The sequence below is a fragment of the Clarias gariepinus genome, chromosome 5 (assembly GCF_024256425.1).
Source record: "Clarias gariepinus isolate MV-2021 ecotype Netherlands chromosome 5, CGAR_prim_01v2, whole genome shotgun sequence".
NCBI lineage: Eukaryota > Metazoa > Chordata > Actinopteri > Siluriformes > Clariidae > Clarias > Clarias gariepinus.
Genome location: NC_071104.1, coordinates 14,196,729 through 14,268,817, shown reverse-complemented (window position 1 = coordinate 14,268,817; position 72,089 = coordinate 14,196,729). Strand labels below are relative to the sequence as shown.

General features: G+C 36.1%; 3 protein-coding genes across 5 annotated transcripts in view; 2 read left to right on the top strand and 1 right to left on the bottom strand.

Annotated features, from left to right (window-relative positions):
- LOC128524335 (MORC family CW-type zinc finger protein 3-like) overlaps window positions 1-897 on the top strand; it is a 24,294-nt gene extending 23,397 nt beyond the window's left edge. Inside the window, exons 18-19 of one of the 3 annotated variants that reach the window (XM_053496867.1) lie at window positions 553-577; window positions 656-897. The gene's annotated coding sequence lies outside the window, so the exon portion shown is untranslated. Of the gene's footprint in view, window positions 1-552 lie in introns of all 3 variants that reach the window. The other 2 variants (XM_053496866.1, XM_053496869.1) reach the window with 2 other exon arrangements.
- A 24,830-nt stretch (window positions 898-25,727) lies between these two features.
- On the top strand, window positions 25,728-58,605 carry LOC128524324 (uncharacterized). The gene is made up of 25 exons (XM_053496847.1): window positions 25,728-25,865; window positions 27,122-27,194; window positions 28,433-28,565; window positions 28,701-28,927; window positions 29,165-29,318; window positions 41,110-41,260; window positions 42,468-42,605; window positions 42,757-42,876; window positions 46,840-46,937; window positions 47,114-47,206; window positions 47,519-47,647; window positions 47,758-47,832; window positions 49,194-49,227; window positions 50,469-50,569; window positions 50,671-50,965; window positions 51,127-51,326; window positions 51,540-51,721; window positions 53,065-53,111; window positions 54,933-55,000; window positions 55,295-55,512; window positions 56,906-57,159; window positions 57,370-57,480; window positions 57,562-57,706; window positions 57,818-57,856; window positions 58,258-58,605. The coding sequence occupies exons 1-25, from the start codon at window positions 25,827-25,829 to the stop codon at window positions 58,515-58,517; spliced, it is 3,384 nt and encodes a 1,127-aa protein (XP_053352822.1). The 5' UTR covers window positions 25,728-25,826; the 3' UTR covers window positions 58,518-58,605.
- Window positions 58,606-67,015: 8,410 nt separating this feature from the next.
- Window positions 67,016-69,338, bottom strand: LOC128524336 (uncharacterized). The gene is made up of 4 exons (XM_053496872.1): window positions 69,093-69,338; window positions 68,744-68,857; window positions 67,677-67,884; window positions 67,016-67,590 (listed from the first exon to the last, which is right to left on the bottom strand). The coding sequence occupies exons 2-4, from the start codon at window positions 68,758-68,760 to the stop codon at window positions 67,207-67,209; spliced, it is 609 nt and encodes a 202-aa protein (XP_053352847.1). The 5' UTR covers window positions 68,761-68,857; window positions 69,093-69,338; the 3' UTR covers window positions 67,016-67,206.
- Between the last annotated feature and the right edge of the window lie 2,751 nt (window positions 69,339-72,089).

Sequence of the window (72,089 nt, the reverse complement as noted above, 5' to 3'; positions counted from 1 at the left end):
GCCCCTATCCGGCACAAAGCATTACATCATATTTAAGCAACCGCTTTGATTTTAAGCACAAGAAAGACAACAGCTTCATTATGCAAAGGTATTCCTTCAATTAAAAACAACTAGTTTAAGATTTATATCCGCTTTTCTTTTTTGAACTCCACTAGAATCCCCCATCCCACCCCTGCTATTAAAAATGTGGCTTAATAACTTTTACTCTGAGTAAATTTTTACTAGTACTTTTACTTGAGTGCAAACATTTATTACTCTTTCCACCTCTATATATATGTCGGTGTATATGAGTAGAAAAAAGGAAGTGGGTGTAGTTACTTGCAGCTAAGATGCACTAATATATGGTGTGTATTCAGGCCCAGGTTTACTAAGATTGTGAATAAAGAACATCATTTTATTTATGTGCATGCAGGATGTGGATGTGTTGTATGTCATTTACATAAACTGTACAAAACTATATATGGTATTGCATACAAAATTATAGAGAAGAAGCATCATGTAGGTGAAGCTTTTGTGTGTTCACAATAACACCGAAACATTTGCTTCTGTTAGAAAATCAGTGTGGTGACAGTGGCTGGTGAGTTTCCTCTGGTACTTCTCAAAAATATGCAGATAAGATTAATTTGCATTCTCACATTGTGAATGTTTACTGTAGGTCCTACCACAGTTGTAAAATGGGAACAAAAACATTGGTTATCGCGATTGGTCTCCCCGGTCCCTACAGAGTCTCCAGGACTACACAGATTCCTGGATGGACAAATGGAAAATCAGTCACATTTGTGGTGTCAGCAAGTTATTACACTTGCAATTAACTATGAAACAATATGATATTATTATACTATCATTTAATTATTAACAATACAACATTCTTACTGTAATTACTACTGTTACTTTCTAATATTAGATATTAATAATTACAATTACATTATTATACTACATGCTCTTTTTTTTCAGGTTGAGGTTTTGCTGTCAATATGTTTTTCAAAAATTACTGTGTGTGTGTGTGTGATGGGTTATTGCAGGGTGACTTGGCAATAAATATTTCAATGTAACAAATATATATATATATATATATATATATATATATATAAGATTTTCTACATTTACAGTATGGAATAATGTGTGTAGTAGTATTAGACATTGCTGTGGTTGTTTTTTACTGTTGATCATTAGACATCCTTTTGGTAGTGATGTCATCCTGAAATCCATTTTGGTAGTGCACATGCGCTTTGTCTACCGAGCATCACATAATTACAACTGAGCCATGAACAGTTAAAGCTTTTTTTATTATTATTTCTGTGTTTGAGTGTGGTGACTATTCTTTAGAAACTGTACTGCAATAACAGCCCTCAAGAAGAATAAAAAAAAAAATGCTGTAGCAGTATACAATGCACCTGTACTTTGCAAACATGAAAAGAGGTGAATAACATCATGTGCAAAGTAAAGAAAAAATGTAAATAAGGCTTTTGCATGAAGCCATGGTGAGTTTCAATTTCAGAGTCAATTGAAAGTGAAACTTGACGCACATATAAAAGCGAATATTAAATATAAAAATATAATAAATATATGGGCAACCAGGACTAGGCATAGCCTGCCTTTCAGAGGTGAAAAGTCAATAAAAAAGGTTACATTTTGGCCTCTAAATTTAATTCTTTTCTATGTTGATGATGATTAATGACATCACATGCAAAGTAAGGTGAGCAAACATGCATGTAAAGAAATATTTTGCATGTACTCTATGTCCTCAGAAGCCATGGAGAGTTTGGCCAAAGAGAATCCCAGAAGATTAAACTATTGTAAAATCTTGATATCTGTAATTAAAAAGTATAAACAAAAGCATGATTAATATATCATCTAAATTTGAAAGAGAGAAAGAGATAGATAGATAGATAGATAGATAGATAGATAGATAGATAGATAGATTAAAGATATATCTAAAGTAATTATTGCATGAATTATGCAATAATTTCAGAGCAAATTGAATATAACACAAAAATTATGCAATAATTTCAGAGCAAATTAAATATAACATAAAAATATAGTAAACATATGGGCTACCAAACATGGGCAAACATGCAAAGTTGTTTGTATAAAAAGCAAATACAAAATAAAATATGCATACTGTAGAATAAATATATGGGCTAGCAGTGATAAGCCAAGCTTGTCTTTTAAGACAGAAAAGATTAAAATTTTTATATCTATCTTTAATTTTTCTTCTTATTATTATTCTTATATATAAAGATAAATTATTCTGGACCTTTGTGAGGCCCAGTGCAACACCATTAATAGTCATAAGAATATTACACAGAAAAAGTGAGACTTGAGCTCGTTTATTTTTAGCACAGACAGTAGATCTATAAAGCCTGTCTGGTATTAATAAACAGCTCCATGCTTGAAAAGCAGCACACACAACATGTATTAAGCGCCAAGAGCAGCTCTACTGTGTACAAGCAAGGGGCGGGGCATCCTACTTCACCAGGCCCGGTAACAGATTATCAGGTACCATCCTAATGTCATCCGCAGCCTATAAAAAGGACACTGGATTCCAATTCAGTGAGTAGGTCTTTTTACAATGGACAGTGTGTTACACTATCTACTGAAGGAACACAGAAAAATGGTGCCATCCTCCATGGTCAGAGCACTTTAATGTGCATTAGCAACACTGTTACTTTCCAAGAAAACAGATGGCTTCTAGTTAGAAGCAGGACCTGCTATGTCCCGCCCCAGGAGGCCACACAATGCTCGCCTCAACCCGAGTCTCCCTGAAGCCGTCAAGCACCATAATAAAACTGGTTCTCATGAAGGCCATCCCAAGAGGGCGAGACCAAAACCTACTTCTGCTGCAGACGAGAAGTTCATTTGGAGTTATCAGCCTGAAAAATGACCAATTAACAGCACCTCAGATTAGAGGTGTTATGAAGTCTTTACAGAGCATAAGTACTACACACATCTCACCATTAACTGTTCAAAGGAGCATTTTTTGGACGCCTTCATCATTGCTTTACAATGTAGAAAGAAATAAAAATCAGGAACGATCATGGAGTTAGAAAGGGACACCAAACTTTTAAACGGTAGTATATATATATATATAATACACACCGCGCATATATACACACCGCGTTCCAAATTATTATGCAAATTGTATTTAAGTGTCATAAACATTAAATGTTTAGTTTTTAAATTAAACTCATGGATGGTATTGTGTCTCAGGGCACTTTGGATCACTGAAATCAATCTCAGACATGTGTGATAATTAGTTTGCCAGATAAGCCCAATTAAAGGAAAAGTACTGAAGAAGGTTGTTCCACATTATTAAGCAGGCCACAGGTTTCAAGCAGTGTGGGAAAGAAAAAGGATCTCTCTGCTGCCGAAAAGCATCAAATATTGCAATGCCTTGGACAAGGTATAAAAACATTAGATATTTTATTAAACCTTAAGTGTGATCATCGTACTGTGAAGACATTTGTGGCTGATTCAGAGCACAGACAGGTTCGTGTAGATAGAGGCAGAATGAGAAAGGTTTCTGCAAGGCAAATTCATCGGATTAAGAGAAATGCCATTACAAAGCAGCAAACAGGTATTTGAAGCTGCTGGTGCCTCTGGAATCCCGCAAACCTCAAGGTGTAGGATCCTTTAAAAGCCACAATAATTCATTAGTATGGTGTGGGGCCTTTTTTTGCAGCCAATACAGCATCAAGTTGTCTTGGGAATGACAGATACAAGTTCTGCACAATGGCCAGAGGGATTTTGAGCCATTCTTCTTGCAGAATAGTGGCCAGGTCACTATGCTGGTGGAGGAAAACATTTCCTGACTCGCTCCTCCAAAACACCCCAAAGTAGCTCAATAATATTTAGATCTGGTGATTGTGCAGACCATATGAGATGTTCAGCTTCACTTTCATGTTCATCAAACCACTCTGTTACCAGTCTTGCTGTGTGTATTGGTGTGCATTATCATCCTGATACACAGCACCGCCTTCAGAATTTTTGGCCTAGGGAATGCCATGATATTGCAGCCCAAACTATCAATGATCCACTCTATGCTTCACTCTGGGCATGCAACAGTCTGGGTGGTATGCTTCTTTGGTGCTTCTCCACACCATAACTCTCCTGGATGTGGGAAAGACAGTGAAGGTGGACTCATCAGTTTCACATTGTCCACAGCCCAAGATTTTCACTGCTGGCACCTTTAACCAATGTTTGGCATTAGAATGAATGACCAAAGGTTTGGCTATAGCAGCCCGGCCATGTACAGTTTAATGTGGAGCTCCTGACGAACAGTTTTGGTGGAAACGGGAGAGTTGACGGGAACATTTAATTCTACGGTGGGTTGGGCAGCTGTGATTTTATGATTTTTGGATACAATCCGGGTTTACACCCGGACATCCCTTTCAGACAGCCTCCTCTTGCATCCACAGTTACTCTTGTTGGATGTGGTTCGTCCTTCCTGGTGATATACTAACTTTATCCTGGATACTGTGGCTCTTGATACATCACAATGACTTGCTGTCTGATGCGCACCAACAATTTGTCCTCTTTTGTACTCTCCTCTGCTCTTACTGGTGGAATGTGCAATCAGTGAAGATTGGCCACCAGTCTGGTCAAATTTAGCCATGAAACCTCCAACACTAAATTGGCTAGTGTTTTAGTTTCATTGTCTGTATTTTATAAAGGAAAAAGAGTCAGTCAGATAAAAGCAAACTAATAAAAATAAAAGTCTCTATTAAAAATAAACTAATACAACCTATGCAATTTTTAGGTAAGCAAAAGTAATTGGGCAATTGCCAAAAACATTAAAAACATTACCAAATTAAGAATATGGTACAGAAGCAATGCACTGGTAAGCTTAGGAGCACCTGAAGAACCTAGTGTATGGCAGAAGAGTTTGCTTCCTGGAGAATAAAAACATTCCTTTACAACAGACTGCCAGAACACTTTCCAGGAGGTAGCAATGTTTGTGTCAAGATATACAATAAAAAAAGGAATCAATGAATGAATACAGACAGTTTAACACAGTTTCTACACTATTCACCAGATTCGGATGTAAACATTCTCAAATTTACCCTAAAAATCTGCACTTTAATCTTAATCTTCAATTTTAAATCGTATAGACTGTGATTATTTTTATAGACCTGTCTATATATAATTATGATTGATGTTTTAAATGTAATGTGATAAATGTGATTGATGTTTTTAAAAAGTGAGCAACACTGAAACAGGAGAACAGCCAGCAGGTGATGTCATGCTGTTCTAACAAGCTCTATCAGATTGTAATGTTTTATTCCCTTTTCCATCAATCGTTTGAAACAAAAAGAGAGACTGTGGATGTTTTATACTGATCAGCTATAACAGTAAAATCACCTGTCTAATATTGTGTAGGTAACTCTTGTGTCACAAAAACAACAGTTCTGATGTTCACTTGCCAATTGTTAGAACTTTTAACAGGTGACAGGGGTTTGTGGTACGCAGCCCCATACACAACAACCTGTGATGCACTGTGTTCTAATACCTTCCTATAATAGCAAGAAATAATTTGTTGAGGAAATGGTTAAGCAAATTTTCCCAAACCAGCTATCCTTTGTTTCTAATGTAAATTGGTTAGCCTTGCATGCTTAGACTTGCCAATTTTTCCTGCTTCAAGCAGATCAACTTTGAGAACTGACTGTTCACTTGCGGCCTACTACAGTAGTTACCCAATCGGAATGGTTATTAGTATTAATTTCAGGTATTTTAAACACATTGTTGGGTTGCTCATGTTGGGTCATATGAGATGTAGTTTACAAATGAACACCTGGTTGGGTTATTTTGACCAAACAACTGGTTTATTCATTATTCTTTTGTTTCTCCAAATATTAGCTTGCAGAAAGTTAAAAATATTACTGTTCTTGTGTCACAGGTGTAGTTTTAAAGGTCCTACACATCATATTTTTCATTAAATGTTAATATGATCTTTAGGGTCCTAATAAAAAGTTTGTATTATACGTTAATTAAAAATTCAAAAGGATTGTGTAAAAAAACACTACTTTTACCTGGTAAAAACTAGCTCTGTTCTCAGCAACCTGTTTCAGTACATGCTAATTTAAATGCTCATGACCTCTGCTAACCCCCCCCCCCCCCCCCAGTTCTGTGGGGCGTGACACGTGGGGTATAGCCACGGAAGTGTAGTCCAGTGCGGGCAATGCTTTGTGGGTAATGCAGTCCAAACTGGAAAACTATGGAATATAGAGCCTGAGCCTGTTTTCTTCAGTCGTTTTTGGTTTGATTTAAGTACGGAACCTACGCGGAAGTTTGTAATATCGCCTGACAACGCAGAAATTAAAAGAATGGACATGCATCGACTCGATTTGTCTCTCATCACTGCATGGGCATGAATTCACGGGCTGTTGCGCTGCCGCGAGCAACAACAACAAAAGCGGAGAAACTTACCGAGAGAGATACGGACGCGATGTGTTTACTGATGTGTTTACATGACTTCTTAATCTTCGACAGACATCGTTATAAACCATCTAACGTAACAAAGGTAGGCATAATATAGTTTTCCGACTACCCACACAGTTTGCAACTAGACAATCACCTCAATGCATTGTTTATTACAAACGGGCGATTATGGATTATATAGAGACGGATATACACAGAGAAGAAGCCATAACCATGTTCTATGAGAGTATAAGTTAACTTACACTCCGCATTCATCGTGATTATTAGAAAAGGCGATCTGCAAAGAGTCATAGTAAAATAAATCACACTCACCGAGCCTGGTGAAGATGAAGCAGGAACACGAAGCGTTAGTACAGATCCATTTTTTAGGAGCAGCTTCCTAGTAAAACCTGCTTTATATTGACCCACGTTTATAAAGCAGTCTGGTGAAAAATGATTATCGCAAACATGAACGCATTTAGGTAATTCAGCGGGGACGTTAGCTTCAAAAACTAAATTCAGCCACTGCGTCCTCAGTGGCTCAGATACCTAACCCTAGGTAGGTACCCTAGGTCACTAACCCTAGGTAGTGAATGATGACTGCTGTGTTCGCTATTAAACCCAACAACTGTACACAACACTCGCTTAGGCGCCATTTTGCTCCAGCGGCGAAAAACAATGGCCGACAGCTTCTTCTCACTCGGGGCGGGTCTTTGCTAAAACACCAGTGTCAATCAACTTGTGTAGGAGCGGCTTCTGTCGGTTTGGCGTCACATCGACAGGCATTTGTGATTGGCCTGATTTCAGAAGGGGGATGTTACTGTAATAAACGAAAAGAAAACCACTGGGCGGCTCTTTATCATCGTAGAGTGGTTGTGTACGCATTCTCCTAACTCACAGTTCAGTCCAAACAGCTTAAAATAGTGCATGTAGTGCTGTATGACCCCTTTAAGAGTTGTTTAGGCAGGAATGTGTGTGTATACAAAATTTCCATCGGTTATTAAAGATAGTGTCCCAGGGACTTCAAAGGAGGGAGAGATGGGAGGGGCCGGTCCGGCCATCTGCGAATAGAGCAGAGTCAGCCATTATTAAAGTGTGGTGAAAAAATGTTACCAAAAATGTAACCGATGTGGACTCATGTCCATCAATCTGATATACAGTATGCTGGAGAAACTCCCAGGTGGGAAGACACTGCTTTGTGTAGTTAACATCAAAGAAAAAACTTCCACCAAACAGTCTGGAACGCAGAGCACAGGGTGCGTCACACAGCCGTGATATACTATACTATAACCATATTATACCAATGATAGAAGTGCATTTTTTTTTGTTATTTTAATGTTCTATGCTGAAGGTCTATTTTCCCAATTATTTTTATATTTAAATTTTGATGTCTTTAAATGTAATTTATTTTATAATAACAAAAAATGACACAAACAGAAGCTATAAAACAGTTCATTCTTTGTACAAATAAAATCACTAGCTAGTAAACTTAATTAGCTAGACTAAAAAAAAAAAAAATTAAAGAGCTGTTGTTAGTGCTTGTTTGGCCAGTCATATGTTAGTATATAATGACTAAAATAAAGCGGCTCAAATCGGCATGCGTTTCGCACAGCGCCGAATAGATAGCACTTATTTAACACATATAAATGTGTGTTTGTTGTATTTCTGAAAAAGAGAAATCTCTAATAAATCTCTCATATCGGCGCGCGCATTTATCTGACTTTAGATCAAAACTTGGCGAAGTGAAAGAGCGCACACGCGCGCCACGGGTTCACGCTAACATTTTACATTCATTAAAAGGCTTATTCACAACCACATTTCAGCCATTCACACACTGAAGCGGCGTGCGCTGAGCTGAGCGGCGGCGGCGGAGCTGGAGCGGCGTGCGCTGAGCTGAGCGGCGGCGGCGGAGCTGGAGCGGCGTGCGCTGAGCTGAGCGGCGGCGGCGGAGCTGGAGCGGCATGCGCTGAGCTGGGCGGCGGCGGCGGAGCTGGAGCGGCGTGCGCTGAGCTGGGCGGCGGCGGCGGAGCTGGAGCGGCGTGCGCTGAGCTGGGCGGCGGCGGCGGAGCTGGAGCGGCGTGCGCTGAGCTGGGCGGCGGCGGCGGAGCTGGAGCGGCGTCCTCAAAGCCGGGAGGCGGAGGAAGAAGCGCGACGTCCTCAAAGCCGGGAGGCGGAGGAAGAAGCGCGACGTCCTCAAAGCCGGGAGGCGGAGGAAGAAGCGCGACGTCCTCAAAGCCGGGAGGCGGAGGAAGAAGCGCGACGTCCTCGCCGCCGGGCTGAGGAGCCGGAGCGACGTGCGCTACACAGGGCGGCTGTGGAGCGGGGGCGACGTCCTCAAAGCCGGGAGGCGGAGGAGGGACGATGCTCTCCAGGCTGCTCCTTGTCTCCCCACTTTCACGCTGCGGTGGAGGAGGAAACGCGTCGTCGTCGCTGTTCAGCAGCGCTGCGTCATCCTCTACGCCGAGCAGCGGCGGTGGAGGTGGAGGAAACGCGTCCTCGTCGCCGTACTGTAGCGGCGCGTAGTCCTCCGCGTCGTGCTGAGGTGGCGGAGGTGGAGGAAACGCGTCCTCAACGAGGAAGAGAGGCGGAGGTGGCGGAAGCACGTCGTCCTCTGTTTTGGGCAGAGGCTGAGAAGGAGGAGGCTCAGAGCCTGTTGCTTGGCTCTCGTGGAGTCGGATGAGCAGGTGTTGGAGCTGTTCCACCTGCTCCTGCAGGCCCCGAATGCGCTCCCCATTCACCTCTGCCCAGAACTTGAGCAGTTCCCGGGTCCCATCCTCCTTTTTACCTCGCTCCTGCTCGGGCTCTTGTTCCCGTCCGCCTCCGATGTACCCGACCTCCCTGGCCCGTACTTCCTCGTCGGAGCGTGGGAACTTGTTTCCCTCAGCTGCCTCACCTCTAAACGGCGTCCGCCGGATGGCGAGCCTGCAGCCTTCCCAGCTTTGCCGCGCGTCTGTCTCTCGCTGCTCCTCGCTGTCTCCCAGCCAGTCCGCCGGTTCGGCGAGCTTGCAGCCCTCCCAGCTCTGCAACAGCTCCCTCTGTCCTTGCTCCTCGCTGTCCTGTACCCATTCCGCCAGCTCGGACGAGATGGTAATAGCGCCCCCCCAAAAAACATCTGGGGAAGCGACCTCCGCTATGCCACTTATACGGTCTAGCTTTCCGTCACGTTTCTCACCTCGGTGTCTGTGTTTGGGTGACATAATCGCAGGAGACGAGCTGGCGTTTCAGGATCAGGTTTTTATTGAAGCAACACATAAAATAAACACCGACAGAAATCATATAAATGGTAACAAAAGCTAGACGCCTGACTGAACTTCAGTCAGGCTATTTATAATAAACTTAATTACTTCCCTCGGTTCAGGTGAATGCCTACGTCACCTGACCGAGGTGCAGTCTGGGACTTGAAGTCCAACTAAAACAAACTACAAACAAAACATAACAAAACCCAGTCTTTGGGCGCTTTGGCGCCCTCTAGGGGTTAACCCTTACAGGCCGAAGCTGAATAATAATGAAATGCTTGTCCGAAGGCCGAATACCGAACGCAGTGTTTTGCATTTTTTTTCATTTATTTCGCCAATTTATATTCATTATTTATTAAATAGTAAAAATTAGCTTTTTACTATTTTGTGTTGCTTTTCAGAGAAATAAATCAAATAACAAAAATACAATTTCAAAATATTTAACACTGAACATTCCAGCAGATATAAAACAAAGCACAATATAACTAAAAAAAAAAAAAAAAAAAAAAAAAAAATATATATATATATATATATATATATATATATATATTTTTTTTTTTTTATTCCAGGCCCTCCTTCTTGAATAGCCTATGTTAGGCCTATAACTGACAGAATGTAACTCTGTATGTCTACAACAACAAATGTGCATTGAATAGTGCAAAAAATGTGGATTCACTGCTGCTGTTGCCGTAGCCGCCGCAGTGTCTTTCTCGTACTCTGCATGATGTTCGGGGTGTCTTGATTTTAATTAATAAATTAAACTTGAAGTGCTGTACATTTTTGCAGATGCACCCCCTCTGGACAATTCAGCAGAACAGTGTCTGCAAACAGCCGTTTTTGCCTCTTTCTCTGACACTTTAAAGTGCTTCCACACTGCCGACATGTTTGCTGCATAAAGCGCGCGCCTCTCACTCTACGCGGGTTACTATTTGATCGCGTCATTAAAAAACGTCATTTTTCGGCAAAATTTATTCTGCCTTTTTACTTATAATTTTGGTTGCCGAACATTCGGTGCATCCCTATTATTTAGATAGATGTGACCTAGTGATTTGACATCACATAGATAAAATGCTAATTATCTCATAATAATAACTATTATTATCATTAATATTATTAATAATAAAAATAATAATATCTTGAGACTGTAATTGACGGCATGGGCGTCGTTAGGCCATTTGTAGGGGGGCTTTAGCCCCCCTAACATTTGTACTCAGCCCTCCTAAAAATTCTCCATGAACTCCACACAAATTGCTGGTCGCCCATCGTCCCCTTTAAATTTGATATGAAAGCGGCGGCAGACTTTGGCTCCTCCCCATCTTTCAGCACGGTCTTCAATACGCCATCACAGAGCGAGGATTAAGGCAAGGCGATAAATTGTTTGATCTGCATCAGTTCAGTCCTTTCTTATAATTACAGTTTACAAAATGTCATGAGGGAATAATCAGTTAAATCTTCGCTGTGTTCACCCTCATCACACCAGCTGTTTTTTCTAGTGAAACTGAAGCCCTTAATACATACTCTATAAACCTATAGGTAACTTCATGAAACAATCATGCCGTTGCTGTTTTAATTGGAAAACCTAACTGTTTATATACAGTAAAATATTGCACAGTGCATATGGCATTAACTACCATAGAGTTATGCACATAAATGATTAAAAATAGTGACAGACAGCATTTAGTGCACTCGTTTTAACTGCATAGCAGTGTGATTTACAGAGATAGAAAAATCCTTTTTTTTATAATAAATATTGTATTGTATTAAATAATATCCCAAATCGTAAAATACATTTATTAGTCTTAAAGTAGGGTTTTTCGTCACTTTGATTTTAAAAAAGCTACTTTTTTATTGAATAGAAACAAAAAAAAAGAATGATATTAAAAAGATGCTTTGTGTAATTACATTATAACAATGTTTGTCTATAATAATGAATTGGAATAAATAGCCTAGTAGCTATAAAATTTTAAGGGGTTGAATAGAGAACCTACTGTCTTATTTATGTAGCTAAAACACTAAATTAAAATAGATAACATGATCAAAGTTTTAATAATTAAATTTAACTGTAGATGGAAGTTTTTTCAAGTCACATAAAAAAAGATGTTCTATTCTTACCTGCTGCTCATTTGGAGACCTACTCCCATGTGACTTGAAAAACCTTCCATCTACAGTACTCTGTTCAGTTCTACAGTTCGGTTCTCTGAAAGCGCAGCCTCTCAGGCACATTAACACTGTGTTTCCAACATTGATTGAAATCATTGCATCAGAAACTATTTTTCACATTTTTTATGTCTGCCAGTTTCCAACAAAAACCAGCAGCATTGTCAAAGAATTAACAGATAAATGTTTGCCATTATTGGCACCTACACAGTTTATACTATTGTCCTGTTTGACAGGTCTCTATACTGGCATTATGGTTTTGCTGAAAAGACATGGCTGAGAAAAAATATCACCAGTGTTACTGCTGACTTGTTTCCCGACCACAGGGAAAGTCTGTACATTGTGCTTTGTCACTGTGAGATACTGTTTCCCTTATCATACATAACAGACTGTTGCTACTGATTTGTTCCCACACCACAGGTGAATAAGCTGAGTTTTATCCTTCTACATGTGTTCATTGTCGCTGTCAGATACTGATTCGACTGATTCCGTTTTCTATATAAATACCTTCTCTTATGTATCAGACTGTGACTGCAGTTCTCTGAGTTTCATCGTTCTACTCCATGACTCCATGTTCTGTTACTGCTCACTTGTTTACACAGCAAAAGTGAAACAGCAGATTTAGTGAAGTTTGAGCATTCTAAACATGTCCTTTATAGCAGCAGAAACACATCCTGATGCCTAGAGTTCGTACTATCAGATGTGTCCACAGCTGTCAAAATGCTGTCAAAATCACATGTTTAGTGACTTCACGGGCGAGCCTTCTCCTAAATGCGCGTATCCTGTGCCGTTTTCACGGGGGTGTGTAAATTAAACAGACAACCTATGCAAAATAATCGAGTGTCTTTTTGCTTTTTTTTGTATATTTGAAGATAATTCAGACGTTTTAAGCCGCTGCAAAAGCCTGGTTTGCTGAGCAGGTACTGACATCGCGACTACTTTTATTACACGTACATTAGCTGTGTGATGATAGATGTGATACTGATTTATTCTAAATATATTTAAGGTTATACTTTGTAATTTATTATACTCAAGGGTAGTGTGTCTACTCGTGATAACCACCATACTCTTTTTTTACCCACTCAAACATCCAGTTCTATGGTGTACAAACACACAGGTACAGTTATTATAGGACACCACACTCATAGTTATTCATATTATTCACATCTATCTATCTATCTATCTATCTATCTATCTATCTATCTATCTATCTATCTATCTATCTCAGCACCTGCATATGATGGGGAAACATGATATCCTGATATCCATGATAAAACAGACATACATAATTGGCACAGCACTTATTATAATAGCATTTTTACATTAAATAATGTATCTGAATTGGTTATTTTTCTTTAATTTCACAAAATATGAAAACTTGAAGTTTATTAAAAATGTTAACTGGGTGAACTGATTTCCAGGAGTCTCTTGTTAAAAATAGTGTTTTTTAAAAAAACATCATCTCACTGTATTACCTAAGCACACATGTCTCTGAGGCAATTTCAGACATCCATGATACTTCTACGGCCAGTAGGAGGAGGGAAACTGATTTTCCTGATGATCAGGAAAATATGTTTCCCATACCTAAATTGAAAGACAGTGTTTTTTAAACATTTTGTGTATATTGTGTTACCTGTGCCCCATGGACACATGTCTTTGAGGCAATTTCAGACATCCCTGATACTTCCACAGCCAGTAGGAAGAGGGAAACCGATTTTCCTGATGCCTAGGAAAATACGTTTCCCATACTTCAATTTAAAACATAAATCCAGTAGAGAAAGGGAAACAGATTTTTTAAATTTTGAGTTTCTAAACCTGATTACAGAACCTTGAGTGTTTACAGGCTTAATGTATGCTTGATTTTTTTGTTTGTTTCTGATCCTCTATTCATTCATCTTATGCTTCAGACATCTGATTACTTAGATGTATTGTAATACTTAACTATCTCTATATATTATACGACTTATTTTGTATTTTTTAATTAAATAAGTTTGCCTATGTCTTTTAAATGGTATAAGAAGGGTATAAACATTTAAGAATCTATGGACATAAAGATTTTTTTTTTTTTTTAGGATTAAAAATTTCCTATATAATCAGGCCCTTTCCAAACCTTTTCCAAAAATACCTATTTAGTTTCATACATTTTGTAATTTCATATTTTGCCATTCAGTAGTGAAGACTATGTTGTTTTTGTTATTGTGAGTCACTGCGCCAGTAAGTTATGGTGGACGAAAGAAGTTTTTCAGTTGTTTATAAATTTGGATAGAGACAGGATGGATGCGACACAATATAACGAAATTTTGAATTATTTAACAACCAGAAAATATCCTGATTCCCGAACAAAATCTGAAAAATACGTAATTCGACGACGTGCAAAACAATATGTAGTAAAAGGTAAAAGTCTGTCCTAAAATTTTGTTAGCTAGTTGGCCCTGTTGGTTACAAATAACTAACAGGCCTACCTGTATATGTTATTATTGCACAGTTCGTTTTTTGTTATAAATGTAAATGCTTCTATATTAAAATTTATCTTTGGCCTGTGACACACATTTACGTGCAACTGAGGTTATACTTAATTTATTGAATTTTTTAACAGATGGAGTGCTTTTTTATGTGCGTCACAAGGGCACAAATCTAGAAATTTGTGTTAAAGTCGTGCATACTGCTGAGGAGGCAGACAATATTTTTAAAGAATTTCATGCCAGTTCAACAGGTGGGCATAGTGGAAAGGAAAAAACCCAGGACGCAGTTTCCAGACGTTATTACTGGCCCGGGATGACCATCGATATTGAAAACTGGGTAAGTTTCTAATTATTTACCATCTATTAAAAAAAAGACATTAAGCGTTTTTTTTTCTTAATGTCTATATTACTACTGATACTGCCAGACGATGTATTAACATGTTTTTTTTTCAACCACTATGACATAAAGACACCTCAAACCAACATTGTTTATCTCTCGCTTGTTTATCTGGCTTTTTATATTTAACAGTGTTTTTAAGTATGTATTAACACTTTCAGGAAAGACTAAACCACGTCTGTTTCGTTTTAGTGATATCATGTGATCATATGCAATTATTCACACACTGTACATAGTAAAATCGCTAATGTTTTAATATTTTTACTTGGTAAATTTGAGTCCAACTGGATGTACTGTAATTGGACACTGTAGGGTGTTAATTCAAATTCAGGAGGTCACTTTAGGCCCCCCCACTATGGACTACTGAGATTAGGTTTAAAGGGGTCATACAGCACTACATGCACTATTTTAAGCTGTTTGGACTAAACTGTGTGTTAGGAGAGAGCGTACACAACCACTTTACGATGATAAAGAGCCGCGCAGTGGTTTTCTTTTCGTTTATTACAGTAACATCCCCCTTCTGAAATCAGGCCAATCGCAAAAGCCTTGCCTTGTGACGCCACATCACAAGGGGGCGTTCCTACACAAGTTGATTGACACTGATGTTTTTAGCAAAGACCCGCCCCGAGTGAGAAGAAGCTGTCGGCCATTGTTTTTTCGCCGCTGGAGCAAAATGACGCCTAAGCGAGTGTTGTGTACAGTTGTTGGGTGTAATAGCGAACACAGCAGTCGTCATTCACTACCTAGGGTTAGTGACCTAGGGTACCTACCTAGGGTTAGGTATCTGAGCCACTGAGGACGCAGTGGCTGAATTTAGTTTTTAAAGCTAACGTCCCCGCCGATTTACCTAAATGTGTTCATGTTTGCGCTACTCATTTTTCACCAGACTGCTTTATAAACGCGGGTCAATATAAAGCAGGTTTTACTAGGAAGCTGCTCCTAAAAATGGATCTGTACTAACGCTTCGTGTTCCTGCTTTATCTTCACCAGGCTCGGTGAGTGTGATTTATTTTACTATAAGTCTTTGCAGATCGCCTTTTCTAATAATCACGATGAATGCGGAGTGTAAGTTAACTTATACTCTAATAGAACATGGTTATGGCTTCTTCTCTATGTACATCCATCTCTATATAATCCCTAATCGCCCGTTTATAATAAACAATGCATTAAGGTGTTTGTCTAGTTGCAAACTGTGTACGTAGTCGGAAAACTATATTATGCTTACCTTTGTTACGTTAGATGGTTTATAACGATGTCTGTCGAAGATTAGGAAGTCATGTAAACACATCGCGTCCGTATCTCTCTCAGTAAGTTTCTCCGCTTTTCTTGTTGTTGCTCGCGGCAGCGCAACAGCCCGTTAATTCATGCACATGCAGTGATGAGAAAGACAAACGGGTCGATGCATGTCCATTCTTTTAATTTCTGCATTGTCAGGCGATATTACAAACTTCCGCGTAGGTTCCGTACTTAAATCAAACCAAAAACGACTGAAGAAAACAGGCTCGGGCTCTATAATCCATAGTTTTCCAGTTTGGACTGCATTACCCACAAAGCACTGCATTGTGACTACACTTCCGTCGCTATACCCGACGTGTCACGCCCCACAGAACGGGGGGGGGGCGGGCTCAGCAGAGGTCATGAGCATTTAAATTAGCATGTACTGAAACAGGTTGCTGAGAACAGAGCTAGCTTTTACCAGGTAAAAGTAGTGTTTTTTTACACAATCCTTTTGAATTTTTAATTAACGTATAATACAAACTTTTCATTAGGACCCTAAAGATCATATTAAAATTTAATGAAAAATATAATGTGTAGGACCTTTAATAGGATTGTTGGACCCTATAAACTGATCAGAACTGGTCTGTGGTCATGAATCAACAGAGACAAAAATCATAATCATAACTAATAGTACTACTCTTCTTCTTCTTTTTGTTATTATTATTATTATTTTTTAAATTGTCATTAATATTATTTATGACAATAATATTATTATTATTAATAATAATAATTATAATTGTGGTTGCTTAGAGGGCTAAGGCACTGAGGCACTAAGGCACTGAGTTATTGATCGAAAGAACGGCGGTTCGATCCCCAGCTCCACCAGGTTGCCACTGTTGGGCGTTTAAGCAAGGCCTGTAACCCTAGCTGCTCCATGGGTGCCGTATCATGGCTGACCCTGCGCTCTGACTCCAGTTACGCTGGGATATGCGAAGAAGGAATTTCACTGTGCTGTAATGTATATGTGACAAATAAAGGCTTAACTTAACTTAAACTTATTTTGTTATTAACAACCCCAGAGAATTAGGGTAGGGTTTCAGCAAAAAAAGGCTAGTTATTCCTAAACAAAAGGCTATACCATGTATTTATACACTAAAACAAAAATCATTAAATGCTATTAGTCTTTCTCTTGTGTTTCGATAAAACTCCCAATCATCCAATTTTCTCTGAGACCTCCACCTTTGTTAATCGAAAGGTTTCCTACTCTAGGATAAATGGCTTAAAATGGGAGTAAATACATGCAACTGAGGTTATACTTAATTTACTGAATCTTTTAGCAGATGGAGTGCTTTTTTATGTGCGCACACATTTAAGCTAAAGTCGTGCGTAAAGTGGATAAACTTTTGTCCATCCACTTGCAACTTCACATTAAACCTTTTGACATTTGTTGCTTTCTCTAAATGCAGATTAAACAGTGCCCAGCATGCCAGTCTAAAAGAGGCCTAAAACATAAAGAAGCCCATATTCCCATAATTGTAAGTAATTGAATCATTTTTACTTATGTGATTACTTAAGCAAAATGTATTAATATTTATAAAATTTAGTTTTTTAAGGTAAATGAACCGTGGGAATTGGTCGGTATGGACCTCGTTGGGAAGTTGACAAAGACAGAGAAAGGCAATCAGTACATTTGTGTACTGATTGATTATTTCACAAAGTGGGTAGAGGCATACCCATTACCATCCAAATCAGCAGAAGATGTCACAATGTGCATTGTGAATCTTTTTCATAGATTTGAAGCACCAAAAAGGATACTCACCGATCAGGGCAGGGAATTTGTCAATCAGTTCGGTTAAGTTATTTTTGGAATAGCAAGTGAAGACTTTGTGATGTCAAACTAAATCTTTTTTATTTATTTATTAATTTATTTATTTTTGCTCTGCTTGTTTGTTAGCAGTCAATAGCTTGTACCTGCTCCCTGGTCTTTTCTGATTTTTATTTGTATTGTTTGAGAAAGAAGAAAAAGTTACTTTCTACATTGAAAAACAATCTCATTTGAACAATTGATTTTGAGAGTTGTTTGCTCCTTATGCTCTATAAAGCCTTCATAACGGCTCTAAAACTTTTGTAATTGCTTTGTATAATTGGTGATTTTTGAGGCTGGTTACTCTAAGAGAACTTCTCTGCTGACAGTACTGTTTTTGCAAATCAACCTGACAGTACTGTTTTTGCAAACTATTCCAGATTTTGGTTATTGTTACTTAATTACCTAATTCCATATGTCATTTTAAAGTTTTCTCCAGTGTTGTTCCATAATGTAAAAAATAAATCACAAAAATGCCACTGAATTAGATGAATTGTCCCAAATTTAGACTGGTAATGTGAAGTTGCATAATAAAATGTTAAGGAATGCATTATATTTATTAATTGCAAGTTACATTTAGTTTTTTCCCTGCTTTTCTTTCTCTAGGTAAACACAGAAGTATGCTCTCTGTTTGGCATTAAGAGAAGTCTCTGTTCTCCTTACCACCCACAAACTAATGGCCTGGTGGAACGGATGAATGGTACTATCCAAAGGTAAGGTCCTGTTTACATAACCTATGTACAGTAAGATTTTATATAGTTGTAAAAAAGAACGAGGGGAGTTGCTCTGTCTGTCTGCTGTGCTTCGGTAAGCTTTTCTGGTGCCAGGAGAGACTCGGTGTTACACACACACACACACACACACACACGTTGTCTGTCAGAAAGGTCTCTGGTAATTAACAGCAAAAGATTGGGTTTTTATATGTTTGACTAAACGTCTGTGCCATCGACATATGTTACTACAAAGAACATAAACCACTGTAGACGTTCTGGTGAGATCCTGAAGATTCAAAGGAGAGGAAGATAGAGAGGTGTCCATCCAGAGACAGATCACAAGATGTTGGCTCGAGTTAGGGGGGGAGGGGGAAGGAGACAGAGGGGGAGAGAGAGAGAGGGGGAGAGAGAGAGAGGGGGAGAGAGACATGAAGAGAGAATGGGAAGGTGAGCGTGGGAGCGTTCACACCTTAAGGAGCAGATGCAAGAGGAGACAGAAAGATAGCAACAGGAAAGATTTAACACGTTAATATCAGATCTATGAGGAAGAGAGCAAGAGAGTAGAAACAACTTCTTTTTATATAAAATAATTCTAACAATAGCATATTGTGTAAGGTTAGAAGCTTAGTACTTGATCACCTTCTCTTCTATTTAGAGCCCTGGCAAAGCTTTGCGATGAGAAACCGGAACAATGGGACACTTATCTTGATGCGGTCCTCTTCAATATCAGGACCAAAAAACAACTAACTACAAAGTTTACACCATACTTTCTTATGTATGGTAGGGAGGCTCGTTATTTTTCAGAGGTCCCAGAGTTTCTAGACGTGAGTATATCTGTGGTTATAACTTTTATTTTCCCCAAAAAAAATGTCTTTTTCATTTCATACTAAAATTTGGAGAGAATAATGATCTTACTGTTATTATAAAATCATTTTAATGTTATTATTTCAGAGAATGAGATAATAATGTTATTCATTATTTATTTATATATTTATTGCACAGATAAATGAAACAGTGGAGCACGTTCTGGAGGAAGAAATCGTCACCTCTGCTCTTAAAGTCCAGGACCAGGTATTTAGCGCGGTAAAGAAAAATATGCAAACAGCAAGAGACAAGACAATGCAGAAGAAAGAGAGTCTTGGGGCCACACAACACAAATTGAAAATTGGAGATGGAGGTTCTCAGAAAGAATGTAAGGAGTCAGCAGAGAAAAGGAGGGAAGCTTGACAAAGAACTTCTGGGTCCTTTCACAGTACTGTGCATTAATGGGAAGAATGTAGATCTGATTAATGAAAAAGGGATAACATTTAAAAAAATTAGTCAGGATCATCTGGTTCCATACTTACAAGAGAGACCACGTGTGCCTCACAGACTCCAAAAAAATTTCAGTTCTGGCCCATTGTCTTCCGTCGCAGCTGCCCAGAGCCCACTGTCTCCCGCCGCAACTGCCCAGTGCCCACTGTCTCCCGCCGCAGCTGCCCAGAGCCCACTGTCTCCCGCCGCAGCTGCCCAGTGCCCACTGTCTTCCGCCGCAGCTGCCCAGAGCCCACTGTCTCCCGCCGCAGCTGCCCAGTGCCCACTGTCACCCGCCGCAGCTGCCCAGAGCCCACTGTCTCCCGCCGCAACTGCCCAGTGCCCACTGTCTTCTGCCGCAGCTGCCCAGAGCCCACTGTCTCCCGTCCCAGCTTTTAAATCACTCTCCAAATTTGAGCAAAGTACCTGACATTTTTATTGTATACATCTAATTTTTTATACACCACAATGTGAATTGCTTTAGTTCGAGAGTTCTCACAAAATATATATATTTTTTATTTTTGCTAAACATTGGCAGGTGTTGATGCAGCTTGGTCAGGCAGCGTTGGAGATAAAAAAACATTTCTACTGTCTAGAATTGGTGCTTATAAATTGTTCAACTGGGAGATAGCACGACTTGCACCTGGAAGAGAACTTGAGAGTGAGGTAGGACCATCCTACATGGTTTGCACAAGGTAACACTACATAAACTTCCAATATAACAGCATCAATAAAAAATAACATTTGTCTTTCTAAAGGTTATAAATGCTTACATATTTGCCTTGGTAAAGCAGCATAACGAAGAGAAAACTGAAAAAGCATTTTTCATCGATTCCTTCGCTATGACCAAGGTGTGGCAGGGATTCTACAACATCCTTAGAAAGGTACAGGATTACAGGAACAGAAACCTTATAATGAGCAAAGCTGTAATCAAGAGTATTAAAATAATTATATATAAGTACTATTTAAATATTTTTGTTTTAGCTGGACCCAACTGAGTTAAAGATGATTCTTGGTGTCATTGGTGAACATGGACACTGGACTATTGCTGTAAGTAGGCATACATGCATAAAGTTATAGTTCATGAAATAGAAACTAACTATTTCCTTACACCTCATCTTGTAAGATGGCATGGTATTCCAAAGAATGCATATTTTCTTCTTTCTCTTTACTTCTCTCCAATCACCTGCTTAAATTTCTAACTTATTGATCTTACATAAATTCCCTGGCAAATTATTATCTTCTTTGTGAGTCATTGTTTTTGTTCCTATTTTAAAGCTGCAACCTCTCTGTAGATTAATTTGCTGTTGCATCTATTATGTAGTATGCATTGTTTATATATATATATATATATATATAGATAGATAGATAGATAGATAGATAGATAGATAGATAGATTGCATTGTGGCATTTGTTTCAGGCCATGTATCCATTTGAAAAAAAGACAGTCTATCTGGATTCACTGGGAGAATCTGAGCTAAAAATACGTAAATGCCTTGACAGCACAAGGTATCAATTACACATTCTCTCTCTCTCTCTCTCTCTCTATATATATATATATATATATATATATATATATATTTATTACATTTCACGTTATGAAGTAGTTGGACAAATTAACATTCTAAATATTAGGATTGTTTTTAATACTTGTATACGTGGATGAATGTCCTTTGTCCTTTGTTGAAGACTTGGCATTTTGTCTTTTATAGCAAGATATGAGATTTTTTTAATGGATTTCAATTATAGCTCCCCTTACTTGCATCAGAACCTCTATATACTGCATGTTGAGCGTTCCTATGAACAGCTACCAAATGTTAATTTAACATTTTGAATCAAATCCTGTTTTTTTATCTTTTTTAAAATTTATTATAGAGCCTTTATGAGAAGTAAAGGGTGCAATATGTCAAGGTGGAGGTGTATGACTCTCCCACACTCACTACAAAGAGATGGAGTGTCATGTGGTGTATTTGTGTGCAAGGTATGCCAGACATACATAATAATATTTGGTTAATTTTTTTTTTCAATTTTATAACATAACTATATATATACTATGATATAACTAATCAACTGCTAACTATGTTTTAGCTGTGAGGAAAAAAACTAAATAATTAATGTACAGAGAAAACCCACACTTATGCTATTGTTTAGAAAACTGAGAACACTATTGAAAGGCAAATGTCCCGGCTGGACTGCTACTATCTAGATGATAATACATCATCAGGAAAATCTGTTTCCCCCCTCCCCAATGGCTGTAAAAGTATCAGAGATATCTGAAATTGCCTCAGAGACATGTGTACATGTGGAAATGCTAACACAATGCACAGTTGATGTGATTTTGTTTACCTTTCAGATTGCCTGCAGTGCCTGCGACAGGTGGATTCACATGTTTTGCAATGGAAACCCACGAACGGATGTGGACTTTTTTTGTGCGCAGTGTAAAGTTCTAAGACACCCCCCCCCCCAATTACTTTGTAATTGATTTATTATTTGCATTTAAAATTTGTTTATTTATTTAAAAGTTTGCTTGTTTTCCTTTTTCTTTTTTAATTCATTTTTTTTTACATTTTTATAATGTTTAATTTCACAATCTGAAAGGTATATTTATGTTTAGCACACAGACCTGACCTTTGTATTTAAAAATAGCAGCTGACTGTTGGCAGTGTTGTGGTTCTCACTTAATTGCCTAATACCATTTACAAATGGTACCAAATCCAATTAACAAATAGCCAGTATTGTTCTTTATTGTATAAAATAAATCACAAATAAAAAAACACTGAATTAGAAGGTGTGTCCATCCTTTTGACTGGTACTGTACATAAATACATACTGTGTGTGTGTGTGTATATATATATATATATATATATATATATATATATATATACGGATGTGTAACAAAACACAAATACACACGCACACAGTTCTTCTGTGTTACTTTGTCACAGTCGCTTTTCTATTTTCATGTAGAACCTGACATGCAAATATTATTTTGGAATATAAGACATGTATGCCTGTAGCAAAGATAAAATAGTGATCAGAATGGTTTAAAAAACACTTTCTTTTCAATTAAAGTATAGGAAACAAATTTGTCTGGGCATCAGGAAAATCTGTTCCCTATTCCTACTGGCTGTGGAAGTATCAGGGATGTCTGAAATTGCATCAGAGACATGCATACATGGGGCAAAGGAAACACAATTTGCACAAAATGTTTAAAAAACACTGTCTTTCAATTTAGGTATGGGAAACGTATTTTCCTGGGCATCCTCCTACTGGCCGTAGAAGTATCATGGATTGGCCTGTTGCGATAGTCGATAAATCGATTAATCGCACGATTAAAAAAAATGACCTCGATAATTTTTCCGGCTGCGATAATTTCATTTGGATACTTTTTTGTTATCCGCGACTAAACGACTGAATGACAACTCTCGTTTCCTTAGCGTAGGAGAAGCGAACCCTCTTGTTAGTTGCATCGTCTTTTGTGTGGGGAGGCGGCGCTTGTCGGTCACATGGACTTTGTGTGAGAAGGCGGGAGTGCTTGAGGCGACTGCAGAGAAGAGCAAAAAGACGAGACGCAAGTTGTGACATGGAATTGGTTTCAAAGCCAAACGCGACAGCTGCCGTGTTGGAGCACTTCGGATTCAAACCGAATGACCACTGGTGGTGAACCACTTAATCTGAGCGAGCCTGGATGTCGCATTTGTTTCAAAACAGTATCGACTAAAACCAGTAACACAACAAACATGCACATGCACCTTAAACGCAATCATCTGTTGCAGTTTTTCCAGATGGGAAAAAAAAAAAGCTACAACAGACTTCGTCTTCCCGACAGTGCACCATAACTGGGGCATTTAGTCGACAAACAAAGTACAAACAGGACAGTGCAAAATGGTGTGCACTCACCGACAGTGTAGTTCGCTTGATTGCTAAAGAGATGCTGCCCTTTAGTGTCGTCAAAAAGCCGGCTAATCTCCCCCAACACAGTCTAATACTGGTGAGTGGTGTTTAATTCACAGATAAAATATTTATATAATATGCTCATTTCGGTTCATTTTCCCGACCGACAACCGCCGCTTGTTATCCGATTTTTATCCGTTAATATTATAAGATTATAGTATTAAATTGTCATTAAGTAAAAAATTAAATTGACACGTGTCTGTGATCCGTTAAAAAAAAAAAATCACGGGTTTATTTTAACGAGCAAACGAAACATGCAGAACAGATCAACAACAGAAGTTACAGAACCTGGATTCATATAAAATTCACGCACCTGCAGCATTTCTGATAGTGACAACAGAAAAAAACAATAAAATAATATAAATAAAAAACATAAGATAGGCCTACAATAAATATATTTAATTAACTTAAATAATTAACAAATTATGATGACAAATAGAAGACACTGAATCAATTTAAAGCTTTGAAAAAAAAAAAAAAGCATTTTTTTCATCAAATAAAAATAGCAGACCTTAATCCACAGCTTGGATTGTATATATATATATATATATATATATTACCATTTTTTAAAAGTTTTTTGCATATGGCTTGAGGCTTTTTGTTTGTTTGTTTACAAAGGTCCTAACAGGCATTTTTTTTCTGTTATGGAATGCATGTTGAGCCTTGCATATGGAATGCATTTTTTGAAGTGCAATTTTTTTTACGTGCATTTTGTTTTATGTGCATTATTATGCCATTATTATTATTCTAAATGAAAATGGTCTCAGATCGACAATATTATCGTTTATCGCGATAATTTCTTGGACAATTTATCATCCAGCAAAATTTGTTATCGTGACAGGCCTAATCATGGATGTCTGAAATTGCCTCAGAGACATGTGTACATGGGGCAAAGGAAACACAATGCACAAAATATTTAAATAAAAAAAAACCCTGTCTTTCAATTGAAGTATGGGAAACATATTTTCCTGATCATCAGGAAAATCGGTTTCCCCCTCCCTACTAGCTGTGGAAGTATCAGGGATGTCTGAAATTGCCTCAGAGACATGTGTCCATGGGGCACAGGTAACACAATATGCACAAAATGTTTAAAAAACACTGTCTTTCAATTTAGGTATGGGAAACATATTTTCCTGATCATCAGGAAAATCAGTTTCCCTCCTCCTACTGGCCGTAGAAGTATCATGGATGTCTGAAATTGCCTCAGAGACATGTGTGCTTAGGTAATACAGTGAGATGATGTTTTTTTTAAAAACACTATTTTTAACAAGAGACTCCTGGAAATCAGTTCACCCAGTTAACATTTTTAATAAACTTCAAGTTTTCATATTTTGTGAAACTAAAGAAAAATAACCAATTCAGATACATTATTTAATGTAAAAATGCTATTATAATAAGTGCTGTGCCAATTATGTATGTCTGTTTTATCATGGATATCAGGATATCATGTTTCCCCATCATATGCAGGTGCTGAGATAGATAGATAGATAGATAGATAGACAGATAGATAGATAGATAGATAGATAGATAGATGTGAATAATATGAATAACTATGAGTGTGGTGTCCTATAATTCCTGTACCTGTGTGTTTGTACACCATAGAACTGGATGTTTGAGTGGGTAAAAAAAGAGTATGGTGGTTATCACGAGTAGACACACTACCCTTGAGTATAATAAATTACAAAGTATAACCTTAAATATATTTAGAATAAATCAGTATCACATCTATCATCACACAGCTAATGTACATGTAATAAAAGTAGTCGCGATGTCAGTACCTGCCCAGCAAACCAGCCTTTTGCAGCGGCTTAAAACGTCTGAATTATCTTCAAATATACAAAAAAAAGCGAAATTCCGATTATTTTGCATAGGTTATCTGTTTAATTTACAAAGTTCGTAAAAACACTTTAAAACGAGAGAAAAACTGTTAAAATCCGCGTTCGCCTTCTCAGCGTATGGTAGCGAGTGACGTCATGATTCGAATCTGCGCGCGCACTGCGGGGAAACATAGGGAAACTGAATTTCCCGGAACACCGGCATTTCAAACCAGTAAAAGAGTCCCCTGCTCATTCATAAGCAACCCACTTTAGAACTGTACAGCAGTTTCATATACAGATGGAACCACTAACAAATAAAGGAATACCTTTAGGATTGGTAAGTACACTTGGGCATCTTTAACTACAATTACAGTTATAGAAAAACATTTTTGGATACTGTAGCAAAAAAAAGCCAGAAAATGTAGATGTGTTATGATTATTTATGGCAAGATACACGATTGAGTTAATTAGCAATAATCAAGTTAATTTTATGAAGTAATATTGTTTGAGCTGTTTACCCGACATGGACATGTCTGGTTTCAGTTTCATTTCTCAGAAATTTATTTCCTGGTCTTGTTTTGACTCCGTTTGGTGTTTTCTAACGGTTGGCGGCCACTACGTTGCATTACTGCCACCTTCTGGTCTTTATCGCCATCATCTTCCTTACAGTTGAACTCCGTTTCTCATATCATCGCCCTTAAGAACCCAATACTTCTGAGCCAACAAACAAAACCATCCACTCAATCCTACAATTATCTAGAACTAATAAATGGAAGCTAAAACTTGGGTATACAGTATGATTCCTTTTTTGGACAAACTCCCAATTGGCACAACAGAGAAGTGTTTGTCCTGTTGGTTCAAATCCTCTTTCCTGTCAATCTCAGTGACACTAACTAATCAGAGACATCCGTGAGAAAATGACAAAGCACTTTACTGTAAAAAAAAAAAATATAATAAAAAATCCTCAGGGGATCCTGTACTTGAACAGCCTAGTTTTCAGGATCCTACACTCAAAAAAAAAAAAAAAAAAATGCTGTGTTGTTTTTGTAAACACATTGTTGGGTTGTTCATCCTGGGTCAAAATTCTGGGTTATTTTGGGCTTTAAACACATTGTTGGGTTGGTTTATGTTGGGTTAAATAAGATGTAGGGAGTCATTTACAAATGAACATCTGGTTGGGTTATTTTAACCCAACAACTGGTTTATTATTTATTCTCTGGTTTCTCAAATGCCAGCCTGCATAATGTTCGAAATATTACTGTTATTGTGTATCACAAAGTGTAGTTTTAAGAGTTGTTTAGGTGGGTTGGGTTGATTTTCAACCCAGCAATTTGTAGAGTGTATATATAAACGGATGAAATTATTAGGAAATAATAAATTCAGCATGTCCTTTAAGCAATCAAGCTTATGTTTCAAGTACAAGTATCACTTATCCTGTTGATTATGATTACCATAGCTTTGTTTTATTAACTGCCCTTTCATGGCAGTCTAAATTTGGAACACATTTTTTTTTCTTTTTTATGAATCATTCTCGTTTCTTTTATATATCAGTCAGTACTTGATTTTTTTTTTACATTGTTTTGTTCCTTAAAGATCAATCCATGGTTCCTGCACTCAAATGCTACTAGCCACACCTCTGTATTCAGTGCTATAGCAGAACTGATTGGTAAGTCAAATCTCTTCATTTTTTATCCAACACATTTCTAGACTATTTTAAACACAGTTTAAATCTTTCACATTCTTAACTTTTTGGTTGACAATAACAGTAATAGAATTATCTTTATGAATGATCTGGACACCTGAAAAGCCAATTATGTGAAAATACTGTTTGTTGAATGCAGTTCAGTCCCTCCCTTGCTCATTGTTGAGGGCCTCCTTCCATACTCATTGTTCACTTTTGACTAAAAGACCATTTCTAATTTAACCACCATTGTCAAGTTAGGTGATGATACTGTTGTGGTGGGCCTGATCTCTGATAACTAGAAGAGCTACTTCAAGAAGGTTGGTGCCAAGAAACAATGATGTTTGAGATGGTGGGGGTCAGTTGGGTGAGAGGGAAGCCGAATTCGAAGCAAGAGAAATACCAAAAAGAACATGCTCTGCATTACCCAACTAGTGTAGTTAAAATAGCACAATTTGTATTAATCTGTTGTTTCAGTAATAGTAAATAAACCTTCTAAAGGGAAGAGATTTTTCTCCCAACCATAATTAATTTAGGCCAGTACCCTGAATAAAGAAATTACTTAAGAGCTCAATGTTACCTAAGGATTTTTTTTAGAACTGACTAAGAATGTAAACACTTGAAAGACAAACATTTGCTTAAGTAACATTGGATAATACACTGTCTAGCCAAAACAAAGCCATCACCTACATTTAACTAAGCAAATAGGTAAGAGCCCTTCATTCAATAATTAAAATAATAAGGCAAAAACAAAACAATGATTATCTGAATATACTGAATGACCAGGGTTCTCCATCATTTCTTTTTTCCCCCCTGCTGGCACATGCATATTTCAAAAAGATGCCAGGATTTATCAGGCACAAATTGTAAAAGAATGGTTCAGAAAGCATGAGATAATTTTCTTTATCTGGCCACCATAGTTTTCACTGACTGGCCACTATAGTGTCCTGCCTTTAACCCCATTAAGAATTTTTTGGATGTGCTGTGGAAGACTACACAGCAATCAGTCCAACTCTCCCATCATCAACACAAGATCTACAGTAGGAGAGGAATTGATGTGACTCTTGATCAAAATAAATGCAACATTGCATTAGCTTATTGAAATTATCACACAGGAAATGCATGCAGTAATGAAAGCAAAAGCTGGTCCAACAAAATCAGAGTCTGTGACTTTTTTGGCTGGGCAGCGTATTTGATTTTTCCTGTTATTTCCCTACTGATAGACAATGCCTATGACCCAGATGTCAGTGCAAAACAATTGTGGATTGATAAAACAGCTGTCAAAGGCCAGGACTGCCTTATCTTCATGGATAATGGAAACGGCTTGAACTATGAAAAGATGCACAAAATGTTGAGGTATGGATGCGTTTATGAAGCCTGCATTATCAATTAAATCATCCAGCAATTCACCTTAACTGAAAAGAGTCAATAAACAGTACACAATTTTTCTTTTTACTGACAGCTCACACACTCTCTCTCTCTCTCTTTCAGTTTTGGCTTCTCTATTAAGCAGGCAGAAAGCCAGACAGAAAGCCATGAGCCAGTGGGCCAGTATGGTAATGGTTTTAAGTCAGGTTCTATGCGCTTGGGGAAAGATGTCATTGTGTTCTCAAAGAAAGATGGCATCATGTGTGTAGGTCTCCTGTCGCAGACTTACCTTGAGATGAAAGAGTATGTCGTACTGCCCATTGTCGAGTTCACCCACACCGGACAGAACAATATCCTTTACTTGAAAACAAAGAGGAAGATGTGTTGATTTCAGAGGAATGTTGGATAAAATTTATTGAAGATAAAATTTGTATTACAGGTGCATTTATAACTGCAAGAGATAAGTAGCTGCAAGAGTGCCTGCCAGCGAAATGGGAGTTTAAGGAGATAAATGTAGAAACCAAAATATATTTTCCAAGAGTGTGAAGGTACCTCTTCGCAGTTTGTTCCTTAACCTAACTGTTCACTCCAGCCTGAGCCAAAGCATGCAGATAGTCTCAATTGTATCCTGACACATTCTCCGTTTAACACTGAGGAACAGCTGCTGTCTGAGTTCAGTGTTATTGACAGGTTTTGCACCAACTCAAGTGGAACCCGCATCATCATCTGGAACCTACGCAGGTGAGCATGCAGAGTTTGAATTGTTCTACTATATGTAACCCTTGGCTAAAAGTGATAAGACCGATTACGCCACCTAGGTTTTTTGTTTACTCAGGAATATAAAGTAAAAATAAATAAACCAAGCGAAATTACAAAAACATGAAGGACCCTGCTGGCTCGACACAAATATTATTTCACACAAAATTTTTTTTAAAATTTAAAATTGGGCATGTAAATATCCATGGAAACCACAATACTTTGATAGCAATAGAAAAGACACAAAAAAAAAAACACAGCAAACCAACACAAAATCTTGTTAGGCAAATTAACCAAATAAAAAAAATTATATACACTCCCTTCCGTTAATATTTAATATTACATCATATCATACATTTACATGTGGATATACTCTGTTAAAAATGCTTAAATAGTCAACAAGGAAAGGGGGGAACACATTCAGATCACAAAAATCATTCATGCTGCCTTAATGAACATGAATACATGCCAGTTAAATTGTGTATAATAGCGCAAATAAACAAAATTCCCAGTAACCTATCACACATATACAACACAATAGGGCAACACGCTTTTAATTCAGTGGTGCAAAACTTTAAAAAAACTTTTTTTTTTTTATTGTTAACGCAGTGAGCCTTTATATTTTATCATGTGTAACACTCGCATAGCCAGAAAACAAACAAAAAAAAGTGGGTGAGCCACAGGTGTTGTCAGATTAATGTGCAAAAACAATATGATAATACTATATAAGATACATAGCCTTTATAATACTCTACTTTTATTGAAGTGGACTCACATTGACGACAAAACGTTATGATTTTGTAAAATAATGAAAGCAAGCAAGAATACAGCGCTATTCTGTATCGGTGAACTTGATCGCCTCAGAAAGTGAACCAGAAACTCTGTGTATACTTGGCTCACAGACCTGAAAAATATATACAGATGTCGCCATTAAAAACGCACGTTTCGAGAAAAGGGATCGGGGCTGCGTGCGGCAAGCTGTGAAAATGCCTGTAGGGGGCAGTCGTGTTTCATTCTGAAGTATTGTGTGTCTACTGAAGCCGAAAAATGTGTTCGCTCTCTTAGGCACCCATTGAAAGCAAGCGACAGAGCTCATAAACGTGTCGAGCTCAAACTGTAAATACTGATTTGTATTTGTTTTTCATTTTCTTCTCTCCTTCAATCATGATACGTATTTAACTGCGCTTTCTCCATTCAGTATTATTATTATTATTATTAGTAGTAGTAGTGCTCTGAATTTATTATTGTTATTATTGTTATTATTATTGTAAAGCACCCGCGCGTGTGTGCAAAAAGATTACAAAGATATATGATATGTTTGCCCAAAACATTATTGTTTTATTGTGTTTATGCGCTTTAAATATACACTAAACAATAAACACTGCCTTGTGCGAAGTGAAAGTGAGTTGCGCGTGCGGCTTTTTGATCAACGCTGAACCCAAACAGCAAAAGAACATAATAATAATAATAATCATCATCATCATCATGATTTTAGCTGTTTATTTCCAGCATTGAATTAATATTTAATTATTCATAATTGAAGCGGCTCACATCGCGCACGCTTTCACTTAAAAAAAAATCAGTGTTTAATCAAATCAGTGTTAAAAAAAAGTATATGTCGCTCCTCTTTATGATTGATATGATATGATGGCTCATATCGGGAGCATTTTTATCAAAGGGAAGATGAAAAGTGAAAGTGTGTACTAACAACATAGCACAATGCATGTGTGTGAATGGCTGAAATGTGGCTGTGAATAAGGCTTTTAGTGAACGTAAAATGTTCGCGTGGAAGCAGAAGTAGACTAATGATTATAAATGAGTCGGGAAAAACAGCAAGGAAACTGATTGGCCAAACAAGCACTAACAACAGCTCAAGGGCTTTAAAAAAATATATAAAAAAATTAACTAGGTAATTAAGTTCACTAGCTAACGATCTTATTTGTACAAAGAATGAACTGTTATATAGCTTCTGTTTGTATCGGTTTATTGGTATTATATAAAAAAAAACTTTAAAGACATCAAAATTTAAATATAGAAATACCTGGGAAAGAAGACCTACAAAATAGAACATTAGAATAACAAAAAAATACACTTCTATTTTTGTATAATATGGTTATAGTATAATATATCTCTTATTTCTATTTACTTTAGGTTGTTGTTCTTGCAGTGTTACTGTGTGTGCTTTGCAATGTCAGACACATTCAAATGCAAATAATACACCCTCCCCAGGTGTGAAGCTTTTCTTACCTTTACACTCAAAGAAACTAAAATTCACCTCTCCCCACACTGCATAGTTTCAGCAAACGGGAGGATCTTGGATCTTGCTTTAGGCCTCTTCTTAAATTTGTGTAAATTTTAAATCTTCTGGATTCTACATTCTAAAATTGACATTGTTACCATTTTTAATCCATGAATTGCAATTTTTCTTATCATAATACACTCTAAAAAATGATTCTGTGGCCTTGTAAATTTCACAGTTATAAAAAGGTTATGTTACCTTAATAAAATCTCTAAAAGTCACATACATGATTGTTTGAGTTAGACAAATCAAAATAAATGCCTAAAAAAACAACTATTAGTTTTGCCTTAAATTTACACTATAATTTAAGTTTACTTCACTAGTAAAAATCAGCATTTGACTAACTTAATTATATTTTTAACATGCACATAATATTTTTTTATTCATTTCAATCAAAATATCTGGTAATGACGTAATTGTACTGATTAGTTTCAAGAACTACAATTATCACTCATTCCAACTCAATATTCTTTATGTTTAACAACAAAAACTTAAATAATTGAGTAAATTGCCCTGTGCAAGTGCTCATGGGAAGTCTGGTGTAACATCAGAGACAAGAAGGCTGTGAGGATGTGAGAATGGACATGAAGCACCTGGAACATTCTGGAACATTCCTTACAAATCCTGGTGAGTAAACAGCTAACACAAGTTACTGTAATAATGACTCTGTCTGCCTGCACACACAACTTTATAGGGTGTGAGTTACTGTTCTGAATCCTGTCACAGCCGAGCTCCAGAGCTAACGATAGCTAGCAACAGGCCAGTCCTGGGGTTCAGTGTGATTTAGCTTGTTTGTTCCAACCACCAAACTGCTCAGCTAAAGCGGCGTTAATACAGACACTTAAACTCTGGTGTAAAGGGAGAGATTTAACACCGAGCAGCGGCGCGTGCATGTCCCGGTTTCCTCCGGGTTTCTCGGTGTAACCGGCCGCGGTTGTGCCGCAATATTTGAATTTCTCCCGCCAAATGCGGTGATTTTGCGCAGCCAACTGCCACTGTGGCGAGGATATAAAACTAGCATGTTTAAATAATTAACGTGTGTACAGGTCCACCTCACACACTGAACCGCGAGTCTGCTCGGTCACTCCGACACTTTAAGGAGGAAACGCGGACCAAATCCGGTTTAAACAGCTGAAATGAGGTGCAGTGTCCGGGTTCTGGCACTGTTTTATCACTGTATCATTTTATCAACTTTATAACATTGAGCACGCAGCGGCAGATGTTATAAAATAAATGTGCTAAGTACTGTACTAGTAGCTAAGGCTATGAAATATAAAGATTTAGTGAAAATACAACATTTCTCTCAGAATTAGAATTGGGAGATAGTAATATGAAATTAAAATACTGAAGTGAAACATTATGTATGTTCTGATATGTAAGTAAAAGAAACTAAAACTGATTGATTTTGTGTGTGTTTGTGTGAAACATGTTATATATTTTCTATATCTCTTTCACAGCACCAACACCACTAATGAAGAGAAGTTGAATGGAGATAAAACAGGAGGTAAATGTCAACTTTTAAATGTTACAGAAGTATTAAATGTGTAACCATTGAATCAAAGATAGAAATGACAACAAGACTATTAGTCCAAAAAGTATGTATTTGAACAGAAGTACTATTTTACCAGTCTGGTAGACTTTATATTAACAGTCACACTTGTACTTACTTGTATACTATTGTTCCTTTTTTAGGTGCCAGCATTATAGGATGGCGCTGTAAGCTCTGCACATTTGTTGCATCATCAAAAGGAATTTTCGATCATTATGGAGTAAAGCATGGTACTGTTAGTCATGGATATTTAGTGTCCTGTGGTCATTTAGACTGTCATTGCTTCTTTAAGACCTGAGAAGGTCTGCACACACATTTGTATGGATCCTACAGTTTGCAGGAAACTGAAGTGTGAAGGTGTGCAATCTTTCAGATGTAAAATGTGACTCATTAGATTATAATACAAAAGTCTACTTTCCACATGTTAACTGTATAATACTTGTGGCAGAAGTATTGTTCCTGAGACTGTTTACTAATAACATAAATTCATGTCATTTGCAAAGTAAACCAGGTTGAGTTTAGACTTCATGTCTTGTCAAATTTGGCAAATAAATTTTCAATTAAAATGAAAATGTGTGTATTGTTTCTTTCATTCAGTTAAAATATTTAGTAAATGTAGCACATTTGTTTGTTAAATAATAGTATAATTTTCAGTATCTTCTACCTTCCATTTCAATTATATCTACTCAATTATTTTACTAATTTTCACTTTGCATTACCTTCAGATTTTCATTACATTTACTTAATTTTGTACATCATTGTACTAAATATAGTTATTCAGGTCTACTTAATTTTTTTACTGACTTGTACTCAATTCATGAAGTATATTTTACATGATTTTTACATTTTTTTATATTTACTCAATATTTTTAAGTGTAAAAATGTTTCACCAAAAAAATTGAGTACAGCACAGTTTTATTTTTTAGAGTGTATGCATGCTTTTAATTATATTATAATGTTTTAAAAATAAATAAATAAACCAAATTAAATTATTATTTCATTTGTATTTACCCTTGTAAAATAGCATTAAAAATGATGGGTTGTGTATCAAGCGATTAAAAACAATACATGTTATGATAAGGAAACTTTCTATCTCTTCCATTCCAGTGATTAAAAATCAGCTCTGCCTAATTCCGTCATGTCATGTGGGCATTATAAGATTTGTATTGAAAACTTCTAACTAAAAAGTGGCAGCTGGCATGCCTAAAAATAGACGCAGGTTAATTTTTTTAATAGTCTAAATAAAAATCATCCTCTTTAATTTCCTACAGTCTAATCAGTGCTTAACCGCACCAAAACGTTTTCCTGAGCGTTGAGGAATTTTGTTGTACTAAATAATATTTATACAGTATAATCAGGGCCTCTTATTCCTATTAATCCTGGGTTGTTGTTCTTTTAGTGTTACTGTGTGTGCTTTACAATGCCAGACAACATTCAAATACAAATTATTCACTCTCCCCAGGTGTGAACCAGCTGTTCTCACCTATACATTCAGAGAATCTGAAATGCACCTCTCCACACTTTAAAAACCTCTTGAATCTAAGGCTCTTCTGGAGACTTTCAGTGATTTAAATTTGTGTAATCTTCTGGATTCTAGATTCAAAGTTGACATTGTTACCATTTTTTTAACCCTTGAAATGGAATAAATTGAGATTTTCCGTATGATAGCATAAATTGCATTGTTTTTAATCAGTCTATACACAATAATATTCTTTTATTTTTATTTAAAAAAAAAACGGGTATGGGGCTATCTTGGTTTATTAATCCTTGTGCCTAGTTTAGGTTTAGTATTCAGTGCACACTGTTTGTACATCTGTTATTTTACAACTATATCATAACACTCAGAAATAACTTTTATTTGGGGTTAAGTGACTGATGTGCCTAACATTTTTTAGCTGGGCCTCTGTTTCACTGAATAATCACGACTTCTCATGAGTATGTAAGACCTCTTGACACCCCTCTCTCTCTCTCTCTCACACACACACACACAGCAGACCAAATCATCATTAGCACGTCCCTCCCCCAAACAGCGCAGCCATTTACTTTCTTTCCATTTACTTACATCTGAACTGAGTCGTTTACATAAGTAACTAATCAATAGCTCATCATATCAATTTATTCATACAGATGTTCCTGTTTTACATGGAAAATTGTTACAGAATGATTTACTCTTACAGAGCCATCAGAACAGTGGCAGCTGGAACACCTAAAACACATGCAGGATTATTTTTTATAATCTAAATAAAAATGCTTTCCCACAAGTGGGCTATTGTTATTTATCTACAATATTTGTTTATTTAATTTAAATGGAGTTTGGGCTCCAGGATGTTGAGCATCGTGATCCTCATCTTTACTTTCTGTCACGGTGTGCGCCTGTGATGGGTGTGCGCCCAAATCTACTATCGCTACTCGCTCACTCTGTAGGCTCCCTAAATAGGCGGCAAAGGGACGGAGCCGCCTATTCGTGCTGGCTGGCGATAATTAACGTTAATGCGGGCTTATAGAGTTACTTCATTAAGTTTCAAGACATCCTTAATTTACATTTTTCTCCTAGTTATATGTCCACAAATACTTTAACCACATACACTTATTAACTTATCCACATACACTTATCAACACAAACTCTCCGTGCATGCACACACAATCTCTCCGCGCGAAAACAACGCGAGTAGCCTATATACAGTACTGTACATTTATTTGTCTTTGGTGCATTACTGGCCGAGAATGTCTGCATTTTATCAAAAAATCTCGCGCGATTAGCAGCCTTTTGATCAAAACGCTGCCTTTTGTAAAGTGGAAGTACGAGCCGTGAGTTTCCGCACAACGATGAACAGCTTTATTTATAAGATATGTTGGCATATTCACGAATCAGGACATTCACATAATTAACAGCATCAGATTATAAGTTAGCCTACTATCAGTAGTTAGCCTACTATCAGCAGTCAATTAATTTAATTTAAGACCATTTAAACCGAGGTAATGCTATCTTTTTAATAGTTTTGTCCCTGTTAAGACATTACAAAAACTATAATAAACTTACTATGAATTTTGGCATCATTATAAAAATAATATGGAGCACATAAACACTCACTCATCATGAAAGATCTATTGTAAAACAAAATAAAATTCATGTTTGCTTTAGCAGTGTTCAGCTGTGTCATGTTCTGGGTGTATTGGCAGGTGTTGAACGCCGTGGGCGGAAGGAGCAGGCATAGAGGCAGAGGGGTGGTGTAATCAAAAAAAGAGTCTTTTTAATAATTAAACAAAATATAAATAAAGATACAAACAAAGAAACAAACAAACTTAAACGATACTTAACTTTGTGCTGACAGGGGCTCTCTGGTAAGACACAGACAGGGCAAGACACATAACACGCCCTGCGGCGAGACACATAACAGGGGGACAAACACATAAGACACAAACGAGGTGTGGAGCTGAAACGAGACACTAAGGAGAACGGGAGACACTAGAGACACGGGAGACACTAGAGACACGGGAGACACTAGAGACACGGGAGAGGACAGGAGACACGTAAAGACGAGACGAGAGACCAAGAGAGGGACAGGACAAGGGCTAAAGACATGGCAATCAGCTAGGCATGGCTTCTAGCTAAACATAGCTAAGCATTGCTTAACCATGGCAGTTAGCTACACATACACCTAGCTAAGCATGTCTTCAGCCCCAACATGCACTAAGCTATACTTACCTAATAGCTTAAACACACTAGGGAAGGGGCACAGAAACACAGACAAAGACTACCCAGTGGCTAGGCGAGGCAGCCCTCCAAGGCTAAGCGAGGCAGCACTCACAAGCTAGTCGTTACTCCAAAGCCCGGAGGGACCGCACTCTAAACCCAGGCACACTGGGACGCTAGGGGGAGAGGAAACACAGACAAGGGATACCCAGTGGCTAGGCTAGGGGACCCTCAAAGGCTAGGCTAGGGGACCATCAAAGGCTAGGCTCAGGACACATCAAAGGCTAGGCTCAGGACACATCAAAGGCTAGGCTCAGGACACATCAAAGGCTAGGCTGAGGACACATCAAAGGCTAGGCTGAGGACACATCAAAGGCTAGGCTGAGGACACATCAAAGGCTAGGCTGAGGACACATCAAAGGCTAGGCTGAGGACACATCAAAGGCTAGGCTGAGGACACATCAAAGGCTAGGCTGAGGACACATCAAAGGCTAGGCTAGGGGACACCTAAAGGCTAGGCTCACTGGGCAACTTGGGGGAGAGGAAACACAGGATAGCTAGAGACACAGAGGGACTATGGCTAGAAGCATGCTAGTACTGTAACTGTACTATAAACTCAACATAGCATTTAGCTAATCATGCTCCTAGCCACACATACACCTAACTGCTTACCTGCTCTAGCTAACCACAAGAACACAGGAGGACAGGACTGAATCAGCTCCACTAACACAGACACACAAAACATACACAGAGACATTGCCAATAAGAGAGCCCAAGTCAACACAACTAAAATCAAAGTACAAACTAAACATAAAACTAAACAGAACAAAAGCCCACACATGTGACAGTGGTAATACCCAAAAATGCTCGACCCAGTTTCCCAGTCTAAACAGCTATTTATAGATTGGTTGATGGCTACCTCGGTTCAGGTGTGCACTGCATCACCTGACCGAGGTGCCTGCTGGGAAACTGAGTCGGCCAACAAAAACTACTAACTAAAAACAGTGACCTCTAGTGGAGGACCCTTACAAGCTGCATCGTTACATACATATCCACAAATACTTTTTATAAATTATATATTTGTTTATTCATGTCTTCTGATGATGGCAACACATCTTTACATTTTAAATAAGATATGTTGGCATATTCACGAATCAGGACATTCGTATAGTCAACACTATCAGATAGCATACTATCAGGAAATTAAATTAATTTTAATATAAAATTTAACCGGGGCATTGCCATGTCTTTCATTGTTTTGTCCCTTTTAAGACATTACAAAAACTATACAGTATAAGAAACTTACTATGATTTTCAAAGCACGAATTTGGGCATCTCATCCTTATGAAAATTATATGAAGCACATATACACACATCCATCATAAAAGATCTACTGTAAAACAAAAAAAAAATCATGTTTGCTTCAACATTAGAAACAATATTGTTTAAGGTTAACTTTATACACAATTCATCATTGTACTTGGTCCGGCTTTTAGATAAAATCCTTCCATGCGCCATCTCACGGATATTCAGTGAAGCACAAAACATTTATTTAAATTCCCGAATGTTGCTTGCTGCAATTGCGGCATCTCACGGGAAAACACATGCAGTCTTAATGGCGACATCTGTACAGTGAAACCTCGGATTGCGAGTAACGCGGTTTGCGAGTGTTCCGCAAGACGAGCAGAGATTTTTAATAAATTTTGACTTGAAAAATGAGAAAGTCTTGGTAAGCAAGTCCCTTGCTAATTTTTTCAGACAAAACAGTCTTGCCATTAATGTGTGTTTATGTAAAATTCAAATAAGAAAGGAGAAAGGTTTACTGTGTAAGAAAGTCTCATTAGAAGTTTAAAAATCCATTTTCTCTCTCAACCTCTCTTATGTGTGTGCGCACGTAATTTGACACAATGCCGGTTCACACACTCTCTCTCGGGACATGAGGGGCTTTACACACACACACACACACACAGAGCGCCTGCGCGCATAAACAGAAACACTTATCTGTCTGAATTATTATTTTTTTTTTTTCATAAAAGGTAAAGTGCAGGTAATTTGTTTTATTTTTACTTTATATTGTTTGTTAATTATTTTTCTGTATTTATTTTTTTTGGCTGTGAAACGATTAATTTAAGTTTCTATTATTTCCTATGGGAATATTAAATTTGGTTTATGAGTGTTTTGGAATATGAGCCTGCTTCTGCTGGAACGAATTATGCTCGTAATCCAAGGTTCCACTGTACTTATAGAAAGCAAAATGTCTGCTTTTATATAGACTAATGGAAAACAAATAGCAAAATATGTAATTCATATAAAACGTGAATTATTGGCGCATACACTATGGAGATGACGAGATAACATTATCACCTTCATAGCCCTGTCAATTCACTTCACTTTCTTAGCCCCACCCGTTAAACCGGCGTATTTAGAAAAAGGCTTGCCAACAAGAGGCTCCACTACACAGCAAAAATATGTTAGTATATTATGACTGAAATAAAGCTAGTATGAATTTGATTCGTGTTTTTTTGTATTTCTGGGGTTAAATGGCACGCACGTTCATCTGCCTTTTGATCAAAACTTTGCAAAGTGAAAGAGCGCACGGGCGCGCCGCGGGTTCATGCAAACATTTTACATTTGCTAAAATGCTTATTCACAACCACACTTCAGCCATTCAAGACATGCATTGTGCTGTGTTGTTGTTTGTTATCAGAGTATTTTATGAATCAAATGTAACTGTTTTTGGTACACGCTTGCACTTTGCACTTTTCATCTCGCTGCTGATATGAGCCGATACGAGCAGCTTTGTTTCAGTCATAATATTCATCAATCATAAAAAGGGTTTTTAATTGCTTGATACACAACCCATGATTTTTATGCTATTTTACAAATGGAAAATACAGATGCAATCATTTTATTTGTTTTTTTTTAATTTATTTTCTAAAATCTAAAATTAAAACATTATATAAAAATACCAAAGAAAGGTGTTGTGTGTAGAGTGATTAAAAATACAACATATGTTATGATAAGGTAAACCACAATTTGCAAAAGGATGTGCGTGGCCCACTACACAGCAAAAATTTGTTAGTATATTATGACTGAAATAAAGCAGCTCACATCGGCGTGCGTTTCGCACAGCGCTTATTTCGCTAGTATAAATTTGTTTTTTGTTTTTTGTATTTCTGGGGAAGAATAACACGCACGTTCATGGTTATTATCATCATGTTTTTTTGCGTTTAGAGTTCAATGTTTATTTGAAACTGAAGCGCTTCCACCCAACATGCAGGCTGAGAGAGAAAATAGATCCTTAACCTCTCTAATAAGACTTTTGCTTTACATGCTCACACATGTGTGTTATAATAAACAGTACACGCGCGCTGTACACACACACACAAACACAAAATAAAAGATGTTTTATGCCCACACACGTGGTCACAGTGTTATTAACAGTACACGTGTGCACTGATGTTTATTATATTAGTGAGAAAAGCACTAAGACCGAGCACGGGAGACAACTCACAATTCCACAGGCAATAGGGAGAAAAAATGTTGGTTCAGTTGTGATCAAGTGACGCGTCAAAACAAGAAGCGCATGCGTGATACATGATACTCAGTACTTGTAAACCAAGACTTGTTAGTTTTCCAAGTAAAAATTTATAAAAAACAATTTGCTCGTCTTGCAGAACACTCGCAAACCGCGTTACTCGCAAACCAGGGCTACACTTTATTTAGATTGTGACATGCGACTATATGAAAAGCGAACAGATCAGGCGACTCACTGCAAACAAAAAACAAACAATTTTTGCTGCCCATAAAACAGCAACACAGGCAAAGGGAGCATGACCGTACGCTACTAAAACACTTTTATCAAGCCACATAGTGCGTCTTAATCACTAATTGCACTCAGGTGCGCTCAATTTCCTGGCACCGCTTCATGCCAATAGGCATGTCTTCCCACAAGACATACACAAGTATTGGAAACAAAAAAAAAATTCAAAGCTCTTAAACCAATATAAATAGCAAAACCGGTTACATAGGTAATAAACACCCAACCGGTTACATAGTTTTATATTAGAGATCTTTAGGTTAAGCATGTAAGGGAATACTGGTATGAAATCTTACTGTAGTATGGTAAAGTATATAAGTTAAATATGTTATACAGTAGGGAACTTATACCTTATTTAGCTAAATGGCTATATAAATTCTTACATTGTTTCCACTGCCAATTATTCTCTTGCAGAACATCTTCACGAGAATTAGAATTTGATGTTATGAAGGACTGCTATGACATCCGGATCCCTGATGACGATGTGTACAATAGTACCAGGGAGAAACTCAAACGACATGCGAAGGGCAGCATCTCAGTGCCTGAAAGTGAATATTCACTGCGGGTGAGAACTCAATCAGCAAATATTATATAAATATAGAGAAGTTTCAGAAGAAAGATTTTAGACTTGCTAACAGTATTGTACATTTGTCTGTATTAGGTATGAAATACTTTTGTCTTAGTCTTATTCGCATGGGACTAGTATTACCTGGGGACATCATGTTATTTGTAGTAATTGTGGATGTTGTCTGTGATCTTAATTCTGTGCGAATCGGTAATTTGTAAAGTAATTTGTAAAGTAAAAATTTTTCTGCAAATTACCTACCATATAATACAATAAATACAGAGGTCCTGTGATAATTTTAGTCCCTTGTGAATAGGCATGTCTTTGATTTGCGCTGTATTAGGAGGAGTCGTATATCAGTTTTTCAAGATTTTTGTTTTATTTGCGCCTTTTTATCCAACTTTCGAGAAGAATTGAGGCTGCATTAAAGTGCTTTAAAAGTATCTTTAAAGGGGTGTAGGGGGCAGATAATAATCAGAATGAACTGATCACATTTATATTCATTTATCCATTCATATTTTTTTATAATTAAGCCTGATTTATACTTCTGCATCAAGTCTGTGTGGAGCCTACGCCAGGTATGTCAGGAAGACAAAGGTTATGTACCATTTCAATCGGTGTGTACAGTTTATTATACAGAGAGCACGAATTAAATGATTGTAACCTCAATTTAATAATAGCTCTATTTTGGAGGAGGTGCACATTAGGCTTCCCCATACGGTACATGACTCACTTGACTTTATGCAGAAGCATAAATGGTGATAAAAAGATGATCAGTTATTCACTTTTCAATAATACTCATTTTATTAAAAATAAGAAGATAGACCTGCAAATGCTATGCTATCTGGTGAAGCAATCACAGTTGTTGCAGTCTGATGTGTAACTTTACATTTCTGGGGAGGCACATGTCAAGGCCAATTTATGCTTCTGTGTCAAGTCTCTCTTTCTCTCTCTCTTGCTCTCTCTCTCTCTCTCTCTCTCTCTCTCACACACACACACACACACACACACACACAAGCACACACAGTTTGAAATTTAATCCAGGTGTGAACTTGGCTGTGTAGACTTTTTATATACACTTCATAGTGAGAGACATAACCAGAAACCTATGTTGGCAGCATCCCGTCCTCAGATCTGAGTCAAGATTAAGTTTCCACCGATTAATGTAGTCAGGTTTGTTTATTTGTTTATTTTTCTCTTGATTCAGGCATACTGCAGTATCCTGTACCTAAAGCCAAGAATGGAGATTATACTTCAGGGGCAGAAGGTCAAAACTCAGTCTGTCACAAAAACTCTAACAAATCTATACACTGACACATACAAACCTGTGTGTGATCCTCCTCTTGTATCCTTGTGCCATTTATTAGAGCTCCAGCATAAAAATATGACTGATGATGCACAAGTCGGAGCTATGTATTAAATGAAATAAAGAGCTATGTATTAAATGAAATGAAAAAAATATTTTAAATGCCATAATCCTTAAGTCCTTTTATCAGGAAAGAGGAATAAAAATCACATTCGGCTTCAACACAAAGACCAAAGAGCACTATGGTTTGATGATGTACCACAAAAACCGTCTCATCAAAGCTTATCAACATGTCGCCTGTCAGCGCAGGGTAAGAATTTCATTAATGGTCAGTGTTTTATCTAATTTGAATTACCTGTATATATTCTATATAACAGAATCAGAATGAGAACAAATCAAGAATACACACACGTACACACACATACAGTGGAACCTTGGATTGAGAGCATAATTTATTATGTAAGCCTGTTTGTATAACAAAATACTCGTACATCAATGCAATTTTTTACCCAGAAGAAAAAATGGAAACTATGATGAATCATTCCACATCCCCAAAAAAAAAAAATATATAAAAATAATTAATACAAAACATAAAGTAAAAATAAAACAAGTTAACCTACAATCTTAACTTTACCTTTGAAAAAAGTAAAAATAAATGACAGATAAGTGTTTAGGATTAGCGTGTTTGTGCACAAAACAGTCTGACAGAGAAAGAAAATGTATCTTCAACCTCTCTAATGACACTTGCTTTTGCTTTCTTGTTTTGAAAGGATAACTTTTACACACAAACATACAAACACAAAATAAAAGATGCTTAACGCTCACACACGTGGTCACAGTGTTGAAGTAAACAGTACATGCACGCACAGATGTTGACCATGCAACTGAGAGAAGCAAGTTAAAGACCGAGCACGGCAGACGATTACTTACACCCTAAAAAATGCTGGGTTAAAAACAACCCAATCTGGGTTGTTTTTAACCCAGCTGCTGGGTAACTATTGGACTAACTAAATGCTGGGTTAATTTAACCCAGCAAAATGGGTTATTTTTTTAACCCAGCAAAATGGGTTGCATATTCAACCCAAATGCTAGGTCATATTTAACTCTAATGCTGGGTTAATTCTACCACATAAATTGGTCAAATGTTCTACCCAGATGTTGGTTCATTTTAACTGGAATGTTGAGTTAATTCTACCTCACAAATAGGTTATTAAATTAGGTTATTATAGTGAATCTGTAAAAAAAAAAAAACTACCCATGTCTATTAAACAGTTAAGTCACTTTGATATACTGGTCTATTACAAAAAAAAACTTCCAAGTTTTGCTAACCATACATATATGCAATAAACAACATCCTATTTAATGTTCATTAAAAAAAAAACGTTTATTTTTCAAAAGCACAAGAACAGATAATCAACAGCGACATCATTACTATACTATTACTAACAAGGGCAGAATGGAGTAATAACACAAATAGGCTGAGGCAGCTTCTACAGAGCAGGATCTCAATGTGACATTAGAGATCTTTTCTGCAAAACAAAACTATCCAACCCTGGTTCCATTTTAACATACAAACACTGTCTTTGACTTTTAGCAATAGCAAGTAGGCCTTGCTATTTCATAGCAACATTACAAAAAGTCCTATACAATAGCACACTACTTTAAATAGTTAATGTCAAAAATATAAAATGCCTTGAAGCACACATCAACCGCCCCAAGTAGTGTGCATTGCTCCAGAGCCTGTCCCACCAGAATGACCAATGCCTGAGAGCAGCGCTGGTCATCATCTCCCAACGTCAGGATGTACAGTAGGGGTACGGCCTTGAACCTTTAGCCTGCTTGAGGTATTCCACCATGTTGGTGCCAACCTTAGAAAGAAATAAAAGAAAGTTAAAATTGGTTAAATAACAAAGATTAAACTGAATAAGACTATCAATTTAATGTGTAATAGGATTTATACTAAATAAAAAAATTACAAAGATAGGGTATATATATATATATATATATATATATATTTTTTTTTTTTTTTTTTTTTTTTTTTTGTCAGACCAGTTGATCTTGTGGTCTGTGTTGATTTTCAGCTAATTACCGAGGAAATGCATTGTCATATCTGGTGTCACAATCACCCAGATATTAATACTTCCATCTAGTAGTTATCTGTACAGCTGACTGATAGTTAATTTAGTCTGAGTCACAAGCAACTTTGGTTAAAGAGAGCTACCTGGTTAGCTTACATGCAGCAGTCATATTTGCATAATACTTGCCAAAGGGGGAAAAGTGTAAAATATTGTTATAACTCGGGAGAAACGCGGGCGACTTTTGACCGCGGAGTAAATTACTAGCTAGTGAAAAACGGAAGGTTAGCAGGTGTGTATATTTGTGAGAGGGTCAGTGTTTTGTAACACCCCAGCATTTTATTGTCTCAAACAGTAAGATTAATAAAGTTCTAATGTTAACTAAATGCTAGCGTCATGCTAATACTACAGTTACAGTTTCGTCACCCTGCAAACATTCTACAGAGAAAGATAAAAAGCTCAGACATTTTATCCGTTTCCTTTACACACAGGTGGGGTTCTTTGGCTAACTATAGCAGCTATTGTCAGCTAAATTATCTTACCTCAGACCAGCCTGAAAGTTTGAGTGTAACCTTAACACGGTAACAGTAATAAATCTTACATATAGTAATAATTTTTCAGTCATATGTGACTTAGGTGAGTGAACATGTGAATACAGACCTTGTATTTAACGTCATTTTCCCTTAAATGAACCGTCATCAGCGGTGTGGGAGCTGAAGAGAGACACGAAGCTCTGACTGACAGCCGCTGAATCCACCGGTGAACTTTGGGGGGGAGCCAATCAAACTTCAACCCAGCAGCTGGGTTACACAAAAACTACCCAACTCTCTGTAAATAACCCAGAAAAATTACCCAACAGAGGCAACCCAGCGTTTGGGTAGAAAAAACAACCCAGCGTTTTTTAGAGTGTACAATTTTGCAGCATAAGAGAGAGAATACCATTGGCTTAGTTGTGATTATGTGACAAAAAAAGAAGCGCATGTGTGCCACATGATACTCGATGATACTTGGAGTCTTCTATTAAGTCAAAAGTTATAAAATTTACTTTGTCTTGTGGAACACTCGCAAACCAGGTTACTTGCAATCCAAGGTTCCACTATATACCTAAACCTAGTTTGGACACATTTTAATTCAATAAATTATTTATTTATTATTTCTTGTTTTACACATATGACATTAGGTAATAAGGTAACGACAAGTCAGTCAGTTATTTGTCATTTTAAGACATTAAGGTCAGCTGTTTTGGAATAGTTCTTGAAAGAACAGTATTGGTAAGTGCATTTGAAAAACCCATCAAGCACCATGATGAAACTGACTCTCATGAAGACCATCCCAAGGAAAGCAGGACCAAAACTTACGTCTGCTGCAAAGGAAAACTTAATTTAGAGTTACCAGCCTTAAAAATTATCAATTAACCCCACCTCAGATTAGGGCCGTTATGACGGCTTTACAGCATTAGTAGCAGACACATCTCAACTTCAACTGTTTAAAGGCGAATATTGCATATTTTGGATGCTTTCAGTATTGTTTTACAATGTAAAAAGAAATAAAATCAGGAATAACCATGAAATTAGAAGGTGTCCAAACTTTTGACTGGTAACATATATAAGTAGTTATTGTGCATTTGCTAAAGTGCGCACCCATTAATGTCCACTTAAGCACTTTTGTGACTAGTGCAGGTAACAGTGGTTGTAAATGTGGCAACTGGTTTGTGGTCAACTGGACCTGAGGTTAGATGTTAACCTACCATTAAGATAAAAAAATACTTATATATACTTTTATATACTTATATACTGTACTTACAGTATATAACAGGATTTTATCCTGCAAGTTACTGTTTTTTATGACTGCAAAAATGCAAGCACATTTTGTTCTTTGCACTTTGTTAGCAAAACAAAACTACACACTTTATTACTTATGGTAGCCCTAATTTTTTGCCATCAGCGATAATGTTATTGTACTTTTGTGCTCATAAGGGACAAATTGATGCATTTTACATATTTTCTCACAAATTTTCATACTCATTTTAATAATTTTCTTTTGATTTTGTAAAGCTACTTTGCAAGAAAGACCATTGTTAAAAACACTATATAAATGAAGTTGAAAAGAAAGGAAAAAGGTTCACCAACAACAGTAATTTCCCAATTCTGTACTTGCCGCCTTACTCTTCATTTCTGTACTGTATGTTTTGTTACCAGGCCGACATCAAAGGAGAGGGAGTTATTGGGGTAATAGAGTGTAACCACCTCACACCAACTCACAACAAGCAGGACTTTGTTTATTCTGAAGAGTACAGGTGTGTTTGAGTAACATGTTCAGATGATTTATGTATATAGAGATAAAATCATATAAAATATATTAAATATACTACAGTATACAATATTTTAGACCGATTTGTTTACAAATTTTAGACTGATTTATTTTAGACTGATTTGTTTACACAGTTAAGGATGCTATTTTGTTTTGGCGCAGAAAAACCATAATGAATGTCGGTAAAAAGCTTGAGCAATATTGGAAGAATTATCATTATGCATATGAGACAAACTTCACTAAACCTGTGACTGTGTAAGTTTCAAAGTTCCTCTCTGTCACACACACACAAACACCCACATATTTCAGTTTGCTTGCCAAATTATTATTATTATTATTATTATTATTATTATATATTTTTTTTATTACAAAATGACTAGATTTTGCAAGAGCCAAAAAAACTTGTATGTGTTCTTTACTTTCATACAGGCAGAAGCTGCAGTCAGATATAAAACACATTTTTAGTATGTTTTTTATGTGTTCTGCATGTGTGCTGACACAAATCCTGGTGACTGGCACAGATGCATATTTACATAAACATTAATAAATGATTGTGTGGACTTGCAGGAAGCAACCAGATCAAAACCGTGTTCAGTGTAATGACTGCCGGAAGTGGCGAAAACTTCCAGATGGCATTGATCCTAAAAAGCTCCCTAAAGACTGGTTCTGTCATATGAACCCTGACCCTCAATTCAGGTGTGTGTTTCTCTTCCTGTGTGTGTGTGTGTGTGTATGTGTATCTGGACATGTGTGTTTGGACATGTGTGTGCGCATATACATTCATATTAGCTGCTTGATTTTTTCAGGACTTGTGAAGCTGAAGAAGAGCCTGGGGATCCTGCTGATGAACTACCTATATACACAGAAATCCCAAAACAGCAGTGAGGAATAAATCCTGTCATTTGCAATAAATAATTCTTCTAACATGCATTTCTTTTGATATTATACAGTCTGGTCTAAAATGTTTAGACCATGGTGATGTTCATGGTATTTTAGCTGTTGCTACAGTGTACTCTAAGAGGACTTAGGTAATTAATGTGACTTCACTGTGTAGACTTACAGCTTTAATTAGAGGTACAGTATTTGCAGTGGTGAGGAAAGACTATAATTTTCTATTTTAGTACAGGTACAAATTTTCTTAAATATCAAATTGCCTAATTTGTTAATTTTAGGTACAAAATCTCTAATTTCACTGGGCACAGAAATCTGTTAAAATACTTTTACTCAATTAGCAGTCTCACAATGATGGCAGATCTTTTTTACTTTGAAATAATCGTTTTTGAGAACAGGCAACCATTCAATTTAAGTTTTTATTTTTAACTTAACATATCTGTATCTTAGATAAAACAGTTTAACCAAATATTTAAGATATCAGTCTCACTTTAATAAATAATCAGTGTTTTGTTTATTTGGTGTGTAATAGATCTACTAAGTTTTTTTGAGACTTCAGTGAAAGTTATGATCACAGCCAGTAGAAGCTGAATTTGCAAATGCGAAATGCAAAATCAGTTGGTTTAAGTAAAACTCTCCAACTGTCAATTGTTATAGCATCATCACCTACATGCAAAACTAATCAAAAGAGGTTATATTATTTCACAATATAGGCACATTAAGATGAAACGTTTATAACACTACGAACTTAGATGAAACAGCTAATGGAAATGGATAAAACTTTAAGAGATAACTAGCAGAGCTTTGCTGCGCAGTCCTTATTAATAATCAATTACTTGACTTGTACATAAAAGTAAGTACAGTGGTACCACGGCATTCAAATTTAATCCGTTCCAGAGGCGAGTTTCTAAGGTGAAATTTCAGATAGCTTTTTCTGGTTGGAAATAATGTATATGAAGATAATAAGTGTAGTGCAGATAATGCTAAGATTCTCGGGACCCATGGTGCTATGTTTTCACTAAATATTGCACAAAATGTAAAAAAAAAAAAAAAAACAATATGTAAACTCGCTTTGCTTGGTTTTCCACTGACACAAACAAGTTATAAATGACTCCTGGACATACACGCGGGCATTCAGTTCAGCTCAGTTCGGTCACCCAGATGCCAAAGATGCCTCGCATGTCAAATCTAATTTCTTGCACAATTTCAGCTCTCAAGGCAAAAATTTGGTGGGGCATAGGTGGGGCGTTCGTAAGCCATGGTTCCACTCTATCACTTTCTCTCATTTCTGTCTAAATATTTATGAAACTGACAGTATATGATCATGCTGTATGTATGTGTTTTAAAACAGTAAGAAACACCAGCAGGGGAACACTAGACACGAGGTAATGTCCCGCTGTTTTAATAAGGTTATATTTAAGGTTTTACACAACAGTGTATTTTTCTATTTCTCCAGTCTAGAAAAAAGACACTGCTAAGAAATGTCAAGAGTAAGTGTTTAAAGCCTAGTTTTTGTGTCAGAAGCAAAAAGAAAGAAATATTTTGCTCAGCCTTTCAGTTATGTTAATATATAAGCATAACAGATTTTAGACCCTTTTTAGGGGTCCCTAAATTTAATCCAAACACTAATAAAGACAATGAAAATAATAATGCTAAATTATTTTCTAAAATCTTTTTAATGTTTTACCCTTACCGTTCAATCTGCTTAGCAATGCGACCAGTGGTATTGTTAGGCTTTAGTCCTGAATATTTTTGCCTTGAGGTGAAGATGTTTGTTATATAGCAAAACATCAGATGGACAAAATAAAGAAAATGATTCCTACACTATTTACCTTATAGTGGATGGTAATATGCTTGTTAAAGCTAAAATCTTCACTGTAAACTGTAAATCCTATATAAAATATAATAACAATAATAATAAAACTTTCTCAACTTTCAAATATATCTGAACATCTAAATTTTTTACCTGACAGCATATAATCGTCTGTATGCTCTTTTAATAGTGAGCAAACCAAGACGTTTAATTAGAAAAAGAGACAACAGGTGTTGTGTGCATTGCTTTTATAAGATGAGCTCCATGATTACTTTTCTTTATCAAGTCAGCTTTAATAGGTCAGTTGATTAATATTGTAATCAAATTAGTGGAGATTTGCAGTGAACTCAAGCTCTGAATGCTGTGTTGAATAAAGAGCAGGACAAACACACTGTACTTATAAGAATTTTGAGCATTATCCCCATATTAGCTAGACTATAAAATATGTAAATACAGTTAATACCGACTGTCATTGTGTTTATATACAGTCTTATGCAAAAGTCTGGGCATCCCTTGATAAATAACAGATTTTTGTGATTTTTTTTATTCGAAAAGATGTTAACAGAGTCTCTCTTGGAAATAGAAAAATACACAATATTTTCAGAAAACATTGATGCATAGTTGCTTCTTATGCCATAAATTTAACAAAAATAAAAACATTATTATGGCACTGTCAAATGTTTGGGCACGCTAAAAGTTCCAGTGTCTCAGATATTTTTTTTACAAGGTTTCAGATCTTAATCAGCTTTGATACATATGTTCTGTATATACTCACTATGTTTTTAGTCCTCCTTCATTTTTTTTTCTCCCCAGAGCATGTTTACATCCAGTTCATCCATTCAAACTATACCTCACCATTCTGGTGCTACTTCAGCTGACACTCTTCACTCACTCCTGTTAGCTGTTCCTAAAAGGTACTATTATCACTCCATCACTCCTTTTGTCTCATGTTGCTTTAAAATAAGTGTCATTGTGTTAAGATCATCTGAATAATTACATTTCACTTTTAATTCAGGAAGAAGAAAGCCTTGGACTCCAGTTATGAGAAGCCGGAGGAGAAGAAGAAAGCTAGACTAAAATATTTTGATGATAATGATGCTAGTAAAACAGAATGTAAAGACATTAAAACTGCAGTGAAGAATGAGGCTGATAAGGTGATCGACAAGATCATGAAGGAGGAGGGCAATCAAATGCCCCATTTCGGCTTTGACGACAAGAAGAAGTACAAACTGCTGTATGTGCAGGTCCTAGAGGCAGTAAGGTCCCTCCAAGATAAGCTTATAGAGCTCAAAAAAGAGTTAAAGAAAGAGGTGAGTCAAAATTGTCTATATTTAGTGATGTGCCAAAGTTAAGGTAATAATTGACAAATATTCATGCTTAGTCTAAATACATTTAACTTATAATAATGCAATAAGTATGGCTGATGTCATATTTCTGTAATTCTATATTATGTTTTACGTTATTCACGAAGGGAGTGGAAACAAAGATGGACAGTCTACAATATGAGTGCATGCTGTTAAACTGGTTGGAGAGCCTGCAGAAAGATTTAGAAGAAATAAAAATAAAAAGTGAAAATGTAGAGCTCAGTCTAAATGATTGTGCAGCACCTTCAACAGAAGCCTCCAAACCAGGGAGTGAAAATGAACCTACACATAAAAACTTGCCATCACAGTAAGTGCTATGCTATTGAATTTCAGTTAGCGTCATTAAATTCAGTCTTGATCACTTTAATATTTTAAATAATATTTAATATTTTGTGCAGTTTATAATATAACATACTGTACATTATCTAACACAAGAGATAAAAGCCATAGTCCTGACCTGCTTTGCAACTTGATAACTCTAATAGAGTGTCTCTCTTGTTTTTTTTTCTTACCTTTTCAGCCTCAAATTTATAGAAGTAAAGAAAAGAGTGGCACATCGCTTGGCCAACCTTGTCCCAGCTCTAAAATGTGCGAGAGTCACAGATGAGATTCTATCTGATATTATGAATGTGATGATGATCCCTGAAGAGCAAGTGATGTTGGAAAAAGAAGCAAAGTTTCAAGAGGCACATTTATTACCGGGTTGGTTAACTGCAGAACATAGCTCTTAATATGCTGATTTATTATACTGTTTTTAAATATTTGATTTTAAGACATTGAAACTTTGATGGGTTTTAGTGCATTTATACATAAAAATGTACAAAAATGTGCAATTAAGGCAGCTATTTTCTTATTGAAAATCAAACAATTTCTATGTTTACATTTGATTAGTTAGTGTGTTTGTGGTTTGTTGACATTTTCTTTTCTGACTTGTTGTTTAGAGTAGCATTTAAAATTATCCAATATTTTCCCGTTAAAATATTTATATATCCTGTTAATATAATTTTTCTATTGGTTATTAAAACACAATAGGTTTGTATATTTCAGAAATGTTATATATTTATAATATTTTCTTTTTCTTCAGCAAAAACCTTTCTACAGCTCAGGAAATTACACTGCCTGAGCAAAACAAAAAGTTACACATGATCTTTATCGCATAATAAAGCCTTTACCTGTTTAGCCTCACTATCAAGTCTATTATGGCCACAGAGCGGTTTGGTTCCATTCCTGCTAGTTTAGTGCTAATCATTGTGTTAATATGGAAATGCTCTTACTTTCACGGTTAAACATAGCTGTGGTTTTTATGTGTGTTTTTTTTTTTTTTTTTACCATGCAACTTTAGGAAATGTTTTCATGATCTTCATTCGTGAATGGTTTCCATTTCTTCCACAAAGATGATAATTCAACACTATCTTTTTAGGTTTTGAATATGTGTTAAGGGGTTCATACCCTAGTTACAGTAATTTCAAATCTCCTTAGTTGTTTTCTTTGCTTGATGCTTTCACAATTCAGAATTTTTTACCCTTTTTTGGCCAGGAAGTGTATAATATAGTGGAAATAATACATAAATTATGTTTGGGATCAATGTAAAGATTTCCTAGTGTTGGCTAGTGTTGCTCTGACTTACAGGGAGAGTCAATAAGCAATCTCTCCCACCATAGGGTCTTCCTGGCAATGGAAGCGATACCAACATTTACTTTAAATTTGCCTTGAGTGGCACAATGCTAATGTGCTCGCAAGGTTAAATCCCAGTTGAGGCTGTAGCTTCACATCAGAAGTCTGTGAGCTCATGCAATCAGAAGAATATCGCTGTTCTCCGAATTTGTTACGGCGCTCCCAATGGTGTGTGATTAAGCAGTTCGAAACGAAGCGGTACATGGCATCATGTGACTCAGAGGAAGCACATGATAGACTTCGCGCTTCCCTTGTTTAGTAGTTGCCTTGATGTGGGAGTGCCCTGATGATGGGTGGAAACCCAAGCTCAGGATTAATTATGTTTCTGTGTTTCTTTTTTCTTTGTATGTGGATTTTTATGGGGAGTGAAGAAGAAGACAAATGCTCAACATCTACTACGCCCTCTCACATCAGACATGTAAGAGTTGCTCATGATGACCCTGAGGACACATAATAAGTTATGAAGAAACAAAGTTCTTAAATAATATCACTTGTTAATCTGATTCATAAGATACGTTTTATGCTATTTTCTATGTACAGTTGATAGACACAGTGTCATGACATGTCAGACCACGCCTACACCAAAAACTACACCTTAAAAAAACTGGTTCACTTCTGTCCATGCTCTGTTCTGCACCTAATCTTTAGAGCATCTTTAGAGTCACCTCCTTAAGATCACCTATGGCCACTTTTTTATCATCACTTCTCTCTATATAGGATGCTTCAAAACTGCTACTCTTTGCCAGATTATTGTGTCGTTCTTGCCCAGTACTTGCACGTTGTTCTTTGTCATTGTCTACCAATCTTGATCCTGTTTTGTACCTTTAAACTCATCTTGTCTTCGCGGTTCAGACTCTCATATGTTTCGGATTAACAGCTCTGACCCCAACAACTTGCCTATCGACCACAAGACTGTCTGTTAGTGGAACTATCTCTTGATTGGATATTTTAACCCCAACTGCAGCTAAAAGATGCTTTTACGCCCACACATGTGATCACAGTGTTATAGTAAACAGATGTTGACTGTACGCGTGATGCACACGCACTAAGACTGAGCATGGGAGAGGACCTGCTTCACTTCCTAAGACCTTTGGACCAGAATGCAGGAAAACATCACCATCACAATTATGCTGAATTCCTGGACAAGCTGATTAAAAAGTCCAAACTTTGAAGGTTTCCCTCTGGGAAAACAAGTCTTGCTGTGCATTGAAAATTAATTCCTTGTCAAAAATATTGCAGAATTCTCAAATGAAGCCGCAAAAGTTTTCCAATGGGCCAGTGCTGCTTTTCTGCAAACAGAGCTAATTAAGCTACAAGAAAATCTAGCACTGCAGGAATCTCACTGTGACCACGTCACCTGCAGCAGGTGTTCCTCTCCTGTAGAAGAAGGCTCCTCAAATTTTCACAATGTTTTCCTCAACATACTGCTGTGAGTCTGCCTTTTCAACTATAAACATGATAAAAAAAAAACACATACCACAGCAGGAATGGCAGATGGGGTAGACAGGATGTGGAGCTTGGAGAAAAACGGAGACGATGAGACGAGGAGATACGTAGACTAGAAGACAAAGAGGCACTGAGGCGAGCTTTTTAGCGTGACACGTAGGCAGCATGGAGTCCTTGTCCGTATTGGAGTCCAGAAAATGAGTTAAGGGAAGTGATTTGTATATTTGCATGTGGATGATGTGGTGCAGGTGTGTGTGATCAGGATTCTCTAGATTTTTTTGTAATTTTTTTGTGTATAGTTCGAAAGTTTGGAGATTGCTTTTTTGGAGATTGGCCTCTATTTGGAATTTGACCATCACTTTTTTACTTTTCTGGAATTTTAGTGGGAAAATGTAAATACAAATATACATTTCTTGGTTTAGAATTGGATTGAAATCTGTAGTGGTCACCAATTTCTTTAAAGCATGTTCCAGCGACACAAAAAATGGACTGGCTATTTATACAAAAAAGTGGAAAATTTTAACTTCCCTCAAATTGAAACTTCCCTCTTATCTGTAATAATACTAACATTTTTGTGTCCTCCATGGCCAAAGTATCCTCCCCTGTCTAAAAAAGCTTATTACGTGAACAATAGAGAAGGTGAAAGTAGAAGAGAGTAGGGGAGGGAGTTGTTAAGAAGAAACAGCAATAGAGAGAGATTATTTTTTACTTGTGTTCTTCGTGCTTCTGTAATATACTTGTATATAGATGCTGCAGTGCACATTTTGTTTTACATGTTTCTTCTGTTCAACAGCACTCAGCAGTCACAGATGTATTACCTCCTGAACCAGATCAACGCAGGGATGACAGTGATGCATACAGGTATCACATGTGCTTATTTTAGTCTGTCCTTCGAAAAAATGCAAGTCAAATGCACTTCAAGACAAGTTTTTTTTCAGAGTCAGAGAGAGGAAAGGGGTGTTGATTGGTGGGGGGCGGGGGGGGGGTAATCAAAATCAAGTCAGATTTTCATGTTGCCACTTCCCTTTGTGTCGTTAATTCAATTCAATTTTATTTTTATAGCGCTTTTAACAATTGTCATTTTTGTCGCAAAGCATCTTTACACAATCAAAAGAATTATTTAAGTTTATATTGAACATGTCTTCTGCATGGCAGATTTCTGTGCTCTCATGCTGGCCAGTTTCACTGTAAACTGACCAACCTTGTCTTTGAGATGAAAGGGAGTGGGGAAGTCTCATACACAGTAGTGCCTTGGGATAACAGTCAGTTGCAGGGCATGGGCCAGTTCCAACCTGCAGGACCCTTGTACAACATCAAGTGCTCTGAAGATTCAATTGTTTACCTGCACCTCCCACACTGTGAGATACATACTGGTAAGGTAATTTTGGGTTATTATTTTTATTATTTATTATTTATATAAGAATATATTTTGTTCTTATTATTCATATTATATTAGATATATTATGATATATTAACAACATTAACAAAAATATTGGCAAATATGCCAGTGAGCCAAAACATTAGGCAAGTAATGATAAATAACGTGCCTAATGTGCTGTTGGTCCTTTGCATGCTGACCAAGATGTCAGCAACAGATCCCTTAAATCTTGTTAGCTATGAGTGGCGAATCCTGAATCAGATTGAGAATTGAGGAATTTGGAGGGCAACACACTGAACTATTCATCATGTTCTTCAAACCATCTATGAATGTTGTATAAATTGTGCATAGTTGTTAGAGATGCTCTGACATGGTCATCTGGCCATAATGGTTTGACCATTATCAAAGCCATTTTACACCTTGGAAAGTCCCTTGCATTCAACATGATGACCATGAGAACTGATATGTTTGCTTATGATCTAATATATCACAGTCCTTGACGTTCTGTTGTTATAAGTTAATCAATGCTATTTGCTTTTTTCCCCAGTGGTCATAATGTTTTTGCTTAAAAGTGCAGTGGTACTTTTGCATACAAATTTTATCAGTTCCAGTGGTGAATTCTTCTCACCTCTTTGCATTTTCCCATAGAAAATAATTTAAATGCAGATAATCCATTCCAGCCACCCAATAATTTTACCAATATCACCATCACCATTATTTCCAACACTAAAATTATAGTTTTACATATAAAAACCCTTAAAACATTTAAAAAAGACATGTAGATGAAGTAATAAATAAGAAATAAATAGACATTAAACCTTACTTAACATTAATTTATGATTATTCTTTGAACCAGCTGGTTTAAAAACCAAACTGAAAGTGTCTCCCTTTTCTTTTTGCTGCCATGCTTGCTAACATTCTTGGGACCCATGCTGCTATGCCTTCACTAAATCTTGCACAAAATGCAAAATGCAAAAAAAAAAAAATGCAAAAAAAAAAATAAATAAATAAAAATAAATATATATATATATATATATATATATATATATATATATATATATATATATATATATATATATATGTGTGTGTGTGTGTGTAGACTCGCTTTGCTTAATGAAATGCAAACAAGTTTTGGCTCCTGGACGTACACACAACTTAGCTGGCACTTAGTTCAGTCGCTCATATGATGGAAATGCTTCATATGCAGAGGCAAATTTCTTGCAAAATTCCAGTTCTGGCAAGGGGTTCATATGCGGAAGTACTACTATATATTTAATGATGATGTATACCATAATAATTACAAAAACAACTTACACAAGGATATTTGAGCATATCTGCTAGGATTTGTCTCATCCTTCTTAGCTCTTGCACCACTTTATGTATTCCAGATAACAACCGGATTGAACTGGCTGTGGCACATTTTAGTCAGGAAAATGTGGAGATCCTTCAGCCCCTGAAAATAACAAACACACATGTGATCTTACAAGTCCGGGGTCTCTCCCTATTTGGCTTGTTTAAAAAAATTTTTTGGGGAGAACTCAACAATGCCCAAGTCCTTCTCTTCTACAAAGAAAATATTGGAACACAAAGGAGGAGAAAACTGCACATTCATTTGCTGCCAGGAAATGTTCCAGTTAAAGAGGTAATCTACAAATCTACTTGAATCAATTAATTTAAATTAGTATTTTAATATTTTATTCCAGATGTTTATATGTGCAACCTAATGAAAAATAATGCAGTTTCAGGCAATGTCTTTTATTGTATTAAAATATTTTGACTGAGAATATTAATTATGGAATTTATAATCTTATTATTATTTTAATTATTTAATATTTTTCACTTGACCATGAAGGTACAGAAACAAAATCCAGGCAGCACATATCTTCAGTGCAGCTCCATATGTCAACTGATTTCTGGTAAAAAATACAAACCACTCTGTGAGCCTCATGTATCCCAGCCAAAGGTAAACCCCAGTTTCATTTGTGGAGAAATTAGATTTTTTGATACATGAAAACAGTGTATTCAGTGTATTTGGTTTTCTTAGATTGAGACATTTGTTCCTAATTTTGGCCCTAACTATCACCCGACATTTGAGATGATCCTTAATTCGGAGGTTGAAGACCTCACATTGGGTCTTTTGGATGAAACTGACCAGGAGGTGTGGGAGCCTCGTCATGTTATTCTTACAGGTAGCCTAGAGGTCATTTTGGTATTCTAATTTTACAAAAACCATTAGTGTAACTTTCAGCCTATCACAGCAAACCCAGAACTCATTTACATTTTCTGTCTTATTACCACAGCTGATAATGGAGAAGCAATTGTATCTGAAATTCTTGAAGGTAGGACTTTGCACTGAACTTTGCATTATTTATTTTAAATACTTATATGCTCTTTTCAAGGAAAGTAAAATGTGCATCAGAACATTTAAGTTGGAATTTATTTTTTTCTTACAATTAATTATCAAATCAAAAAAGATGAAAAGAGTTCCGTGCCTGTAGTCTTCTTATTTATTATACACTTTGGAACCCTTATAAATATTTTAACAAACTATTTAAATATTGTGTAAATTACAAACAGAAACAGAAATGTCCTACTTCATAATACAGGCATTTACAAAACCTTTTTTATTTGGAATTCATTTGATTCGACAAAATAAATATATTTATTATGAACTTGAAGAATACTGTTGAAAGAGTCCAGCAGTAAACATTGTTATAATTTCATGCTAATCTGTTTTTAGGTGCTGAATTTGTAGATAAACACAGTGATAAGCTCATACAGAGAGTTCCATCAGTAATGGAAATAGCAGACACTCTAAAAACCAAAAAAATCATCTCAGACGAAATGTACAGTGAGATTGAGGCAGAAAATACTGACAAGCAAAAAATGAGAAAATTGCACATATTTCTTCATTCAGCAGGAAGAACTGCAAAAGCAGAGTTCTATGCTGTCCTTAAGGAGAAGCAGTCTCGTTTAGTGTATGACCTGGAGCATGAATAGTGCATTGATATCATACATGATTACATACAGTATGTCTAGATATCTGTAGGACCTAAATAAAATATTAGCAGTATATTTCAATTTCGCCATTTTGTTGACTATTTCCATAATTTTATTCAACCATGATATGATTTCACATAAAAACAATGTTACAATAAAGATGCATATTCAATAAAAATTTTATACACAATGGTGTCTGTCAATATAATTAAATTACTTTAATGAACTGTTTTATTAGCTTAAAGCAGACTTCAGTCTACAGTATTCTCTCATATTCAGTTGAGGTTAACATTATATCTAACAAAAAGCAAATGACATAAGGTTCAAGTGCATATTTGGTACATTATAAAAACATTATAGTCATCTATGCATATTGCACATCTCATTAAAGGCAGATAAAAAGATAATTGTAAATATTGTAAACACTGTGGATACAGTCATAGTTATAGATGATTATGTTTAGGTGCATAAAAAATACTGGAGGGGTGTGATGGAGTGGTTTGCCATTTAGACAACATTAGTGCATAGCAATAACATGCAGCAATACAGTGAGAGGCTGCATCAGGTTTTTATTAGTTTAAAAGAGGAATAGCTGACCCTGAATGACGTGAGGAAAGTTACAGGGCTGACCCCATCTTGTACCATATACCTTGAGGTAAACTGCAAATTGTTTTTTTTTTTGTTTTTGTTTTTTTGCAGCAAAAGAAGCAATGTAAGTAGGAAACACTAGATTTAACAGATGCCTTGTATTTGACCTGGAGGTGTGTACAGCTATCATCAATGCATGCTCTGTTTTCTCAGCATGTGAGGTCTTGTCTGTATCATCACAGTGATGGTGTTAAAACATATAATTTAATGTGTAACATGTGCCAAACCAAAATTTTACAAGATTGCAGAGGGCAGAAATCATTGCCTTGGATATTAATTAGTTTTCACTGCCACTTCTATTCAATTCACTCACCAACTCACTAACTCATCGTCTATACCGCTTAATCCTGTATTCAATGTCACGGGGGCCTGGAGCCTATCCCAGGAGACTTAGGTCACAAGGCGGGGTACACCCTGGACAGGGTGCCAATCCATTGCAGGGCACACACATATGCACACACTTACACACTACGGCCAATTTGGGAATGCCAATTAACCTAACCTACATGTCTTTGGAGTTGTGGGCAGAAACCGGAGTACCCGGAGGAAACTCACCAAGCACGGAAAGAACATGTAAACTCCATGCCCACCTATTCAATTCAATTCAATTTTATTTGTATAGCACTTTTAACAATTGTCATTGTCGCAAAGCACCTTTACACAATCAAAAGAATTATTTAGGTTTGTATGGAATGTGAATGTGTATGATTCAAAATGGTCACATAGTCCCTGATGAGCAAGCTGAGGGTGGCAGTGGCAAGGACAAACTCCCTGAGATGGCAATAGGAAGAAACCTTGAGAGGAACCAGACTCAACAGGGAACCTATCCTCAGGGAGCAGGAATTGATCTGCATTCATACTGTGTTAGGTGACAGCTTTACAGGACTAACTAAAAGGGAGAGCCAGAAGAAAACACAGACATGAGGGCTCCGTGGGATGTAAAGCGAACAATCACCTCACTGTCAACAAACCTGAGTGATCAATGAGAGTGAGGAAGACAGCATCTAAAAATATTGTACACTTACACATCTGTGTTCATTTTGTAAAAAATGTGTGTTTATGTCTAAAAAATAATAAACTAAATTGTATTTTTATAGTGCTTTTAAACAATGGTCATTGTCACAAAGCAGGTAAACAGAATTAAAATATAATTATGGAAATGAGTGAATAAATATGCATGAACCAAAATGATCAGATTGTCCCTGATGAGCAAGCTGATATCGACAGTGACAAGGAACTCCCCAGTATGGCAAAGAAAGAAACCTTGAGAGTGCAGCCATTGAATTTATATTGCTGATGTTTAGAGAAGAATGTTTGTCATTTTGTCCTTTGTAAAACACTTCATGCACTACTAAGAAAGTGAACTTAAACGTAATTGTGTTGAACATTGGCGGCACGGTGGTGTAGTGGTTAGCACTGTCGCCTTGCACCTCCAGGATCCGGGTTTAATTTCCAGATCTCACCATATTTGTAAGTTATTACAAAAAAAACAAACAAATACAATTTGTTAATTTTCTATTTTTTGGAATAAATTGGATTTTGTTCCTCCAAAAATAATTTAAAGTTTCTTATTTAATTCCCCAATCCAGATGGTTAAAGATTTAATTAATATTTTTATCAGACGTGTTGGTTTAGGGTTAGATATGAAAGTTTCAGTCTCTCCATACAGGGCAGTTGGAACCTCTTGTCAAAAATAAAACAAATGTGGCATAGAGCTGACTAAAGGCTGCCATTTACTGTGCAGAAAAAAAATTGCATAGGCTGGAAACTGAAGCAAACTATGAAAACTAACCAATCGCCTAAATCCAACTAATCTCTTTAGTATCCTTACTCTGTGATGAGCCCTAGGCAGGAGAAGTTTGTACAGGAAGAGTTCTCTGATGGCAGAACTGTTTGTAAAGTATATGCTGTGGAAATATATTTTGGAAATTATTAATAATTAATATGAAATTCCCTACTAGAGTTTAACTTAAGAAATTGACTTCAGCACTAATGCCACTTCCAGCTAATTGATGAAGCATTTTTTATTTGTTTGCTACATTTCAAAGTCTCTTTGAAACAAGCAGCTCCCTGTGGTTTAAAATCATCTTTAACATGGCTGAATACCCTGTGTAGTCCACTTCGCAGGGAATAACTTACTTCAGTGGAATGAGGTCAGTACTCCATTTCTTAGGAAGCACTATGATCAACAAACGTGGTCACCAAGGACTACAACATCTGATATGCTTGCACAAAGTCACAGTCATGGAGTTCTGATTGAGCTTACCTGTTTTACCATACACAAAATAAGCAAACTCTAAACCTCACAGCAGTGTGAAGTAATAGTTATCACAAGCCTGTCTGAATTTTCCAAGCCTTAGGGTTTGGTTTGCTTTAATATTCTGCATTTTATTTTGCATATTCTATGTTTGTTTATGTATTTAGACTTTTCAAAATGTTCATCACCTGAACCTGCCTGTTTTTGAAATCTTCGTCTCACTTTTCTTCTCTTTTTCTTTCTTGCTATCAGTTTTGGCTTTATTGGTAAGAGGACAATAAGAGGCCATGTCCCAGTCGGTCTTTATGGGAATAGTTTTAAGTCAGGCTCTATGCGCTTGGGAAGGGATGCCATTGTGTTCTCCAAGAAAGCCGACAGCATGTGTGTGGGTCTCCTTTCACAGACTTACCTCGAAAAGATAGGAGCAAAGACTGTCAAAGTGCCTATTGTAATATTCACTAAGACACAACCGACTGATATCCTTTATTTGGAAATAGAGAGATAGATTAGAAGGTTTATTTGAAAAGGTGCACATAATAACTTAATTTCTATTATACAGTAGGAACTTTTAGAGGAGGTAAAACCCATAAACTTGGTACAGGACATATATGTATGAAAATATTTTTGTGACACATAGCCAAAACACATTTACTGTAAAAGTAAAGTGCACATTTGACAAGTTTCAGGCCTGCTCTGTTACTTAAAGTGCACAACACAAATACTGCCCTAAACTGTTATCTTCCTGACAGTGCCATGAAAAAATATTAGCCCCTGTCTGATTATTATTATTTAAAAAATATTTTTCATACTTAAATGATTCAGATGAATGAATTTTAATATTAAACAAAGATAACTTTAATAAATAAAATATGCAGTTTTTATGTGGTGATTTCATTGATTAACTGAAAAAAAACTCTTCAAATTTACCAGGCCCATGTAAAAAAGTAATTGCCCCCCTGCTAAATCATAAATGAACTTTCATTTTTGAAGGCTGAGTTAAATTTCTAGGGCTGGGAATGATCTCAAAAAATTGAAACAGTGGTGAACCTTCCTAGGAGTGACAGCTCATTTAGGAGCTCATAAAAGGACCCAGAACAACATCTAAAGAACTGGTGGGCCCACTTGCCTTTGTTAAGGTCAGTGGTCATGATTAATGAAAAATGGGAGAGTTTCAAGGCGAAAGCCACTGCTGGCCAAAAAGGTTTTTTGGACTTATAAGACAAAAGTTTTACTTTTTGGAAGGTGTATGTCCCATTACATCTGGCGTAAAAAAAAAAAAAAAAAAAAAAAAAAAACACGGCATTTCAGAAAAAGAAAATTATAAACAGTGAAACATGGTAGTGCGATGGTCTTTGCAGCTTCAGGACCTGGACGACTTGCCATAATTTATAGAATCAAGAACTCTGTGTTTTACCAGAAAATCCTAAAGAAGAATGTCCGGCCATCAGTCATTGACCTCAAGCTTAAGCGCCCTTGGGTTATGCAGCAGAACAATGATCTAAAACACACCAGCAAATCCACCTTAGAATTAAATTTAAACTTTAAGAGCTATGATGAATAATCCAATATAGCAGGTATTGTGGAGTGTTACCAAAATGCAGTGAATAGTAGATAACAAAAAAGTGATCCATGGGAGGACAAGCAATGAACTGAACTGGACACTCAGTCAGGTGTTTGTTTACCAAAATTTGTAAGCACACAAATTATAACACATAACATATTATAACACACATATTATACCACATAAAGTGCTAGAAAAAATGGGAAAATTGTGGGCAAGTGACACAGAAAGGGACGGAAATGATTTCTGACCTTCCCCATGTGCAGTTTGTTCCTTAATTCTGGGGCTCAATCACTGCTACATCCAGTCATGCTGAATGTCTTTGTGTTATCTTGACACATTCACTGTTTAACATGGTGGAAGAATTGCAGTGCAGTTTTCTGGTTTCCCTTATGCTCTAAGACAATAGATAATAATATGTATGGTGGCACATCTGATTGAAACATCTGGCAAAAAAAGGACAGTTAATTTTTATAGAGCAAATATTGGAAAAGGAAATATTAGAAAACGGGATTTGGACCATGTACCATGTTCTGCTTGTACAACAATTCCAGAATTTCTTCCTTTAATTTCACTTAAAAAGATTCTGGTGCAAAACATCTACAGGAAAATGAGAATTTGACTTCAAGACATTTATGACATCTATGACACCCGGATTCCTCTTGATGTGTATGAGGACACCAGGGAGCTAAACAAGTGACAAACTTACGGTGAAATGTCATTTCTAAGAGTGAATAGTCCCTTGGGGTGAGAATTTTTGGAAATATTTATTTAACAAATGTATATATTATTTAAAAAGTGTGGTTCTGACCAATGTACAGACTTGACCTTTTTTATTTATACAGTATAGATAGAAATGTAAAAATATAGTATGGGTATGACAGGAGGAGTATGATTTGAAATAGGGTGTATGAAATTATATAAGATGTGTGTCAGCAGTAGTGTGATTGTCCATGGCCAAAAGTGCAAGATGCAAATGAGCAATATGCCCAAAAGAAATTTACAACGTGAAGGAACTCAGCTACATCATGATTCTGGTGTGTTAGCAGGTACTGTATAGGGTGTGTGTGTATTGTGTGAATAAGGAAAAAAAATCTATTTAGTCCTTAAAACCCCTCCGTACAGTGGTTCTGGTTAAGGGCATGATGTACAGTACAGTATTCACACATAAGTTACTGTATATTTACTTATCTAAATAACGTATCCTAATAACTGCACTAATAAAGCAGGTACTGTATAAACGGACAACAGAATCAGAACTTTAAATAAACCTTCTAGGACACCACTGTAATGTCTGCAGGGATTCCTTCTATGTCAACAGATATGTCTGTCCCTCACACACACACACACACACACACACACACATAGTGCTTACTGCGTTCTCTTGCCAGGGTAAAAGCACAGGGGTGGGAGTATATTAGAGTGCAACTACCTCAACCCAACTTACAACAAGCAGAACTTTAAAGATACAGAGGAGTACAGATGTGTTTGAGAAATTGTCAATTAATACATGTTTTAATATCTACAGTACAGTGTCCCAGAAACAGTCTTTAAAACATAGCAGAAATGCATAAAACCACGTTTAAGCAAATGTCTTTAACCCGATGTACAACATGGACAGTTGGGGCACTCTACAGAGATATACAGAGTATAGTGATGAGCCAAAAATTATATATATATATATAAGATTATATTATATCTTCTGCCTCATATTATGTTAGTCCTTCATAAGCTGCCACAAAACATGGACTTCATAAGCCGTCTGAAGTTGCCCCATGGTTTTCCATGGTATCTGGCACCAGTGTGTTAGCAGCAGATCCTTTATTTTAGTTTGTGATGTAAAGCTGACATGGACAAATTGTTTCAGCTCAACTTACATATACACTTTTAGAATAACATCTAGGAAAATTGCCCTTAGTTCTCAGTCTTTAAGTTGTGTAAATACCACAAGGAAGAAAAAGAAAATGAAGAAGCATATCCAGCAGATACAGCGCCTGAAAAGGCCAAAATATGAAGAAAAATGTTAAAGGGGAATTAGTCGTTATCCATCAAAAGCAATATAAAAGAAATAAAAAAATAAACAGTTTGATACAGAGATGATTTTTTTGCTTTGCCAGTGAGTGACCATAATGTTTTGTTCATAATATAATAATATAATGTTTCTCAAGACCACAGACATTTTTGACTGATTTTTATACCCACTCTGATTAGCAGCAGTTTTGTTATGTGTAGAGTGTGTTTAAGCATGCTAGTTTGTCCCTTTGCAGCAAAACAATGCTGAATGTAACAGCATGGTTCGTAGCAGTAGGTTACAAGCTTGGGGACTACTGGAAGGAAGTATGTTACAGACACCAGAAAAACAACACTGAATATTTCGAAGATATTATATAAGCTTAAAAATGCTCTCTTAAAAACACAATCACACTCACACAAAAAGCAAGACTCATGTATTTAATTTCTTTACTTGAGTCACAAATATGCTATTTATTGATTGATTTATTAAGAAAGTACTCTTAGAACAGTATCTGCCAAAATACGGTATTGGTGATTAATTTTTTTTTATTTAGGTGTAGTGTCCGTAACTTTTTAAAAATTAAAATATCTAAATAATCTTATTTGTCATTCAGATGAAACTTGGCTGATTTTACGTTAAAAGACAAACCTGAAAAAAAAATGTATTATTCTAAAATGCAAAACTGTTAAAATTTTGCAACATGAATTAGACATGGTTACAGGCACTACAGATTTTTAGCGAGTAAAAATGTTTTCTTTTTTCATGAAATGCTTTAATTTAAACAACAATGTTTTGCTTCTAGAAACTTACTGTACACCAATTTTACTATCAATGCATTAAAAAAATTATAGTCATATGCAAATACATTTTAAAGAAAAATTCTAGCAGTTTAAAGGGCTTTAAAAAATCTTCAATAATCTATAAGTACAACACCATTAAAAATACTTAAGTCTAAGATTTGTGGAATATGTGCATTAAAAAATGCAATATTGCAAAAAAAGGTATTTCCTGGTTGTCCAGTAACTGCTTTATCCTGGCCTGGTTTTCTTTTAAATATCTTATTTTATTTTTATTTTTATTTTTATTCAAGTTATGCAGACAGAACTCTAAGGGGGTGGATGGAAACAGAATTACCAAAAAGGTTCTGCATTTAAATATAAAATGTGCAGGTAACACTTTATAATAACTACACCCTATGAATCATTAGTTAAGCATTGGTAAATAGTTAATCAATCATTTATAAAGCATTGTTCCTGCATTAATAGACATTAGTAAGCAGTTTATAAATACAGCTATACATGCTTTATTCTTGCTTTATAAGCATCTATATAATATGCTTAATAATTGTATTTTCATACTTTATTAAGGATCTGTTAATCATTTCTAAATTAAGCATTACATTATTTAAAAACCGATTAGTTAGTAACTGTAAGTGGTTCATGAGATCATTTAGAACGTGTTAGTAAATGATTCATAAACCATTTGAATGCACATTTATACATCTTATTATTCAGACATATATTAACAGTTTGTCAGTGTGTTAATAAATGCTTTATTAACACACATTCCTACTGTAACTCATAATTAATTTAGGTAGTTATAAAACATTTACTAGCTGTCAGGTAATGGTTTTTGTGAGCTCATCTAAAGTGAGGACTATTTATGCCTTGTAAAGGGTTTACAAACGAGATTTAAACCCACTTTTATCTTCTAAACAGAAAAAGGAAAACACAACACAGAGGGAAACATAAAAATATTTATTTCAAGATGCAAAAAAAAAAAAACATACAACTGTACATATAAATTAATATAAAATAATTTAATATGAAAAATAAACCTCTGTAAAAATGAAACTACAAATATGCTTTTGATGAATGTTTGAATGAAATAAAATTTAAAATATACTTCTGCAGTGTCAGATATAAAATAGAAAAAATTACTAAATAAGCAACAAAAGTAACTAAATTAACAACAACAACAACAAAAAAGTTTGTTTCATGGCTGGGTGATTGTGCAAACAGTGAATCACAAAGAAGTGGCAAAAAAGCCACACAAAATTTTGATAAAAGCAAAAAATAAAAATAAAACAAAAAAAAATCTACATTTCAAACTATTACATTTCACTACTTGTACTTCCTTGAAATGTCATGAATCAATCTGCCAAATGCACCATCAGAGTGTTTCTTCGCCAGCCATTCATTCCACTTAATCACTGCAAGGTGGTCAGAAAGCAAACTCTCTGTGCGATTTCCTCTAAGCCTCCAATCTGCTCCTTGTAGGATCTCCAGGCCCTCTCAATATGTTGGGTATGGGCACCAGTGTGGGGATCTACATACCACCTGCTGTGGTTGACAGTGTGATGGTTGTACCCTAGTTCAGGGAGTATGCGATAAGCACGCCACTCGTCACTGATAATTGATGACCCAGGCCTCACATGATGCGCAACCAAGGGCACTAGATCTCTTCGAGATCTTCTCTCCAGAAGACATAGAATAGGTTTTTTAGATTTTTGCTGCTGATGATATTTCACACCTAACATCCCAAAAACCCACTTCTTTCTTTTCCACCCTCCAGCCATTCTTTCTTTACCATACTAATGGAGAAAAAACACAACAAATACAGACATAAAAAAATAGCCATTTTACACATTTATTTACATGAACTATTGCTATAACATACCTTTCTTTTGTGATGAAAATGGCTTTCGTCGATCACAACAAACTCCCTTCTTCCACCAATTTGCTGGCCTGTACGCCTTCTCATCCTTTCAACTGCTGTGACACAGACCTCCCTTATTTTCTTTGCCATTTTAGTAAGAGTAGCTGAACTACTTGCAATTCTGTCATCCATCATGTCTATCTGGCGTAACCGTAGACCCTGACAAAACCTTTATGGGCAAATAGAACATGTAAGGTAAATGAATGCCTTTATGTAAAATAATTGACATTATATGCATTATACAAATGTTTCTTCTTATTATTATTACAGAATATTATTATATTATTATAGATAATATTATTCTATTAAGAGAATGGCAACAAAGCAAGTTTATAATATGCAGTGGTGGCCAAAATTATTTGAACACTAGCATTTTAACCAGCTAAAATGGTTTAAGGTCAGTTATTTGTATTGTTTGCTGTAGTGTGTCAGTAGGAAATATCAGATTACATTTCCAAACATTTATTCTGCCATAAATTGTAAGATTTTTGTTTGCACAAAGAGTTTGACAACAGCCACACAGGATCTGTTCTCATTATCATCCAGAACAGAACAAACTGTATTTAGTCTGAACAAAAGACAGACTAAATCCAGAAGAACTGTGGCAATGTCTCCAAGATGCTTTAAGAGACCTACCTGCAAAGGCAAAAGTTGTTTTAAATGAATCAATGAAAAAAAAATGCATAAAACTGTTAACAGTACTGCAGTATGCAGGTAGGTTTCTTGAAGCATCTTGGCGACATTGTCACAGTTCTTCTGGGTTTAGTCTGTCTCAGTTTGTTCTGTTTCTTCATGTCATTCCTGAAGAACTGGAAAATGATGATGATGATGGGATAAGATCTCTGAGTGGAGCACTGGCTGCTGTCAGACAAAACAAAAATGGATGGATCACTGGATTATTACAATCAATGGCAAAATTAATGTTTGGAAATGTAAACTGAAATTTCCTACTGACACCATTTTTTAGCTGGTAAAAACACTATGGTTCTAATAATTTTGGCCATCATTGTACATATTTATATTACTACCTGTACATGAACTGCATCTACTTGCTGAAGGAGATCTTTGATCCACTGAAGATTGATTTGTGGCTGACAGACATTTGTTTTGCCCTTCCCTCATGTACTGCTTGTTAACAAATTCTATTGTAAACAATTAAATAAATATTGACATAATTAATAAACTGTATATATATATAAACTGTATAATAATGAATATATAATATTCAATAAACTATATATATATATATATATATATATATATATATATAATCCAAAAACCCACTTTTTTAGGGCTATCATGAGATATATATATATATATATATATATATATATATATATATATATATATTTTTTTTTTTTTTTTTTTTTTACTTACCAAGCATGTTGATCTCCACTGTTTGCCCTTTTCTTCATTTTCATGTTCTGATGGCATATTCTGCATTTAATTTTTGTTTTTAGCAGTTTCCTTCTCTGAAGCCACTTAATAAGCTTCAGAGTGTTTTTTATAGAGCTGGGTTTGTTAATAAGCTTCTTCAGCCCGGTGAATCTGCTCATTTATTATTATTATTATTATTATTATTATTATTAATTAAACGATTACTTTAGAAAGTGGTGAATGTAGAGCAATAGTTAGTTTTTGATCTGACGGAGCGGGAGAAATTGCGCTCCCGCTTTCATGCGTAATCAATACGGGACAAGGGAAAAGTTCCGTGTTCACACGTCATCAACGGGGGACAAAGGAATTGTGCAGCAGCAGTGTTTTAACTAACATGGAGAACTCCGACAAAAAGTCGAAAAGGCGTGCGGACCCGGGGCAAAAAGAATGACAACGTGGAGATGGATGCATTGAAGAAGACGTGCGTCAGTGGCACTAGTGGTGAGTATGTTACTCTGTTTACTGGCACACATTATTGATGGCTAGCAAGCTATGGCTAGATGCCGGTGTTATGCGCTAAAATGCCCCCCTGCCACGGATTGCCCCCCCTACATAATCTCTATCAAATATTATATTAGGACATACATTTAAAGGTTTAATATTATCGAATATATTATTACTATTATAATTAACCCTAGGCACGTGACAGCCGTCGAGACGATTAATACAAATCCCCAAAAATGATTATTTTATGGCACATTTCTTTTGTAGGGGTTTGTCAAGGTACAAATAACAAATTATTTATTACAATTTACACTAAATAAATATTGTTTGTGGTGAAAAATGACAGGAAACGATTTTTATTATAAAATAAGCAATATAAAATCTATAGTCTTATAAATTATAAATCTAATAAATTGATTTTTTAAATAAATTGTTGCTTTTTTGTTTGTTTTTGGAAACTGTGATACTTTCCCCCCAAAATTATTTGATAAATAAACAGTAAGAAAAGCATTTATTAAAAATAGAAAGAATTAAGGTCAATACATTTTCTTTAAAAAAAAAATAATACCTTTATTTAGCAAAGATGTGTTAAATGGATAAGAAATGATAGTAAAGAATTTTTTTTATAAATATTGAACTTTTTATTCTTCAAAGAATCTTGATCACAGATTCCCCCCCAAAAAAAAAAAAATTAGGCACAACAGTTTCCAACACTGAAATAAATCAGCATATTATAACGCTTTCTGAAGGATCATGTGGCACTGAAGACTGGAGTAATGATGCTGAAAATTCAGCTTTGCATTAATGGAACAAAGGATATTTTAAAGAGTATTATAATTAAAAACTGTTATTGTTAAATTGTAATAATATTTTTTTCTGCATTTTTGATCAAATTAATGCAGCCTTAATGAGCATAAGAGACTTATTTAAGAAAATAAAATACAGTCTTACTGCTTCCAATTTTTTAATGGCAGTGTATTTTTGCTGTACAATTGTTTCTCTTGGCTGGTTCCAAAAAAAATAAAAATTGCATTGGGGATTTAGAGGAATAACCTGGAAGACCATCTACATAAGCTTTAACACTTTTTGTTTTGTTAAATCCTTGTAAAAGACTTAAAACAAATTAGAGGGTGACTTAATAAGCTGCATTTACTGCATTAAATTATAATTTCATAAGGAACCAGTTACTTCACTCTGGAAGAACATACAGTAAACTACATAAAACTAATTCCTTTAAGAGAAGTATTCTTTGGTTAGCTAAAGCACTGTGTAAAAAATAAATCAGATCCACATATCAACATTTTATACCAAATAAAAAATAATACTATTACCGCACGCCGGTATAATAAACAACTTTGTGTCATAATGGAGATTGAAACAATTTATGAGTCAGGTGTGTGAGTGTGTCAATTGGTGTGTAAGAATATCAAAACCAAATACTAACAATAATTTTGTGTTCTCTGAATTACAGCTCAAACACCACAGCAGGTGGTGTCCCGTTACAAAAACATTTTTCGGCACTTCAGTAAAGGAGGGACCATGTCAGCTGCTTTCAAACGTGTTGGCGTGGACCGGAACACAGTAGCAGTCAATGCTCCAATCGCAGAGCTATACATTGCTGCACCTGACAAATTTAAGGATCTTCTTAAAAACCACAGCAGTCAGGTTAAACTAAGTGCACTCACCAAAATTATGTACGGTCTGCACTGCTGTTCACTGTTTTTTTCAAGTTTTGAAATATTTTATATTATCATTATTTTTTATAAAAATATTATTTGTTGTATTTTATAATCCATTGTTGGTACTGATTGTTGATACAGTTGTACGGTTTCATTTATTTTGCATCTTGAAATAAATATTTTTATGTTTCCCTCTGTGTTGTGTTTTCATTTTTCTGTTTAGAAGATAAATGTGCCTTTAAATCTCATTTGTAAACCCTTTACAAGGCATAAATAGTCCTCACTTTAGATGAGCTCACAAAAACCATTAACTGACAGCTAGTAAATGTTTTATAACTACCTAAATTAATTATGGGTTACAGTAGGAATGTGTGTTAATAAAGCATTTATTAACACACTGACAAACTGTTAATATATGTCTGAATAATAAGATGTATAAATGTGCATTCAAATGGTTTATGAATCATTTACTAACACGTTCTAAGTGATCTCATTAACCACTTACAGTTACTAACTAATCGGTTTTTAAATAATGTAATGATTAATTTAGAAATGATTAACAGATCCTTAATAAAGTATGAAAATACAATTATTAAGCATATTATATAGATGCTTATAAAGCAAGAATAAAGCATGTATAGCTGTATTTATAAACTGCTTACTAATGTCTATTAATGCAGGAACAATGCTTTATAAATGATTGATTAACTATTTACCAATGCTTAACTAATGATTCATAGGGTGTAGTTATTATAAAGTGTTACCCAAAATTTATGTCAAGGCTGAAAAATGTGAGTTTCACATTGACTCCACC

Excerpts from the sequence above, each read along its gene's own strand:
- LOC128524336 (XM_053496872.1), bottom strand. Across the intron at positions 67,591-67,676 it reads ATTTTCATCACAAAAGAAAG|TATGGTAAAGAAAGAATGGC; the intron begins GTATGTTATAGC and ends TTTCTCCATTAG.
- LOC128524324 (XM_053496847.1), top strand. The coding sequence starts at position 25,827 with ATGGAACCACTAACAAATAAAGGAATACCTTTAGGATTG. Across the intron at positions 42,606-42,756 it reads CTGTGTGTGATCCTCCTCTT|GAAAGAGGAATAAAAATCAC; the intron begins GTATCCTTGTGC and ends TCCTTTTATCAG. Across the intron at positions 55,513-56,905 it reads ACACTGTGAGATACATACTG|ATAACAACCGGATTGAACTG; the intron begins GTAAGGTAATTT and ends TATGTATTCCAG.